This window comes from Colobus angolensis, unplaced genomic scaffold, assembly GCF_000951035.1.
Source record: "Colobus angolensis palliatus isolate OR3802 unplaced genomic scaffold, Cang.pa_1.0 Scaffold10, whole genome shotgun sequence".
NCBI classification, from domain to species: Eukaryota; Metazoa; Chordata; class Mammalia; order Primates; family Cercopithecidae; genus Colobus; species Colobus angolensis.
In genome coordinates this window covers 7,395,135-7,467,223 of record NW_012110919.1, presented here as the reverse complement: position 1 = coordinate 7,467,223, position 72,089 = coordinate 7,395,135, and the positions used below count along the sequence as shown (strand labels likewise).

Below are 72,089 nucleotides of genomic sequence, written 5' to 3'. Positions count from 1 at the left end.
TAATTTTCCAGATATTTTTCAAAGTTGCTTCTTCAGATCATAATTTAGAGGCTTAGAGATAGTAACAACTCTCTCACACTAGTAACTCGAGTTAAAGTTGTAAACTTTAGTCTTTATTTCTGGATTATCAATGGATTCCATATTAAATTAGCAAAGGAATGGCAAATGTTTTATATCATTTACAGCAGGCTTGTCTGACCCATAGCCCATGGGCTGCATGTGGCCCAGGATGGCTTTGAATGCAACCCAACACAAATTTGTAAACTTTCTTAAAACATGAGATTTTTTTACGATTTTTTTTTTTTTTTAAGATCACAGCTGTTGTTAGTGTATTTTATGTGTGGCTTAAGATAGTTCTTCTTCCATTGTAGCCCAGGGAAGCTAAAATATTGGACACCCCTGACTTAAACAGCAATTAATAATATCCAAGGACAATGAAGTCTATCTTACTCTAAAATCATCCATGTAACTTAAAACCTTAAAAGGGAGTACAGAACAGCATTGTAATTTTATTCCAAGGAAATTGTCTCTAAGTCGAGTTCTGCAAAGAAATTGTCAGTAAATCTCAGTGAAATTATGGATCAGTAACTTCACAGTTTTTGATAAAAAAATGGTATAGCAAATGAAAGTTGGAATCAGGTTAAAAGGTGACAAAAGCTCATAGTTGTTAGAAGTAAAATTGTGTGTCTCAATGTCATTGGCCTATTTTTGATTAATTTAATTGCAGTTGAGAAATAATTTTGGCATCATGATTCATGGATAGAAGGAAAACATCTTAAGTTTAGACTCACCCAGAATACTTCACCAGGTGTATTCAAACATAAAAACAAGCATAGTCTCTGGTTGTGGAATTCTTGTTTAGTTCAACTACATAAGAATTTGCTGACTCAGGGCCACTTGCACTCAACAAATTCATAAAGCTAATTGTGTTGAAGTCTCAAGAAGCTACGAATTAACCATCTCAGGCATCCCTTTGAATGGAGTCATGGTGAGAATAGGGTCTGAGAGATCCATTATAGCTTTTTCTTAACTCTTTGTTTTATTTTCCCTATGAAGGACTAGCCCGAGCCAAGTCAGTTCCCACAAAGACCTACTCAAATGAAGTTGTCACACTATGGTACCGGCCACCTGATGTGCTTCTTGGTTCCTCGGAGTACTCAACACAGATTGACATGTGGTAAATATATACAGATGTCACTGACATTTATAATTTTGAAAGAATGTAACTGTTAATGCAGGGTGTATTGATAAGTATTTGACTTTTAAGGAGGTATGATTTTAAAGAGCCATAATATAAACAGTGATTAATGAGTTCTGGCATGGGAATTAGATTACCTAGGTTTAAATACCAATTCTGCCATTTAGAACTATGTAATAACTTTATTCAAATTACTGGCCTTTGCCTCAGTTTCCTCATTTAAGGAAATGGGAATAGTAACAACTACTTTGAAGTGTTGTAGGTGATGTTAAGATTAAATGAACACTCAGAGGAGTGCTTTATGAGACACTCAATAGTATCTGATACATAGTAATTTAAAACAAAATTATTTTATCACTTAATATTCACCAAAATCTTTCTGCTTTAACTTGAACTAAAGGTAAAAATTAAAATATTGTAGTTACCTTTTCACACACCACTTCGATCCTGACACTCTTCTACTCAAACACCATTATTGCCACTTCATTACCTATAGAATAAGGTACAATTAATTCATCAATCTGATACTTAAGGATTTCCATAAGATGTCTCTAAACTACCTTTTCCAACTTATTTCAGACTGTTTCTCAACAGAAATGTTCCCTTTTAGCAACATGGCATACTCACTACATCTCAGGAATAACATGGACTTTCCTACCTTTGCTCTTGGTGTTCATACCAGTCCACCCATCTGGAATGCCCACTCTGGTGCCCTAACTTGGGTTCATTCCTAGTAACGTTCAGAACACAGCTTTTCATAAATCCTTTTCGGAATGTACTCTAGCCTCTGGTGGCAGTTCCTTCCTCTGAACTGTGGTTGCATTTATTTTCTATGTTCTTCATGTGGTAATAAGTCATATACCTATTTCTGTTGCTATCTTGAACAATTATATAAAATGTCTCATATAACTTTTTAAAATTAATTTTTAATATTGTGGTAAAATAGTTATAAAATTTATCATTTTAACCAATTTAAGTGTATAGTTGAGACATTAAGTACATTTATATTGTTGTGCAACCATCACCACTATCTCTCTACCTCCAGAATCCTTCCATCTTGCAAAACCAAAACTCTGTACCCATTTAACAATTTCTTCCTATTCCCCTCCCCCACCTCCGGTTCCTGGTAACCACTGTTCTATAATACTTTCTGTCTCCATGAATTTGACTGTTCTGAGTACCACTTAGGAGTAGAATCATGCAGTATGTGTCCTTTCGTGACTGGCTTATTTCATCTGGCATAATGTCTTTTAAGGTTCATTCACATGGTACCGTATGCCAGAATTTCCTTCCTTTTTAAGGCTAAAAATACTCCATTAAATATATATTCCACATTCTGTTACCCATTTATCCATTGATGGACATTTAGGTTGCTTCCACCTTTTGACTGTTGTAAATAATGCTGTTGTGTATGTGGGTATACAAATACCTTTTCAAGACCTTGCTTTCAATTCTCTCTCTCTCTCTCTCTCTTTTTCTTTTTAAGAGACGTTGTCTCACCATGTCGTCCAGGCTGGTCTTAGACTCCTGGGCTCAAGCAGTCCTCCTGTGTTGGCCTGATTTCAGTTCTTTTAGATGTATATCTAGAAGTAGAATTGCTGGATCATATAGTAATTCTGTTTTTAATTTTTTGAGGAACCACCATATTATTTTCCATAGCAACTATATCATTTTATTTCCTATATAACACTTAATATGTAAAATTAACTTTTATATATAGCTGCTAGATTACAAGCTCTTTAATGGAAGGATTATGTCTTAAACTATGTATGTACATACAGTTCCTAGATGACTATTCTAGGAACCACCATTCTATTCTCTGAACCACCATCCATTTCTTTTCCTTCTCTTACACACACCACCTTGTACCAACATGTTCTACCTCTTCTTCCTGCATCAAAATGTCTTGAATCATTTGTTTCTCTCCATTTCTCCTGCCTAGCTTAGGTCACTGTCGTCTCCTAGATTACCATAATATCTCTTCAGTTGTTTTTCCCCCCGCCTGTCTTTGTTGTTCAATCCATGGTCTACACTGTTGCTAATACAAGGATTCAGTGAGATAACTGATGCACTTAAAAAACATTTCTAACACATAGTAAATCTTCAGTCACTGTTGTTAGCGTTATTCTTCAAGGATTATGCAAAGGAGAGTTGGACATTTTAAATGGGAAAAATGGATATAGCAATATAGAAATTGAGACAAATAGGGTAAATGTGAACAAATTAGTTAGATCTAAAATATCTCTTCAGGAGGTTTTCCAACAGGCTAGTGCAGAATTCTGCAGAGAGGCAGTCTTAAGGAAAAGATTCTTGTGCTTCATAATATGTAAATGAATTGCTAAATTATTTTCATGATCTATTTTAAAGGGGTGTTGGTTGCATTTTCTTTGAAATGGCTTCTGGAAGACCTTTATTTCCAGGATCAACTGTGGAAGATGAACTGCACTTAATTTTCCGACTGCTAGGTAACAGAAGAAATCTTTTCCCAGTGATTTTGCACCCACAATTGACTAGCTTGATAAGATTGTATCTCTGAAATACATATTTTAAAATTTGATACTAACATAAATAGCTGTTACTTAGAAGAATTAGAATGAACGCTATGAAGATAGATCCTTCTAGGTAATTTCATCTGCTAAATTTTATCTTTGTAATAAAGATTCAATGGAAAAACAATATAATTAGTATGGAAAGTTGGATATCAGCATATTATTTAGGAAAATTGCTAACTTTGGTGGTATCAGCTGAACAGAAAAAGGGCCAGGCATCTGTTTTACAGTATTGCGAAGTCCAAACAAAAAGTCCATGTACATTTATTTCTATTATTTCAATTGCAGCTGAAATAGTTATCTGGTGAATGTAAATTGTTCTCTAAGACACTTTGTTATATATGTGCATATATAGTTTTTATATATAAACTTTATATATATTTATAAATATATATATATTTTTTTTAATTCAGGAACTCCATCTCAGGAAACTTGGCCAGGTATTTCTTCAAATGAGGAGTTCAAGAACTACAACTTTCCAAAATATAAACCACAGCCTCTAATTAACCATGCACCCAGGTATTTTTTTTTTCTTACGTGAAAGGGGAAACTCACATGATTCTTTTCAATCTTTTGAAGGATTAGCCACAGTAAGGATTCAGGAAAAAATACATAATACACATAATCCTTACATATTTTAGGATCTTATTTAATTTGGAACTGTATACGTATTAGAATTCTTGAGTTTATGTAGATAGTTCCTTTTCCCAGAAAGAAGACATTGATTAATGCCTTATTCCGTACCACAAAGATTATGATGAAATTCCTGTTTTGCTTTCTACAGAATTATTCTGTATTTACTTAACAAAAACCTAAGAAAGGTTATGTAAGTGAATCTTGATTCTATAACACAAGGTAACCTATCAGTATTTTGACGAGTGTTAATGATGTAATTCATATTTGAAGAATATAAACTCTGTCCGATTCCTTAGCAAAATGTAACATCTAAATGTCAGCCATTCATTTAAGTTTCTTCTTAGACCTACCCCAAGATCAATCCAAGGCTCCCAGTAAAATTTGAGTCAGAACATTTTTGCTTGTAGAATGTATACAGTTTTAGGAGATAACATAGAATACTGGCTGCATTTTCCATCTCCCCAGTCCTCCAACCCCCCCCAAAATTTGAAAGTCATTAAGATACCGAATAAGGACATCATTTGTTTTAACCCAAAGCCATTCACATTGTTCACAACATAGCATACTTGTTTTGCTTCCTTTTATTTTCAAGCTAGGGAAGGAAGAGCAAAATGGTTATGACACCAAAAATATTTTTAAAGTATTTATGTGAGTTGGTACTCTTATTGTTACTATAGCAACTAATACTATTCTAACTGGATTTTCTTAGGAAGAAGAATAATATGTGCTGGGCTTTTTTTTGCACGTCTCTCCCAAGTAGCATAAATTCTATTTTTGTCCTTTAATTATTGCTTGCTTTTCGTAATGTTCCATGTAGAAGGTTGAAGCTTTTCTTTGAAGCAGAGTCTCCATGACTGTAGTACCTAGTTTGTCTCTGCCCAGGGAACTCTGGATATGTGCTAGAATGGCAAACTACATAGAATGTCTAGACTGCAGCATCCACAGGACCCACTTGAGAGCACTTGGAAGAAAATGTTTCTTTACTCATTATTGTACTTTTACCAGTGAAAGGCAGTGTAAGATAGAACCTGTTATTTCTGATCAAGATAATCCCAGGCCGGGCTCGGTGGCTCACACCTGTGATCCCAGCACTTTGAGGGGGGCCGAGGCAGGCTGATCACCTGAGGTTGGGAGTTTGAGACCAGCCTGACCAACATGGAGGAACCGCGTCTCTACTAAAAATACAAAAAATTAGCCCGGAGTGGTGGTGCATGCCTGTAATCCCAGCTGCTCGGGAGGCTGAGGCAGGAGAATCGCTTGAACCCAAGAGGCAGAGGTTGCAGTGAGCCAAGATTGCACCTTTGCATTCCAGCCTAGGCAACAAGAGCGAAACTCCATCTCATAAAAAAAAAAAAGATAATCCTTTAACCCTACTACCACTAGTTATACTCATTTCATCTTTATTATGTCGTTAGTTTTATATCCCTTACTGATGAAGGTTTATGAAGTTATTGTAACATATTTAAATTGAACTCAATACCTTCTAGTACCTCATGCAGCGGACAACTCTAAAAATTTGTTCCAGAATAGCTCCTTTCTGTATTTGTCTTGAACAACAGTGATACATTTTGAGGTCACTTGTCTCTGTGTTTTCACCTATGTAATAGGAAAATGATGCTCTTATAAACTTGCCTTTAGTGAAAGACTCTGAAAAGTGATACAGTATTTAAGCTTTCTTAATACTGTAAGTTACATTGTTTTGAGACAGCATGGGGATTTTTTAAATTCTTTAATTTGTTCTTGGATATTGAAAATTCAAATTGAAGCCAAGTTATTTATGACTTATCCTTAAACAAATAGCAAGGCCAGTCTTTTAAGACTAAAACAGATTTGAGCCTATTTGAAGGCAACAAGAGTGACTATTTTAGGGCATTTAAATTTAGCAGATTAAAACACTTGGAAAATAGTTTTACCTGAAAAGTTTTATCAGCTAAGAGAGAATAAATTTTTACTTGTTCTTTGTTGTTTCTAGGTTAGACTCTGAAGGAATTGAGTTGATAACAAAATTTCTTCAGGTAAGTCAGATCTTATAGTAATTGTTAAATAGGTAGTTAAGCCTCAGCTTCCTCATCTGTAGAATGGGATCAGTAGTACTTCCTCAGTATTGTTAATGACAAATAAAATTATCTATGCTTAAGGCACATGTTTAAGTAAAAAATAAAAATAATACGGTTTCTCCTAATGTGTCTGGGTCTCTTGTCACTTACAACAGTCTGAGGTAGTTGGTTATTGGCATTGATCAGCCGTGTCAAGGCCACATTCTCTGCGATTGATGCTCTCTTATGTTCTCTTTTCCTTATACCTACAGCCTTTGTAGGATGTTCTGCCTCCAGATACCATTCACAGTTCCCTCCAAAGCAGGAACAAGAGGGGACGATAAGTCCCTTTATTACCAGCCACATTAGTCCTCTTGGAACTTGGAAGCAAAAGCTTTACAGAAACCCCTACAAGGTTTCCTTCCAAGTCTCATTGACCAGAACATTAATTGTAGGAAAGACTGGGAATTGGGGAGCAGGATTGTCATAATTAGCCTAAATTTAGAAGAGTTATGATTCATGATTCATCTGTCAGAGCTAATGGACACCTTGAAGAAACCTAGGTTGTATCATCAAAGAAAAAAGGGAAATGAGTATTGGATAGGTAATTAAGAATGGCTGCCATAAAAATATTAGGTATGTGTCCACCAGTCCTTTGGTGTTCATGAAGAGAAGTAACTACACAGGTCAAATATTTTAATTTTTCTTTGCTTCAGAAAGTACAAGGAATGTAAATTCTTACTTAAGATCTAGCCGTATCTCAGAAATGTGGAACTGAGATGATGATATGCAATCTCAGCGGTGACTCAAATTAGAGTATAATTGGAGTATTCCAAATTGTTGATTGAAAAATAGTCATCGTATTAAATAGTCAAGATTTTTAAAAAATAGCTCTAAATGCTAATTTGCCCATCTCCTACTTTTTATAGTAATTAGAGAAAAAGCTAATGAAGCAGTTCTTTGCTTTTTCACAGTATGAATCTAAGAAAAGGGTTTCAGCAGAAGAGGCAATGAAACATGTGTACTTTCGAAGTCTGGGACCAAGAATACATGCTTTACCAGAAAGTAAGAGAAATCCTAAAATGTTTTCCCCGCTTTATTTTTATTTCTCCAGGGTTAGAGACTGGGGTGATTGGGGAGATGGCTATTGATTTTTAAGCCTAAGATTTTAGTCTTTTCTGTAGTTAGATTAGAATTTCTTGAAGGGAGGTATGTGTCTTATTTCCCTCTGATTTAGTTATTTTGTAACTTGTAACATTGAGCACATTGTCAGGAAACCAATGTAGGAAACCAGGAGTACGTAGGCAAAGATCATTAATCTTATTGGACTTCAGTTGGAACATGTCATCTGATGATAGGCATTGTCCCTCGGCCCACTCCGGCTTCGATTTAGAGTTGTTAAAAGTGAATTTCAAACAAAAACTAATGAAGCATAACCGAAACATTAATTGTTTTCTTGTGAAAATACAGTTTTTCTTGAGATACAAAGATGATTATCCTTTATTGTGGTCACTCTGATTTTACTATCCCCATGACGGCAGTGAACGTATTGTCAGAGTCACTAAAATAGCAGATTTCCCGTGCCTGAGTAACATTGATTTTACTCGTAACATTCTATTTTTAGATTACCACAGTATTTTACTTTAAAATAGAGTAAGGTGAGTGGAGAATTGGAAGAATGTTTGGGAACTAAACTGCCAAAAGCTTTCATTAATTTCCCATTTTCATGTATTAGACAGTATTGATTCATCAAAGCTTGTGTAGCAGTCAGTGACAAAGCTAAATGGAATAAAAAAATCCTTAATACTTTTCACTTCAACTTTACTGGATGTATTTAAATGAAAGAATACCTCTTTGACAGAGATTGGAAATGAAAGAGATAAATTACAAGTGTTCTTTTAAAGATATTTGTATTTCACCGGGCGCAGTGGCTCATGCCTGTAATCCCAGCACCTGTAATCCGAGGCCGAGGCGGGCGGATCATGAGGTCAGGAGTTCGAGAGCAGGCTGACCAACATGGTGAAACCCTGTCTCTACTAAAAATACAAAAATTAGCCGGGCATGGTGGCATGTGCCTGTAATCCCAGCTACTCAGGAGACTGAGGCAAGAGAACTGCTTGAACCTGGGAGACGGAGGTTGCAGTGAGCCGAGATCATGCCACTGCACTCTAGCCTAGGCGACAGAGTGAGACTCCGTCTCAAAAAGAAAAAGATATTTGTATTTCATTATTAATACCAAGTTTCACTTTGAGGTAGGCAGTTATGGTTATACAAACCTTTTCCTTGTTTTTCACTAAAATTCCGAAGATAGCTTGAGGGCCTGATACCTTCATGTCATTGTAAGGAGACAGAGAGAAAGGACAGAGAGAATTAACACCTAGTATAATAATATATTTTGACTGGGTCTCCCAACCCTAGAAAGTCCTGGAACAGACAGTGTATATTCTCCTCAGAGAAACACTGCTCACAGCATGCTCTAACACAGAGTTGGGAGAAGAAAGGTTCTAAAGGTAGATTACTTCATTCATTTAGTTTTCTCCTCAGCACATTGGGACAAAAAGGAAAAATTTCAGCAGGGCTGTCACCTTGTAAAATGGTTTCATATGGAATCAGTATATGCTTTATAAACATGTGTTGATAGTTGGGTTGTGTTTGTTTTAATGTTAGACCTTCACCTAATAATTTTTGTCTATGCATTTTAGGTGTATCAATATTCAGTTTGAAAGAGATTCAGTTGCAAAAGGACCCGGGTTTTCGAAATTCTTCTTATCCAGAGACAGGTGTGTTTGTCATAAACCATTTCACGTGTCGATCATGAATTTTTGCGTGGAACCAAGCTTATGGTTTATAAATTGATCAGTAAAATTATTGATGTAAAAACCAATGTACAGTGCATTCCACAACTGTTTATGTTTAGCATTGCACGTACTCACTTTTCTGTATGATGTGGGCAGCTCAGTAAATCTTCAGAGAAAAATCTGACTCAGTCAAGTCAGGGATCCTGAAAGCTGCAGATGGCACAAAGACCTTTTACAAGTGACCTGGCTTGATCACTGCACACGCCATCCCTGGTACCTGAGGCAGAAGACACATCTTGTGCTTCCCTAGTCATCAGGTTCATCACTTCGAAGCATAGAAGCTGTAGACTGACCCCGTCAACAGAAGGGTCATTTAAGACAGTGCTGATCACTCTTACCATGGAATATTAGCTTTTGCTGGTGGGAACGTTAGCTTCCTAGTCACCAAATAACTGTGTGTGGGATAAAACTGAACCTTGAACTGCCTCATAAAATGACTTTATATTTTAGGACATGGGAAGAACAGAAGACAGAGCATGCTCTTTTAAGTCTGATAACATGGTTTCAAGCTCAGCCCCCAGCCTTTCTTACCAATCAAGGACTCAGATCTGAAGGCAATTCTTTCTTTTGGTGGACTTGGAATCTCCGTTTGTCTACACTGTCCTCTTCACAGTGGAGTCTTTTTATTTCAGACCTACAGATTGTTTTTATATTTGTTGTCACAGTGTGACAATTTTTTGTACAGTCGGTTTTAAGGTCTTCTCTGCCATTAGAGCCAGTAGGTTACAGCTATTGATGTAACTGTAGCTGCAATTTTTGTGCAGGACTGAGAAACACAGTGCATTATTTATTGCGGAATCATTGCTGCTAAATAACTACTGTCTGTTTATTTAACACAACAATTGAATGCCTGAAGAAGTTGCAGTGGCTTTATTATATGTGAATGCATCTGTTTCTCCTCACGAATTATTTTACTGCTGCATTTTTTGTTTGTTTTTAAAATGAAACTGCAGTGTTTCCTGGAATGTAAATTTAGCTTTGCTTAATAGTAAAATAAGTGAGCCATCTTGAACACTTTAATTTTATACTATATAATTTCTTAATAATGAACATTGGCAAATAGAGTAGCTAAGAGATTGACAAGCACATTATGTTTAGATAAGCATGTGATGCAGAAGTTGATTCAAGCAAGTGAATCCCTGACACTCTGAGGATCTCACATTAGACACCAACAAATTAAAGCTCCAAAATTATTTATTTTTTACCTGTTCCTCACATTAGAAACGTCTACTGCATATTACTGGATATTTGTATACTAATATGCTTACGTATTTTACATTGTGTTTTAAATTTAGTTAAAAGTTAACTGTAGAAGTCCATTCAAACACGAAGTCTTGTTTGTTTTAAATACATTTATTTTATTAGAAAGGATGATACTTCATTGGGGAACAGTTTCATTTGGGGGCTATGTGTTTCAATAACATTCACTTGGAATCAGCTGAAAGCTGTAATATGTCTTTGAAATGAGCCATGATAAATTACAAACAAGAGAAATGAGAACTTAAAGGATTGCTTGAAATTATTGTCGGTATTATCTGTTTACCAGAGATACTAAATATTAGTTTTAATTATGCATCTCTTTGAACATCATAAACACACTTTGGTGTTGGTAACAGTATTTTAAGCATTTGTGTTCACTTTTAAGGACTATTTGTTTAGTGCATCTTACTATAAATTTTAATTGGTATATTTTGAAATGGTCGTGTAAATTTTTGCCTTATATATCATGAAAATAGTCATAACTTAATTTCTTTTCCTGAGATTCACTGTAAAACATTCAGGGGTCCTACCATTTCTGTTCAGGAAATCTTGTAGTTTATTGTTGTTATTTAACAGTATTAAGTGGATTTTTGTATATTTCATTTTAACTTTATTTGTGAATAGTGATTGTGGCATGTTTGGGGTGTTATTTTAATATTTCATGATACTGAAATTTTAATTTTTAAAATTTTCTGGAAGAAACAGATTCATGTGTAATGGTGAATATTGGACCACTACTGCTTTTCACATTTGTAAATTGGTTTTATGTTAAACCTTGTAGCCTAACAAACTGCTGTTCTTTCTAACTGACAGACATGTATTAATATTGTACTTTGAAGGTTATAAATATGTGGAAATTCCTTCATTTTGTTTTGAAATTTATAATAACAAAATCTCCATGTTGTTAGAATGTGGTTTTATTGAGTCGCAGTTCTTTCTTGGGGATGAAGGCTGTGCCAAGTGGGGTCCTTTCCTTTTATGGGTCATTCTTAAGATAGTGAAGTCTCACTCTGCTAGAGGTGTTACTGCTTTCTGTTTGTGCCAATCATTTGCTTAGTAATTTCTGCTGTTTTTTTTTTTATATTACTCTCAATTATAAAGTTTCAAATTTGTCATTTCATAGAATGTATATTTGATTTGTTGCAAATTTGACATATAGTTTTTCATAGGCTTAATTCTTGCGTATAAAAGGTGAAAATATATATCCATTTGTTACATAAAATGTTTCTTCCTAGGAATTCCTAGGGGTATTTCTTCATTTTATTAAGGAATTTGGCAAGCAAACAAGTGTTTGTTTTTTTGTTTTATTTTTGATACTCGAGCACCATTCAGATCCTGAAAACATTGCAGTGAAGGGAATTGAAACTCCGAAACTGGGAACTTTGAATACCTATGATTCCTCTTAAACTGATAAGGTTCTTAAAGGTAAGAGAAGATGCCTTTTATGTTTTCTTTCCAAGTGGTACTGTGAACACACATTGGATGTGTCACTTTAGGTGTATACAGTGGCTGCATTCTGTCTGAGGCTTTATCAACTTTCATTTGAAAGGCTGTTAACATATAATAATCTATCTTTTGGACTCGGGACAATTTATGTGGGTTGTTTTTATCTTTTAAAAATTGTGTTGATATATATAGATATATATCTCATAAAATTTGGCATTGTAATTATTTGTATGTGTACATCTCAGTGGCATAATTATAGCCAGAAAGTTGTATAACAGTTACCACTATCTACTTCTTACATTTTTCATCACTCCAAACAGAAACTGTGAACCATTTTACCCTGCCCCAGCCCCTGGTAACTGCTAATCTACTTTCTGTCTCTCTGAATTTGCCCATTCTGGGTATTTCAAATAAGTGGAGTCATACCATATTTGTCCTTTTGTGTCTGGCTTATTTCATTCAGCATAATGTTCACAGTTCATCCATGTTTAGCATGTATCAGAACTTCTTTTCTTATCATGACTGAATAATGTTCTATTGTGATTATACATATTTTGTTTATAAATTTATCTGTTGATGGACACTGGGATATCCCATCTTTTGGCTTTTGTGAATAATGCTGTGTGAACATTGGGGTATAAGCACCTGTTTGAGTCATTGTTTTTAATTATTTGGGGAGTATATACACCTAGGAGTGGAATTGCTGGGTCATATGATAATTCTGTGTTTGACTGTTTGAGGAACTGCCAAAATGTTTTCCACAGTGGCTGTACTATTTGATATTTGCAGTAGTAATACATGAGGGTTCCAGTTTCTCCTCATCCTTGCCAATTCTTTTTTCCCTCTTTTTTTATTACATTCATTCTAATAGGTTGAAGTGGTATTTCCTTGTAGTTTTTATTTGCATTTACCTAATGATTAGTGATGTGGAACATCTTTTCATACTTTTTTGGCCATTTGTTTATTTGCTTCGGATAAACCTTTATCCAAAGGTTTATTCAAGTACTTTGCCCATTTTAAAAATAGGGTTGCTTGTCTTTTTGTCACTGAGTTGTAAGAGTTCTTTGTTTTGACTATTACATCTTTATGAGGTATTTGATTTGTAGTTATTTTCTCTTGTTCTTTGGGTTCTCTTTCACTTTCTTTGGTGTCCTTTCGTTGCACAAAAGTTATTATTTTTTATTTTATGTTTATTTATTTATTTTTTGAGACGGAGCCTTGCTCTGTTGCCCACTTGCTCTGTTGCCCACGCTGGTGTGCAGTGGTGCAGTCTCGGCTCACTGCAACCTCTGCCTTCTGGGTTCAAGCGATTCTCCTGTCTCAGTCTCCCAAGTAGCTGGGATTATAGGCATGTGCTCCGTGCCTGGCTAATTTTTGCATTTTTAGTAGAGACGGGATTTCACCATGTTGGCCAGGCTGGTTTCGAACTCCTGACCTTGTGATTTGCCCACTTGAGCCTCCCAAAGTGCTGGGATTACAGGTGTGAGCCACCATGCCCAGCCAAAAGTTTTTAATTTAATGACATCCATTTTATCTCTTTTTTTGTTGCCTGTGCTTTTTGTGTCATATTTAAGAAAGTATTGTCATGTTTCAGAGGTCATAAATCTTTGCTCTTATAATTTCCTTTAAGAGTTTATATTTTTAGCTGTCACATTTAGAGCCTTGATCCATTTAAATTTTTATATGTGATATAAAGTAAGGGTCTGACTTTATTCTTTTGCATGTGAATATCAACTTTTTTTTTTCCAGCACCATTTGTTGAAAAGACTGTCCTTTCCCCATTGAATGGTCTTGGTGCCCTTCTCAGAAATCAGTTGACCGTAGATGTGAGGTTTGTTTCTGGGCTGTCAGTTCTGTTCCATTCGTCTATATGTCTGTCCATAAGGGTTTGTAGCACAACATTTTGATTACTGTCTTTAGAACGTTTTAAATCAGAAAATGTGAGTCTTCCAACTTTGTTCTCTTTCAAGATTGTTGTAGCAATTCAGAGTCTCTTGAAATTCCATATGAATTTTAAGATGGAATTTTCTATTTCTGCAACAACAACAAAACACCATTGGGATTATGATAGGGATTGCATTAAATTAGAATCTATAGATCACTTTGGGTAGTATTATAATTGTAATAATATTAAATCTTCCAATCTACGAACACAAGATGTCTTTCCATTTAGTTAGTTCATCTTTAATTTCAGCAACATTTTGTAGTTTTCAGTATACAAGTCTTTTGCCTTAAATTTATTCGTAATCTTCTTATTCTTACAGATGTTATTGTAGATGGAGTTGTTTTCTTAATTTCTTTTTGGATATTTTTCATTGGTAGTATATAGAAATACGAGTAATTTTAGTGTGTTGCTTTTGTATGCAGCTTTGCTAAATTTGATTATTAGCGTTAACAGGCTTTCTGTGGAGTCTTTAGGGTTTTCTACACATAAGATCTTGTTACCTGCAAGGAATGATAGTTTTACTTCCTCCTTTATAATTTGGATGCTGTTTATTTCTTTCTCTTGCCTAATCGCTCTGTCTAGGACTTCCAGTACTATGTTGAAGTGACGAAGGAGTATGTCCTTGTCTTCTTTTGATCTTAGGGCCAAAGCTTTCAGTCTTTCACCACTGGGTATGCTATTAACTGTGTCTTTCTATGTATGGTCTTTAATATGTTAAGGAAGTTCCTTTCTATTCCTAGTTGATTGAGTATTTTTATCTTGAGAATATTGGGTTTTCTTCAAATGCTCTTTCTCCATCAATTAAGATGATTTGTTTTCTATATTCTATTGATGTATATTACATTGATTTTTTTATGTTAAACCACTCTTGTATTCCTTGGATAAATCCCACTTGATTATGGTATGTAATTCTAATACGCTGCTGAATTCAGTTTGCTAATATTTTTTGAGTATTTTTGCCTGTATTCGTAAGGTATTTGGCCTGTAGTTATTCTTTTCTTATAGTGTTTTTGTCTGGATTTGGTATCAGGGTAATGCTGGCTTAATAGAAAGAGTTAGGAAGTGTTCTCTCCTCTTCAGTTTTTTAAAATAGTTTGAGGATTGGTGTTAACTCTTCCTTAAATGTTTGATAGAATTCAGCAGTGAGGTCATCTGGTCCTGGCTTTTCTTTTTTCAGAGGTTTTGATTAATGATACAGTCTCCTTGTTACATATAATTCTATTCAGATTTTTTATTTCTTGTCAGTTTTGGTAGTTTGTGTGTTTCTAGGAATTTGTCCATTTAATCTGTTATATCCAGTTTGCTGGCATAAACTTTTTCATAGTAGTCTCTTACCCTTTTTATTTCTGTTACTGATCTCTAATTTCATTCCATTATGGTTAGAGAAGATAGTATGTATGATTTCAGGTTTTAAAAATTTATTAAGACTTGTTTTGTGGCCTAACATATGGTCTATTCTGGAGAATGCTTCATGTATATTTGAGAAAGTATGTCTCATTCTATGAAAAATGTTGTTGGGTAGAGTGTTTGGTATGTGTCTGTTGGGTCTAATTGGTTTATAGTGTGCGGTTCCTCTCTCTTTACTGATCTGACTCTTTTGTACATTATTGAAGTGGGAGTATTGACATGTCCAACTGTTAATGCGGGATTGTCATATTTCTCCTTTCAGTTCTGTGAGTGCATGCTTCATATATCTGGGGGCCCTGTTACTGGGTGTATATGTGTTTATAATTGTTACCTGTCCTTGATGGATTGAACCTTTTAGCAACGTCCTTTGTCTCCTGTAACTTTTTTTTGATACTTTGGTCTATTTTATCTGACAAAAATATGGCCGCCCCATATCACTTTTGGTTACTGTTTGTATGGAATATTTTTCCCATTCTTTTATTTTCAGCCTCTTCAAAGTAAAAATACAGTGTCTGTGTTTTTAAAGTGAGTCTCTTATAGATAGCGTATTGACAAATCATTTTTTAAAATCCATCCTGCCCATCTCTGCCCATTAATTGGAGACTTTACAACATTTACATTTAAAATAATTACTGATAAGGAAGGACTTCTGCCATTTAGCTGTTTTCTGTATGTCTTATGTGCTTTTTCTTCTTCAGTTCCTCCATACTGCCTTGTGTTTAGTTTTTTGTTTTTGTTTTTCCCTTTTGGTAATGTACCATTTTTATTTTCTTCTTCTTTCTTTGCCTATATATTTTTAATTATTTTCAATTCATATCATTTAAAAATATTTATCCCCAAATGTAATCCCTTCGAGTTTATTATTTATGTCAGTGATTTTATTTTTAAAATATTCTAATGAGATTCTTACATTGATTCTTTTTGAATGACAAGTTCATCCATGTCAGAATTTTAAGTGTTAACACAAGCCCTCAAGCAATGCTGCCGAAGAATTTGCATACTTTTCTGTGCTCCAGACTTGAAATTTCCAAAGTTTTTAATGCATTACTTTAGACCCAAGAGAAAGGTACAACATTTTCCCCTCTTGTTCAGTGCAAATGTGAAACTATTTAGTGTTTTTTTGTTTTTGTTTTTGTTTGAGATGGAGTTGTACTCTTGTCACCCAGGCTGGAGTACAGTGGTGCAGTCTCGGCTCATTGCAACCTCCGCCTCCCAGGTTCAAGCAATTCTCCTGCCTTAGCTTCCTGAGTAGCTGGGGTTATAGGCACATGCCACCATACCTAGCTGTTTTTGTATTTTTACTAGAGATGGGGTTTCACTATGTTGGCCAGGCTGGTCTTGAACTCCTGACCTCAGGTGGTCTACCCGCCTCGGCCTCCCAAAGTGCTAGGATTACAGATGGAGGCCCCACGCCTGGCCTGAAACTATTTTCTGATCTTAAATTCAGAGTCTGGGCTTAGATAGGCAGGAGTTTCCCTGAGCTGTCACCATTCCCAACTGAAGTTATTACAGTCAGTTTCCATCACTGACCCAGAAAACCACTGAAGTCACCAGTTTTCTGTTAGACTGAAACAGAAAGAAGGTGACCAAGCTACTGATTATGTTAGACTCAAACAGAAAGAAGGTGACCAAGCCACTGATTATAAAGCTACTTTGATTAGAAGAGAATATAAAATTTCAATCTGTGATGATGGGGAGGATTTTTCATTGGTGGGGTTCCCCTAAGTGAGAAAATTCCACTAATTTGAAAACCCATTTTTGAAAGATTACTATTTCAAAGACTGTAAACTAAACCTCTGTTGAGTAGAGTGGGTATGGGGGCTAGGTATGTAGGTGTGCATCTGTGAGAGGGGGACAGGGAGAGAATTACTGAGGCTGGAATAGGAATCCTGATGGCTGCTCTTGCCGCTCTCTTCCACCTTAACCCTGCTGCAGTAGTGATGCAGAGATACCTGGGCTGGACCATAAAGATGACCATGAAGATTTAGCTGGTGACCCTCTGGATGATATGCAGCACCTTTCAGAGGGTAAGGGAAACAGCATCTGCCAACAGTCTTGTATGTTTACAAAAGGATGGGTCCACTGGGCTCTGATTGAGGTATGGAATTTTAGTGGATACAGATTTGGGACTTATGCAAGACTCCCTTGGGACTCTTTCGAGTCTTTCCTAGAACAGTGCTGGTTGAAACAGTGCCACTCTCCAGCTGTTTCTCCAGCTATATTGACAATAGTTCCACATTCTAGCAGTCAAAATAGTCTTAAGGATCATCTTCATCTTGTTGTTTTCTTCCTCATATATGTATGCAGCTGAGGTTGTCAAGTGACGTGGTGCTGTTACAGGCTGTGTAGCTCATCTCTGGATGATGATCATGCACTATTATTCCAGAAACACTGAAAAAGGTTTTTTTTGAGGGCCCCATCCTGCCATCTTGCTCTTCCACAGAATCGTAGTTAATGACTGTGTCATTACTCCTCAGGGATCTAGAAGCCTTCCTCCTTCCTCCCTTTTCAGTTTCAACTCTATTGGTATCTACATTACTATCTCAAATGATCATGAACTATAGGCTTTGTTCTCTGTGAGGGTAAATCCAGCCATACTTACTTTTGAGTCCCTCACACCTCACCTCATTGTGAAACATCCTCTTTCCTCTGCTTGTTCATCTATGCCTCTTCTGTTAGTTACTCTTACTCATTCTCAATGTAATTTTTTCTTCCAGAAATCTTTCTCTGCCCCACCTACCCTACCACAGACTGAGTTATGTGCTCTGCTGCTTAACTGCCTTCCTTCCCAATGGCATCCTTATACTTCACTCTGCAACACTTAATCACACGTCATTTCCTCTCACTAATCCACAAGCTCCATGAAGGAAAGGACTGCGTTTTGCTCACTTCTTTATCCCAGTACCTGATACATTTTAGGGGATCAGTAGTATTTGTTGATCGAATTAAGGCACACATGCATGATAAAATTCTGAGTAATTCTAAAAAATATTTTGTCAGTTACGAAATATTAACTTGGATTTGTCTCCTCTCTGAGTCAACCAAAGACAAATGTAGCTGTCAAAAATTGTTGATAGAAACTTTCCTAGCTGGCTAAAATGTGAGTCTTTACTGACCTATAATCAAGCTGTTATACACACACACACACACACACACACACGTAGGTACACAGGCACCACTGGGGAGTGGGTCTAGGAATAAAGTCAATACTAGAGAAATCTAGGTAGGGCCAGCTTCTCGATGACAGAAAATCTGCTTGCTCAACTCTCAGGAAACACTGATATAGCAAACATGTCTGAAAGGTTTATATGCACCAGGTACTGTTCTATGTGAAGATGTAAATTGCTAATTTACATTCGTTGGAAGTCCTATAGATCATGTGTGATGGCCTCTCAATGAAAATGTTCAGTTTGAAATCTGGCCAATTCTGTGGCCTTGAGCCAGTTCCTTAATCACTCTAGCCTTCAATTTCCTTATCTGTAAAATGGTATATAATAGTACTTCCCTCATAGGTTTATTAGGAAAACTGAACGAATATGTGTAACCTGCTTAGAACAGTGCCTGGCATGACAACAACCTTACAAATGGTTGCTATCATTAACTGAAATTATGCCATCCAGCAATGACATAAAAACATGTTTTAGAGACCTGACTCACCTGAGAGAGGGTAACTAAACATAGTGTATTCTTCAGTGCCAGTCCTTTAGGCAGGGTCATATAATCCCGGGTAACATGAACTGGCGGGGCAGATCCCTGTGGGTATTTAAGCATAAAAGGGCATTTTACAAAACTGATTTGGTTGAATTCTTTTTTGTTTTTTTAAGAGATGTAGTTTTGCTCTTGTCACCCAGGCTGGAGTGCAGTGGTGCAATCTCGGCTCACTGCAGCCTCCACCTCCCAGATTCAAGCGATTATCCTGCCTCAGCCTCTCGAGTAGCTGGGATTACAGGCGCCTGCCACCACGCCCAACTAATTTTTGCATTTTTAGTAGAGATGGGATTTCACCATGTTGGCCAGGCTGGTCTTGAACTCCTGACCTCAGGTGATCCACTCGCCTTGGCCTCCCAAAGTGCTGGGATTACAGGCATGAGCCACCACACCCAGCCAGTTGAATTCTTACGTATAAACAGAACCAAGCAAATCTATTACCTTTTTGAGAACAGGGATCAGGTTTCCATCTCCCATTTCTAAAATGGCACCTGGAACATAGTTGATTTTTAAATGTTTCTTCAGTAAGCGAATGATTTCCTACCACCACCTGTTATACCATACGCAGTTATGAGTTATCTGTGGCCTTTTGGCATACTAGTGATAATGAACGTTAATGAACGTGTTGTTCAGGGACTGCATTAATCCGGTGATTCTCCCTGCATCCCCTCCCCTCCCCTCACACCAGTCTCCCTATATCAAACCCAGAGTGGAGACTGCTTTGAAGCACCCATGAAAACCAGAGCCAGGTCAGCCTGGAATTGAGACCAAGAGAAATAATAACCTTTATCACCAAGCCTAGCAGTTCACATCTCCTGAATCAACAAAAGGCTAAAAGAATAAATGGTAGATTGGATTTTTCCCTACCTTCTCACTTCTTCCTCCTCAATACAGAGTAGTTGATAGAACTTATTTAAATCAGGGGTCTGGCTTTTCAATCCCATTCCATTCTCCCACAAGTTAACCTCAATAATTACATTTATTTCTTTAAACGTGTATTTAAAGCACTTTTTTTTTTTTGACGTGCTGTCTTTAAGGGTAGGTGACAAGACTCATTTTCCAACTTGTATCCATATGGGAAAGTGGTTTGGGTCACCGCAAGCAAATGGAAGTAAGCCAATCCGGTTACCTCTAAACACCTTTTATCACAAAGTTTTTATTGAACAAAAATAATACGACAGTAAAAATGATACATATATGAAAGTGAATGAAGATCTGCAGTCATAGAAAAGATGTGTACAAAGAGACCAACATTCAGGTTATATAGTTCTATAAAACTTTTCCCATAGCAGTTTAACACTGATTAAGCAGACATAAAAAGGAAAAAAGAAAGTCATTAATGTTCTTTGAAACCTATTTTCTGAGTAAAATACTTCTGCTAAAACACACACACACACAATGAGGCAGAGCTATACGAGTTACTCTTCAGTTCCTTCAGTTCTCTATTTGTGTTACAGGAGTATTTTCATCCATCAAAAAACTGGTATTTTTGCATTTGTAATAAATGGATCTAGAGCATACATTTATCCCAATTTCCGAAGGAAAAGAATCAAATCTATAGTCATTTAAATATTTCCAATCAGCATTTACATAAACAAGTATACTAAAAATAGTATTTTAGGTTGAGATTTTTGCGTATTAACTTCCTTTAGTTTGTAAGAATCATGCATTTTGGATGTGTTCTCTTACCTGACAACACAGTTTTAAATGCTCTGTCTTTATCTGTTTTGTTTAGTTTTGAACCAGTAATTACTTACAGCTAGGCATGGGGGAAACAGAATTGGACTGAGCACCAATCATTGTTCTACCTTCAGTGAGCTGTGCAGCCTTAGGCAACTCCCAGCTTCTTCTGTGCACCTGTCTTGAGCTGGAAACAGGTGGTGGGAAGCATTCTCAAAGGCCCCTTCTCAGTAAATATCAGTTCCCTGGACCAGCTCCTTTTATTCTGGTACAGAATTATTATTAGCCTATGGGGTGGGGGTGGGGGGACAGTAGTGTCTATTGGTGGATTTTGGAACCAGTGTAATTACAGTCAAGGAGGCATAATACAGTGTTTGGATTTTTATCCTTTGATAAGGGCCCACATCCCCACATACAGAGATGCTCAATTCCAATTGAGAAACCTCAGAATTTCCAAGTATCAAAGCAATATTCTAGATTTTTTCTCTGAAAATTCAATAAGTATGTTTTCTCAAACCTCGTTTTTTAATCCTTTCTCATAATCCTGCGACTTAATGCCCAGTTTGGATCATTTAGTCACATTTCAAGTTAGTTTTTATCACTTACAGTTAAGAATTATAATTAATCTTGAATTTAAAGCTTGGTGCTTTTCCGTTTTCTTGGTATTAGAACTTTCCTTCATGTACAGGTGTGGTACCTTTGGACTGGTGCCTGCTGATTTTCTGATGGAACAGAAAATAGGTCTGTATTATCACTACTACAAATTACATTACACAAAAGAACTTACTGGAGTGTTCTAAGTTGTTATCAGTTCAGTTCCACGATGATGAGGTTCCTGTAGAATTTTTCATCTGTCAGATTTCCTTCATTCTCCCCATAACTTTAGTAATATATAAAGCAGTGTATCCTCTCTCAATTTCCACAAGCAAGGCCTTTAGTACCTCCAGTTCTCTGTATTACAGCAAGTTTTTGATCCATCAAAAATTGTGAATACCTACCTATACTGATGAAGATACCTAGTGTTAAAAATTGTTTCTTTGTTGTTTGGGTTCATCACCAGTCTGTGAGCTGCTTCCAAAGCATTAGATTTTTAAATGTTAATTATAGTTCCAGGGGAATCCCAATTTATACTGACACAGTAAATATATCAGATAGTCGGGATTCTCTATGGCAAACTGAGAAAACTAGGGCTAATTTTTTGAAATAAGAATATGCTAACCTAAGAGATACTCTCAGGCCTGGAATAGCATGAACTTGATGTAGCTTTTCCATCTCAGATTTTTGTCTGGGAGGCATCTGAAAGATACTGTAAACAGCTAAGGAGGCTAGCCTTTCAAAGTCCGTTCTTTTGAAAATGCACTTTAGAACATTTTCTTTTATCAATGTTTATTGTCTAAATATGGCTTAGTTTATTATAAAAACATTACTTGGACATTTACTGAATTTCAGTTCAAAAGAGGTTCTAAGGCAATTCTTAATACAATTAAAAGTAAAAAAGAAAATGTGATATGAATATGCTTTCATATTGCCCACTGGGAAAAATAATGAAATTCTACTAGAGAGCTGTTTGATACTAATTTTCATCTTTCAAACATTTCCTCTTAATACTAAAAAATATATAAATCATTTACATTAAATGCAAAGGAAGGCACAGCTGGTTATAGTCTGTATAAGCACACAGTTTAGCATACGCAGAACTAAAGAGAAAAAAAGCTTCACATCCTTATTAGTTATACTGAAAACCATTAAGAAAAGTTCTTCACTGTCAACAGTGTTCAACACTTAAGAGCTAAAAGGATATAAAAACAAAAACATTAAAATTCACTTAATGCAAAAGATTTTCATATATACTTGAATATATCAAAAACAGTTTTTAAAATGCTAACATAAATCTAGACTATCCATGTTATGAAAAGTGCAAACCAAATTAACAGAGTTTCACAATGTCCTTCTCATGACACAGGTAAACTAGCCCATGGGGACAAATTTGTTTCATCAGTTAATGAGTCCTTAATTGTCGCCAGACGTCATCAGGATTTCTGAGAGCTCGAAGAAAGCAGTACTGGAGAAGCAGCTCTGTCCAGACTGGGGATTGGCACTGGCATGTGGCCATTAAGCAGTGTGGGGAACTGTAGGGGACAAAAGATTTTTACAATAATTACTGCAAATCCATTGCAAAGAACTTAGGTTCTTTATATTCCCATACAGTCCATAGCAGTCCGCTTCTCATCACCCCTGTGATAGAGATTATTTGCCAGTGTTTTTTACAGAATAATTGGAAGATGACAATGAGATCAGGATTACATAGAGCAAACAAAGGATAAGGCCCACAAAATGTCCCTAATTATTCTCTATGCACAGGCTACTAGGAAAAAACATATAATTTATATGTTGCTAAAGCATCATAACTATTTTTTGAAAGTTCTAAGCTACTCAGGATGCTGATAATGCTACAAATATTAAAAGAATGTTTAATATTAAATATGAAAATGTTTTGAAAACCACAGACTATATGTGACTCAGTAATTTCTAATACTATATTTTGAAATTGGCATCAGTTTTTCAGGGTACTACAAAGATGATTCTTGCAGCATTTATTCTTCTAAAATAAGAAATGTATTTAATCTTAAAAGATTTCAAATAGATTATTTTGGAGCTAAGAAGGTATTCTTTCTAATTAAAATATCACACTTAGATCACTCATAAGTGACAAAGAGTAAAATTAATTTCTGTATTGTTGTTAACTAAGATGATAAATAGTAGGATGGTAGTATATGCTCTGATAATGAGTTTCAGGTCTGAAACAAATACTACTTGCAACTAGATTTTCATTGTTTAGGATGTGTCAAAAAGATCTCCTGGGCTGTCTTTTCCAGCTTATTTCCTATTTAGTCCAGGTAAGTTAAATATTAAACTTCAGCGCCAAATATCAAATTACGGAGCCTGGCACATGTTAGCAGGACAACAAACACTTATATTTAAGTAAATATATTTTTGCAGTTTTTAAAGTATCTCAGTAACTTGTGTCAAGGCTTGTCATTTCATTGGGTATCTAGGAGCTGTAACATAAGTTTTGTCCCCATTTTACAGATGAGAAAACAGATTTCAAATAAGTTCTGTTGGCTAAAGGTTACACAGCTAATAAGCAACACAGTCAAGTTTTTTTTTTTTTTTTTTTGAGGCGGAGTCTCGCTCTGTCGCCCGGACTGGAGTGCAGTGGCCGGATCTCAGCTCACTGCAAGCTCCGCCTCCCGGGTTTACGGCCATTCTCCTGCCTCAGCCTCCGGAGTAGCTGGGACTACAGGCGCCCGCCACCTCGCCCGGCTAGTTTTTTTGTATTTTTAGTAGAGACGGGGTTTCACCGTGTTAGCCAGGATGGTCTCGATCTCCTGACCTCGTGATCCGCCCGTCTCGGCCTCCCAAAGTGCTGGGATTACAGGCTTGAGCCACCGCGCCCGGCCTAACACAGTCAAGTTTTAAACAAATCTTTCAGTACTAACATTGCATAACTTTTTATTTCGGTAGGAGTTACGGGGTATCTTTAATTACTGTTTTAATTTCTTTAATGGTTATTGGCATATTCAAGGTTTTTCTTTTCTGGAACTTTGGAATTTTAATTTTTTCTAGAATTTTATCCACTTCAACTGTATTATCAAATCTATGCACATACAGTTTATACTCTTGTTTAAAAAGGTCTGTGCTACTAACCACTCTGAGTTAGAGTGAACAGTGGAAGATGAGCAGATTTTAAATTTTCATGCTTTTATTTATTTTACTTTATTTAGAAATAGGGTCTGGCTCTGTCACCCAGGCTGGAGCGTAGTGACACAATATTGGCTCACTGCAACCTCCACCTCCCAGCCATCCTCCCACTTTAGCCTCCCGAGTAGCTGGGACTACAGGTGGACGCCACCATGCCCAACTATTTTTGTATTTTTGGTAAAGATGAGGTTTCACCGTGTTGACCAAGCTGGTCTCGAACTCCTGAGCTCAAGCAACTGGCCTGCCTTGGCCTCCCAAAGTGCTAGGATTGCAGATGTGAGCCAGGGTGCCTGGCCTGCAGTTTCATTCTTTTCGTTTATTTGCATCTTCTCTCTCTTTAGTCTACCTTATTGGTGTTTTCAAGAGAATCAGTTTTGGTATTGTTCATCTGTTTTGCAAAATAAATTGCTGATTTCTGCCCTTATTATTTTTGTATACTCAATGGACATAGTTTCTCTTGATTAGCTTGGCTTTTCTGACATATTTTTTAGTCATCTTTATTAGGCTCTTCTCCCATGACACTCCCCTGTTTTAAACTGCAACATTTCCCAAACTTTTGTCCCCAGCACCATGCTTGGACTTGACAACAATTTCCATTTTAGACATCTCCAACCAATGCCTCTTTCCCACAAAACCTGCTCTTCTTCCATTGCTCACTCCAAGTCAGTGAGAATGGTGGCTGAGACCACAAACTTAAACTTGAGTCAGGGCTCCACCACTTACTAGTGTGTTATCTTGAATAAACTAGCCAATATCCCTGTGCCTTAGTTTCTTATCTTTCTTAAAACAGAATTACTGGCAGTATTAAATGAGAAGGCCCCAAAAGTGCTAAGAACAATGTCTTGCACACAATAAGTCATCAACCATCAACAAATGTTAACTCTTGTTATTTATTTATTTATTTTTTTCAGACAGGCTCACTGTCACCCCGGTTTGAGTGCAGTGGCGTGCTCATGGCTCACTGCAGCCTCAATCTCCAGGGCTCAAACAGTGCTACCACCTCAGCCTCCCTAGTAGCTGGGACCACAGGCACACATGCCAGCACACATGTCCCACGTTTCGTATTTTTTTTTTTGTAGAGACAGGGTCTTGCTGTGTTGCCCCTGATGGTCTTGAACTCGGGCTCAAGTGATCCACCCATGTCACCCTCCCAAAGTGCTGGGATTACAGGCGTGAACCACCATGCCCGGCCTTAACTATTGTTATTTAATAGCATTTCCAGTATGTTAATCACTTAGTAATCTTTGCCTCTTCTTAATTTTCACTACCTACTTACTCAGACCCATCTCAAAGTCTGCCTCGCTTGAGCTCACCTCTAAAATATCTTCTAATTATATCCTGTGTCCAATGTTCTAATCTCAAAGAGTGATTCTCCCTTCAATATCTGTAGTATCATTTCCTCTGGCCAGGTATGGTCGTTCACACCTGTAATCCTAGTCCTTCGGGAAGCTACGGCAGGAGGATTGCTTGAGCCCCAGAGTTCAAAACTAGCCTGAGCAATATAGCGAGACCTCGTTTCTACAAAAAAATTTTAAAAATTAGCCGGGCTTGGTGGTATATGCCGGTAGTCCCAGCTACTTGAGAGGCTGAGGTGAGAGGATTGTTTGAGCCCAGGAGGCAGAGGTTGCAGTAGGCCGAGATTGTGCCACTGCACTCCACCTTGGGCAACACAGCGAGCTCGTCTCAAAAAATAAAAATAATAATTTCCTCTTATCTTCCTGTTCCTTCCACTTTCTCTTCAGTTCTTCCTCCACACTAATATCACTGATTGTTCTCTAAAACAGAGATCTCATCCTCCTACCTCCAGCTTAAACAGCCTAAACATTTAACAGATAAAGGGAGAAACTCCTAAGCCTATAATCAAGGCCCCCAGCTGCGTTTCCTACCTTATCTCCTCTCACCTGGTCCCTTCCTAAACAGACTTCCATGTCCCAGTCATTCGGCTCTATTCATCTAAATGTACCCGATCGAAATCCTGTCCCTTCCTCCCAGCTCAGGCGCCACTGCTTGCTTGGAACCTGTCCAGTCTCCAGCTGGAAAGAGCGTGTCTGCCCCTTACTTTCTGCAGCACTTTGTTTACTCATCCATTATTCACATATTCTATGTCCCTACAATCCTTGTCGCAGAGCATTGCAAATATTTGCTGGGTTAGATTTGTTGAACTAAAAATTACAGCACACATTCTTAACTGAAAACTTCATTAGCTCTACCTTGTTTCAAGACATACCTATTCCTACTAGGCATATTCCACACTGGAACAAAATCTATTTCAAAAGTCATGGAACAGACATCCTTAGACAAGAAAATACTAAACTGTCCAAGAAAAACTGAGTTCACTTTATAAATCAAAGTTCTTTGTTTACATTTAGCACAATGTCTTTGGTGCCTCTCTCCTTACCTAAACATTTTCAATTACAAAGCATATCTCTTCCAGAAAGGCGTCTTCTCTCTCCTTCCTTGGAATTCTTTGATATCTGCTATAACCTGCTATAGTAATCATATTAGGGGCCTTCTGTACAAAAATGCTTCAGCTCTTCAACTATTACCCTGAGGATTCTGATCAACCCTTTCCAATCATGATAATAGGAAACTGGCCAGCGTCACTTAAAATGTATAAGCCAAGTGTATTTTTTGTCTTCCTTCATTACATCTATAAGCATACATGAAAGAGGTTTGTTGTTATTTTGAAAGAAAATTATTTTCATCAGTTTAAAAGGGATGTTGGCCAGTGTGGTGGTACACCTGTAGTCCCAGCTACTCCAGAGGCTGAAGTGGAGTTGAACCCAGGAGTTCAAGACCAGCCTGGACAACATATTGAGACCCCATCTCTAAACTTAAAAAAAAAAAAAAAAGTTCTTAAAAAAATAAGTCTTGAATTCTCAGTATGTATCAATTATATTGTCTAGTTTTAAAAATCAGAAAGTATTATTCCTCTACCATATTTTGTTGTTTACCATTCTCGAAATTGCTATTTTCTACTTTTGCCACACTCAATTGCTCTTCTCACAGGAAGAGTAATAATATTTTAAAAGGCAAAAAGTTGTTTTTCCTTAGTCTCATGGGTCCAGCCACAAACAGAAAGCCCCAAGTCATACAACCTGTCAGCCATCCGGAATACCAGCTTGTCTTTCTTTTTTTTTAGGGTTGTCTTCTGAATGGCTTCAGAAAAGAGAACAGGTCCACCTGGTGAAATTAAAACTCTAAGCAGGTAGCCTTTAAATGCAGTAATTTCTGATGCAGAATTCTAAATATAAACTAGGAACCTCTGGTCTGCAGTGCTTCTCAAATTGGTTCCTGGACTGCGTAGTATCACTAGGAACATGAAAAAAGTTTTTGGGCCAGGCATGATGGCTTATGCCTGTAATCCCAGCAATTTGGGAGACCAAGGCAGGCGGATCAACTTGAGGTCAGGAGTTTGGGACCAGCCTGGCCAACATGGCAAAACCCCATCTCTACCAAAAATACAAAACTTAACAGGGTGTGGTGGTGCATGCCTGTAGTCCTAGCTACTTGGGATGCTGAAGCTGGAGAATCACTTGAACCCAGGAGGTGGAAATTGCAGTGAGCAGAGATCACACCACTGCACTCCAGCCTGGGCAACAGAGTGAGACTGTCTCAAAAAAATGTTTTTATCAGGCCCTATCCCACACCTACTGAATCAGAAACTCTGGGAGTGGGGCCCTGCAATCTTTACTTTAACTCACCCTCTAGGAGAGTGAGTGCTAACTATGAGAACCATTCGTCTACAGTAGTTACTGAGAACTGAAGAAACGAGGGTGTGCACGTATCCCAACTCCCAGAGATTCTGATAACGTGTCGAATCACTGTAGACATGAACCATCATTTACTGTTGGGAGTGTTGGGCTGGAAAAGGTATCTAAGACAAGGGATCCCAAAGAACCCCCAGCCAATAGTGCTCCATTGCTTTCCTAGGGGGTTGCCAAGGCCTGTACCAATCAGGTGGCAGAATTCCCAGTAAGGAGAGAAATGAGAGGCCACTTATTATTCACAAATACCTACTGAACTCTACAGAAGCTCTGTGTTAGATTCTAGGATTATAGTATAACAATCCCTACTGCCATGGATTTTACTGTAACCAAACCATTTCTTTTTATTCTATTAATTTTAGAATTCTGCTGCTCTAATCTTAAGACTTTCAGGAAATGAGGTGTTTTTATCTCCCCACCAAAAGATTAGTATTCCTGATTTTAAACTTTCCTAATACAACATTTGCTCATTGCTTTTTGCTTACTATTTCTAGCTTCTCTTTTCCTACCCGAGCTGAAACTGCTAAAGATCAACATGACTATAGCTCAATTTCTTGTGACGGGAATAAGGGCTGGGAAAGAGACAGAAACCCAATTACTCCAAGCATATGGTCACTTCACGACACCCTACCCCAACCCCACTAGGAAACCAAAGCAGCAAGATGGCAATCAAAACCTCTTTGGCTCCACCCTTATGAAGGGACCCTAAATCCCAGCATGTACAGCTCCTGGCACAGAGGAGGTACTCAGCACACACTAACCTTGACAAGCAAAATGACCAGCTCAGATGATCGTGAAGGCTTGCACTTACCTTTCTCAGACTTCTCTTTGTGAATTCATTTAGACAGTCAATAATTACTGAGCCTCACTTGTACACCAAGCCATGTGCCAGATGCTGGGGACACCACAGTGAACAGGATTCCATTCTGGTCTCGAGGGCCCATAGTTTAGTGGGAAAGATTGCCTGATATCAACAGGCAATCATAATACAAAGTGCCACGTGCTAGATGCAATGGTACCCAAAGAGCTGCAACTAACTCGGGGTAAGCCACACTGTGGGGCACAGGATACAGACAGGGATGATGAGAAAAGCTAGAATTAGGGAAAGAGGGAGTTTGCACTGGGTCCACCTTTTCTTCAATCCTGTCCCTAGGATCCTTTCCACCTACACTCAACATATTCAAACAGTAACACCTTAGTCAGTGAGTAATGATCTGTGGGTCTCAAGGAGGAAATACTGATTTCTCCATGATAGCAAGTGACGGTCCTGCAAGATTCTAGTGTGTGAATGAATAATGAAGGTGCTGCCTAGTATGGAGAGTTCTGTAAGATAAAGCAGCTAAGTCTTCATTATTTTTTAACCAAATGCCCTGGATTCTCCTTTTTCATTACAGAACAAGGAGCTTGATGATGATTCATAAAATGATGCAAGTAATTTTTCTATCCCAGGATGGGGAAATTGTTCACTATTTTTATTTTCACTGTATGTCAAATGAGCTGCTACATTAACTAGGAGGATGAATATTTTAAAACCTTGTGTGGACTTTTATAAATAATTTTTTTTTTTTTTGAGACGGAGTCTCGCTCTGTCACCCGGGCTGGAGTGCAGTGGCCGGATCTCAGCTCACTGCAAGCTCCGCCTCCCGAGTTTACGCCATTCTCCTGCCTCAGCCTCCGGAGTAGCTGGGACTACAGGCGCCCGCCGCCTCGCCCGGCTAGTTTTTTGTATTTTTTAGTAGAGACGGGGTTTCACCGTGTTAGCCAGGATGGTCTCGATCTCCTGACCTCGTGATCCGCCCGTCTCGGCCTCCCAAAGTGCTGGGATTACAGGCTTGAGCCACCGCGCCTGGCCATAAATAATTTTTATTTTCATTTTATTTTAAATAGAGATGGGGTCTGTGTTGCCCAGGCTGGTCTCAAACAATCCTCCCACCCTCAGCCTCCCAAAGTGCTGGGATTACAGGTGTGAGCAATCACGCTGGCCTAAAGAATGATTTTTAAAGTTTTGCCTTTTCCTTAATAAATTTCCTGTTTTCATAGACAAATGAAAATATGCAAAACACTTCAAGAACTTAATTGTTCCACGTATGGGTGTCTGGCATGAGTATGCCATTTCTGCCTCAATGAAAGTGTCTGCCTCTGAAGGACGTGCAACCCCATTAACATGAACCCCCTTTGGACATTTAACATTTTAACCCAACACTGGGCAAAACTCACCGTTACCTCTGCAGGATTTAGAGAAAAAACCATCCCTCAGAAGTGTAATGTTTAAAAGTTCATTTCCAAACGCTCACCTGGAACAGCGTGCTTGGCCCTTGCAGCCTGGCAGGACTCAGTGGAGCAACCGGACTAAGGCTGCTCCAGAAATGTATGCTGGAGAGCAGCGGACTCGGAGTCAGAAGCAATCCATTTGGTGTCTGGGAAATAAAGCAAACAGACTTCTTCATATAGGTTCACCTGACTCAGGCCGTGATCAACAGAGCAGCAGAGAGAGGTTAGGTAGGCTAGGCATGGACCAGGAAATGACCTTACCATCTCAGGAAAACTGGCAACGTTATTTCTGTGGGGCTGTTAACAGTTTAATTTTAATTTTCTTTTCTTTTTGAGACAGTCTCGCTCTGTTGCCCAGGCTGGAGTGCAATGGTGCGATCTTGGTTCACTATAACCTCCACTTCCTGGTTTGAGCAACTCTCCTGCCTCAGCCTCCCGAGCAGCTGGGATTACAGGCATCCACCACCACACCGACTAACTTTTGTATTTTTAGTAGAGAAGAGGTTTCATTATGTTGGCCAGGCTGGTCTCGAACTCCAAATAATCTGCCCACCTCGGCCTCCAAAAGTGCTGGGATTACAGGCATAAACCACCAGGCCAGCTGGCTAATTTTCTTCAATGCTAATTTTATTAACACTTTCATAAAGGAAAAAGGTATTGACACATTACCTTCCCTAAACATGGTGGAAAATTCAAGTTTGTATCAACTTTCATCCGAATGGTTTGTTCAACTTGTTCCCCTTCCCAGATTAAACAAGAAGAATTAGTATACAAACAAAATGGGATCCAATAAAGGGGCTTTAGTTCTTCTTATCTATATTTTCCTGTTTTTCTACAGTGGACATCTATTACTTGGGTTACAAACACACGTCTTTAAATGGTCTCCATGTCAATAGCTGTTAAGGATTTGGGACTTGCTGTTAAAATACCCTGTAGTAGCCTCTTTAGAAGCTCTGCGCCGGGTTTTCCAGATTCCATCTGGATGTGGGGTCGATGAGAATTCATTGCCCTGGCAATGGTTTGGGTGGGGGCAGGGAGGGCCCTTTCTTGTCAGATTGGGTGTAAAGCCAAAACCCTGGGTTTCCCAGGAGAGTTCCAAGGACTGCATTTGCTTGCACACATGCAGCAGGAGTTCTCGCCTGCAGGCCAGCTGGAGGGCAGAAGAAACGCCCGCCCAGCTGCTTTCTGCATGGCTTTTATTCTCAGTGGAGACAACTCCCCGGCCCAGCGTGGTTTTGTACCTTTGGAGACTAGAAGGAGTCCTTCAGTGGTTTTGTGATGTCAATAAGGTGCTTTGTGTAAGAAGAACCACAGCAAAGGCGCCAGCCTTTCAGATTGCACCATGCTGGATGCTAAAGTGTTATTTTTTCCTAGAATTGGCCTCCATGGCGTCATTAATTACCAACAGCATTTGGCTTAAACCTAAATTGAAAGGTCTGCTCTGTTCAGCAGAATGGAGACAAACATCCAAAGTTCCTCAAACTGTGAAGCTGCTGAAATGTAAACACATTTATACCAAATTATTTGAGTCGTTGGTTCCATGGCATTTCCTACATACTCAATGACCTATGAGGTTACTAGAATAAATACATGTTTTGAATAAGCTTCCCGTTTGTTCTAGTCCAAGGCAATTTCACAAGCATGCCAGGCCATCTGGCCTAACAGTTAAAACTTAACGGCTCAGCATGAGCTCTGCCAGGGTTCCAATCTCAGAACCACTACTTCCCAACCAGGTAACCTCAGGCAAGCCACCTAACCTCTCTCTGTCTCAGTTTCTTCATCTGTAAAATGGGGAGAATAAAAATGTCCACATTACAGGGTTGTTGGAAGATTAAATAAGCTGATCTACTGCAAGCTCTTGTAAGATATGTGCCTGGTATCCAGAAATGCTCAACAAGCGCCAGAGGCGGTTAGCTGGCTAGGTACGCTAGGTACTTCATACATGTTTTTGAACGAATAAATTGGTAATTAATTGAAAGCATACATGACATACTTACTAAATGTCTTTCATCTATGTGAGGGAGAAATTCTCAACTGTCTACAGAGAAGGACTTAATCCTCTGAAACAGACAAACTGAACTGAGTCAGCCTGGACTTGGAGGCTACTCTCAGTTGTGTTAGGCTCAAGGCCACAAGCTCAGGTGTTCTGAAAACTAATATTTGCATGTTACTCTGGAGCAAGGTTGCAACCACAATCTGTCACATTAACATGTAATAACCAGTGTGTTCAAGGCCTAGTTTATCCATCAATGAAGGCTCTCCAAGCTCTAAAGAGACAATCTTCTAAACCACAAAACACAGCTATCCTTCTCTCCTCCATGGCCATCATATACCCATCCTTTTTAATCCTCTGAGCAATGTACAAGGTCTAGAATTTCTATTTCTCTAGTCTAAAATGTATACCCATGTCTGGATTTGAGATGTTTGGACATTTGTTTCTAAGGAATACAGGATGTACTCAGACTACAGTAGCCTTCTGTTTCTCATCTTTAATATGTCTGAAATGTCTTCTATAATATATGCAAATAAACACTGTAAAATGACTTCATTCCCTCCTCTTCCTTCTATCCCTGAAGTTCTCCCTGAAAATCCTGTGACCTTAAAGAACCATGTGGTTTCTTTGTTAAGGAAAGTTCCTACAACGCCTGCCCTGGGTTATCTCCGGGACAGTGTGAGACTTCACAGCCTCTCTCCACACACTCCAGGAGTCAGGCAGAGTGGGCTGAGCCTGAGGGCCAAGGGCTAAGGAAGCCACAGCAAAAAGCACTGTCTTCTTTCCTTCCCCAAAGACAGTCTTGTTTTAAGGAGCATGGCAGATAAGGAGCTCCTAATCCCGTGGCAGCCGGGAAAGAGAGTGAGACCCTCATCCCAAGATCCCCTTTTCATTTTCCCCACTCAGTTCATCTTCCACTTCCACTTCCACTTCATAACGTCTCCTAAAAAGGCTGCACATCTGAGCTCGCCAGGGTGAGCTGGCATCCAGGCATGCCCACCTGTGTACCCTTGGCCCGGCCCTCTACCTCCTCTTGCCTTCCTCTGCCCATCAAAATGCCACCTCCTCAAAGGACGCTTTCCTGATCTCCCCTCAACCAGATGGGATTTCTTATTTCTGAATCTTCGTAACACTTTGTGACCATTTTTTTCTTAACATTTAACATGTTCTGCCTCATATTACGGTGACTGGCACATTTTTCTTGTACCTCTTTCCATAGCCTTTAAGGTATCTGCTCATCTTTATTCCTCCTGTACTACTCAGCTCCTAAATACTGATGAACTGAAGCCATCCACAGCTCTAGCTGGGTCCCCCCTGGCTTATCGCTTGTTGGGCATCTCCACTTGGGTGCACCACTATACTCAAACTTCATGAAGCTCAGCACCTTCCCACATCAGTGTTTCTTAAGACTCTTCCCCTTCTGTCAACAGGACCACCATGTATACACTGCCTCAACAAATACTGACCGAGAGTGCAAACTGTGTTTCAGGTGCCACAGATGAGGATCAAACAAGACATAATCCCTTGCACATACAGCCCCATCTACCACCCGCATCCCAGTCCCCACCGTGCAAAATACCTTTCAGTAACTGCAAGCTCTGGACATAGCTTCTGGAGGCATCTCCAACTGGGTCTCCTGTTTATCCCTCATTTCCATTCCTGCTGCATCCAAGCCCCTATCACCTTACAGATGGCATTCCACAACAGCCACCCAGACCAGTCCACCTGCCTCTGGTCTCCCCATCTATTCTGTACCCCATCACCAAATCAACCACCCCCAAACATGAGTTCACTCAACATTCAGTCACAGTTTCAGAAAGGATGTGATGTCCTCCTTAGCCCCAACAGAAGGTTCCCCATAACCTGGCTTCATACACTTGCTAACTTCTGAGGACTAAGCTCTGATTTTTTATCTTGCCCAAATTCCTACACAGGGGTGTAGGGAGTCATGCCCTACAAACCGTAAATTCTCATCAGGTGGGTTTCATTTGACCCTATATATGGTGACTTACTTTTCAATCTGACTCTGGCATAATATTATGAGACAAGGAAAAAATATTTAACCCCAAAATACATTTCCTTGCCATACCTTGAAATTGCCTGGCAATTTCATGACGTCTCATGCCTCCCTAAAATATATAAAACCAAGCTGTACCCCGACCACCTGGAGCACATATTCTCAGGACCTCCTGAGGGCTGTGTCACGGGCCGTGGTCACTCATATTTGGCTCAGAATAAATCTCTTCAAATATTTTACAGAGTTTGACTCATTTCGACACTTCCCTCCCTGAACCCTCTTACTTGGTTTGATGTGTACTGAGCTTTCCTTATATGCATGGAGGACCAGGCATTCCAACCCACCAGTCCTTCAACGCTCCCTCGGAACTTCCCTGACCACCCAGTCCAGCCCACAGTTCCCTGGGCTACAGGCCCTCTCTACAAGTGACCTCATCCATTCCCATGGTTTCACCACCCCTTGCATGTTGATGACTCCCTAACCTCCTCTCCAGCTCCAAAACACTCTCCCTCTCCAGATGCAGCTGGACTTTTCCACCCGAATGTCCTCCAGGGTCCTCAAACTCAACATGGCCCCAACTGGACGTTTAGCCTTTTCCCAGGGAGCTTATTCTTCCTCCCATGTTCCTCACACTCAATTCTGGCTCTCCCCACTCCTTCCACCCAGTCAGTCACCAAGTCCTGTTGACAGCGACCCCTCCCACCATACAGCCTTAAATACTCATGGTCTTTTGCCTGGAATATTACAATAGCATCCTACTTGGATCCAGCCTTCCCCCTCCCAATCTTGCCAACAGGGTGATTCCTAAAACAATTCAGACTGTCACTGATAACCCTTCAATGCTTCCTACTACTATACCTCCCCTAATCACAAAGCTATTTCAAGTATCTATGCCTTGCCTCAAGCTGTTCCTCTGCCGACCATGCCTTCCTCTCCCTGTCTACCAGAAAAAGTATCCTGCCACAGGGCTGATCCTTCAACACCCTGAACCAGTGGTCTCATCCCCTCCAGGAAGCCCTCTGGACATTCTTCCTCCATCTCAGGCAAAGTTAATACCTTCCTCCTCAGGATTCCTTTTGCAACATGGTATTCCTTTTGTATAGCATCTGAGATACTAGATGAAGTGACTTAAGGTAAGTTATGAGCTCCTAACTATCAGAGACTATTTTATCCATGTTTGTAGCCCCAGCTCCCAACACAGCAGCTTACACATGATGGGTACTCAGTTCATGTGTGTTGAACTGAACTAAACGATCTTGCCCCTCAGCTCCTAAGGCACTTCTCTGCACTGCATGTTTGACTCTTGCCAAGGGCTACTGTGTGTGTGTGCACGTGTATGCCTTGTTGTCATGGCTAGGTCCTAAGGTCATAAAAACAAGCAACTGTAGTTTTGCTTCCTTTCCAGGCTCTGTTATTGCTCAATAATTATTTGTTGATTCTAATGCGATTTTTTTTTCACTTATACCTCTAGCAGCTGTTTATTTATTTATTTTATTTATTTTTGAGACAGAATCTCACTCTGTCGCCCAGGATGGGGTGCAGTGGCACAATCTTGGCTCACTGTAACCTCTGCCTCCCGGGTTCAAGCGATTCTCCTGCCTCAACCTCCCGAGTAGCTGAGATTACAGGCGTGCACCACCATACCCAGCTAATTTTCTTATTTTTAATAAAGATGGAGTTTTGCCATGTTGGCCAGGCTGGTCTTGAACTCCTGACCTCAAGCTATCCACCCACCTTGGCCTCCCAAAGTATTGGGATTACAGGTGTGAGCCACTGCGCCCAGCCTCTAGCAGTTAGTTTCCAATCCAAACAAGTCGAAATTCCTTGGCCAGTCCTCCATAATTTCACACCACCCTAAATTATAACCCTATGTTATATATTGCCCCATATGCTGGACAGCAACCTTAAACTCATGAGAACAGGAACGGTGTCTATCCTGCTAACCTCTGTATCTCCAGGTACCTAAGCAAATGCTTAGTTTTCAATGATTATCTCCCAAATGAATGAATACACGATAAACATTTGTTCCTGGACCGATTAAAGAAGAGGCACAAGTATTTGCTGATCACTTGATGTGGTGATCTGAGATACCGGTAAGTCACTTGGGCTTTAAGAAAGTAAAGGACAGAGAAACAAGATATCTATTCAGCAGGTTGTGCCCACAAATATCTGTAATCCTAAGCTCCCACAGATGCCAACAGAATCCATGACAATGCTACCTTGAGGTTAAAAAAAAGTTCTCAAATAAAAGGTGACTGAATCTCTGGAAACCCCTAAAATTGTCTGAATTCAAGTGAAAACATGGTTTTAAGGTCTTTAAAAGGGGAGTTAATCCCCCTGACCCTATGGAAAAGCAGACAAAATGGAGACTCCCATGGGGGCCTAAGGTAGCTATAGAAAGGGGCAGGAGAGGAAGCAGGCCAGAACCAGGGACATTAGGAGGCAGAGTAATGAAGACTGGGGTGGCTGTGGCAGTTTCTTAAAATAAGACAATAATGAAGTTTGCCACATTGATTAACTCTTTTTTTTTTTTTTTTTTTTTTGTGAGATGCAAGTTTCGCTCTTGTTGCCCAGGCTGAAGTACAGTGGTGTGATCTCGGCTCACCACAACCTCTGCCTCCTGGGTTCAAGTGATTCTCCTGCCTCCTCAAGCTCCCAAGTAGCTGGGATTACAGGCATCTGCCACCACACCTGGCTTTTTAGTAGAGACGGGGTTTTGCCACATTGGCCAGGCTGGTCTCGAACTCCTGAACTCAGGTGATCCACTCGTCTTGGCCTCCCAAAGTGCTGGTATTACAGGCATGAGCCAGTGCACCCAGCCCAATTGATTCTTCCTTTCATGAAAGACTTCTCTATGGCATGTGATGCTGTTTGATAGCATTTTACCCAGAGTAGAACTTCTTTCAAAACTGGAGTCAATCCTCTCAAACCCTGCCGCTGCTTTATCAACTAAGTAACGTAATGTAATGTAAAGTTATGTAATATTCTTAGTCCTTTGTTGTCATTTCAACAATATTCACAGCATCTTCACCAGGAGTAGATTCTATCTCAAGAAACCACTTTCTCTGCTCACCTGTAAGAAGCAACTCCTCACCCAATCAAGTTTGATCAACAAATTGCAGCAATTTGGTCACATCTCCAGGCTCTACTTCTAATGCTAGTTCTCTTGCTATTTCCACCACATCTGCAGTTCCCTCTTCCACTGAAGTCTTGAACCCTTCAAAGTGATCCATGAGGGCCGGAATCAATTTCTTCCAAACTCCTGTTAATTTTGATATTTTGACCTCCTCCCATGAATCATGAGTATCCTTAACAGCATCTAGGGTGGTGACTCCCTTCCAGAAGGTTTTCGATTGACTTTGCCCAGATCCATCAGAGGAATCACCATCTGTGGCAGCTGTAGCTTTATGAAATGTATTTATTAAGTAGTAAGACTTGAAAGTCAAAATTACTCCTTGACTCCTGGGTTGTAGAATGGATGTTGTATTTGCAGGCATGAAAAACATTAACCTTCTTGTATATCTCCATGAGAGCTCTTGGGTGACCAGATGCATTGCTAATGAGCAGTAATATTTTGAAAGGAATCTTTTTTCTGAGTAGCAGGTGTCAACAGTGGGTTTAAACTATTCCATAAACTGTATAAACGGATGTACTGTCGTCCAGGCTTTGCTGTTCCATTTATAGAGCACAGGCAGAGTGTATTTAGTAGCACTGGCTTCAACTTAAAGTCACAAGCTGTACTAACAAGACTCAGCCTGTCCTTTGAAGCTCTGAAGCCAGGCATGGACTTCTCCAGCTATGAAAGTCCTAGATGGCATCTTCTTCCAATAGAAGGCCGTTTCACCTACAGCAAAGCTGTTTGATGTAGCCACCTTCATCAATGAGTGTAGCTAGATCCTCTGGATAGCTTCCTGCAGCTTCTCCATCAGCACTCGCTGCTTCACCTTGCACTTTTATGTTATGGAGATGACTTCTTTCCTTAAACCTCATGAACCAACCTCTGCTAGCTTCACACTTTTCTTCTGCAGCTCCCTCGCCTCTCTCAGCATTCAAAGAATTGAAGAGAGTTAGGGCCTTGCTCCGGGTTAGCCTGAAAGGAATGTTGTGGCTGGTTTGATCTTCTATCCAGACCACTAATATTTTCTCCATATCAACAATCAGGATGTTCCACTTTCTTATCATTCATGTTTTCACTGACGTAGCAATTTCATTTCCTTTAAGAACTCTTCCTTTACATTTACATATTTAACTGGCATAAGAGCCCTAGCTTTCGGCCTGTCTCAGTTTTGGACATGCCTTCGCCATCATCATTCTAGTTCTGGATTTAAAATGAGAGACGAACAGCTCTTGCTTTCTCTTGAACACTTTATAGGCCACTATAGGGTTATCAATTGGCCTAATTTCAAAATTGTTGTGTTTCAGGGAATAGGGAGACCCAAGGAGAGGGAGACACACGAGAGCAGTTGGGACACGCACAACACTGATTAAGTTTGCTGTCTTATCCGGGTGTGGTTCATAGTGCCCCAGAACAATTACAACAGCAGTATCATAGCTCACTGATCTCAGAGCACTAGAACAGACGTAATAGTAAGGAAAAAGTTGGAAATGTTGTGAGAATTACCAAAATGTGACATTGAAACATGGAGTGAGCATGTGCTGTTGGAAGAATAGCCTGGCGCTGATAAGACTTGCTCGGCGCCGGGTTGCCACAAACCTTCGATTTGTAAAAACCACCGATTATCTGTGAAATGCAGTAGAGCAAAGTACAGTAAAATGAGGTATGCCTGTAGGAGGTGTAGTAAGGTCCCCGAGGGAATGGTAACCACGTGACACAGGCCACGCCAAGGCTCCCTTACTTCTCCCCTTCTTCCCGCCATGTTTCTAGCTGGAAATAACCAACCTTGGGAATTGTACGTTCAGGGCATCCAGTTATTACAGCACACACAGCTTTCATCTCTTCCAAAGCCCACCGCTAAGCAAAGCTTACATACAGCCCACAGATTACCAAATATTGATTTGCACACAGCATCACACCGCACACCACATCCCCAACACACAGAGAGAAAAGGAGAGTTTCTGGGACAAAGTGCTCAGGTAGGAGGAAAACCACTGAAGCCTTGCCACTGCCTGTGGAACACCCTGAACCCCACAGTTGTCCTTCACTCCTGAGGCCGAAAGGAATTCTGCAGAACACCTGGCTGTTGACAGCCACGCTGTTTCTGGCTGTCACTTGGAAGGTGAACTACTAGGGCTGGTGCTGGTGGGTGGGTTTCTGGAGCACCCCCTGAAGCAGCTCCCAGGAGAGGGAATCAGAGAATCCAAATCTGATGCTGACACATACCCTAAACCTAAACCACTCCCAGCTTCAAGACATCCTATCTGATCTCAGGGAGACCACTTGGGTGAAACCCGCTGCAAGAACTCAGCTCTGAATGAGTACCACACCCCTGACTCCCGCCCCGGCCCCTCTGGTGTCTCCCTCATTGCCCCTTCTCTCTCTCCCTGTTGGCTACCCATGGCCATGCCAGGAGCAGAGCCCACACTCTGGGACATGAGGGAAGCTCAAGGTGGGGTCTGAGTCCCGAGGCTCTGCCATCTCCCAGTGTAGCTGGTGACCCGAGTTCTGCGCAGTTTAGAGGACTGCCTGGTGCCCCTCCCACTCCTTTGACCTGAGCCAGGTCCCTTTACTTCCACTCTCCTGTCCTGGGTCCAGACCCTGTCCCTTGCCTCCCTCCCCTTGGGATTATCTCTGGGCTTCCTGGCACTAAACCATCAGGGCCCCACCCTCACAGCTTGGCTGAGGACCAGGCACCCTCACTGCCTCAGGCACAGGTCCTCTAGTAAAGATCCTGGCTTTCCTATGCCTTCCCACATGATTTCAGGCCACGCTGGTGGCTTCTGGCTCCTGGCCGTGCCCTTTGCATCCATTCATTGGGCATCCACCCTTGATCCTTCTCTCACGCCCTCAGCCCCACCAACGGGAGCCATCCCTCCATCCACATTATCCACGGGGCTGGCTGAGCTGACTTCCTCTGAGACAGTGCTGGCATCTGCCTCACTCTGTTCTGAGAAGGTGATCCAGGCTCCCAGGGAACACAGACACGTAAATCAGAGCTGGCCCAGGCCTGGCTTCAGACCCTTCTCACCCTGACAGTTGTAAACACACAGGAGGTCGGGGGAGGAGATGCTCAGATCATCGACCCCTGGCCCTGCCTCTCATGTTACTCCCCTGAGCTACGTCAAGAGCTGCTGTTTCTGAGCCATTTGCTCAGCAGCCCTTGGTCATTCGACAGCCTTGCTCAACTGGAAGATGCCTGATTTAAGAGCACGCATGCTCATTCTGATCTATTTCCTGATCCCCTGGCCCTCCCCTCTGTGGTGGCGCGTGTCACCACCAGCTCACAGCTTGAGCTGTCATGAAATCCCTGGGCAGAATTCAGTCCAGCGAAAGCATGAAGAGGAAAGCGGCCCAGAGCTGCTTTCAGGTGCTCCATGGACGGCAGTATCACTGCCTTCTTGCAGCGGGAATGCATTTCATCTGAGAGCATGAATTCTGGAGGCAGACATTGGATCCAAAGCCACCTCTACCACCTATAAGCTGCGCGACTCTGGACGAACTAGTTTACCTCTGTGCCTTGTTTATCTCAGCTGGGAAATAGGATGCTAATAATAGCACAGGTTGAGCATCCCAAATCCAAAAATCCCCAAATCCCAAATCCTCCAGAATGTGCAACTTTCTGAGTCCTGACATGACACTCCAAGGAAATGCTCATTGCAGCATTTTGGATTTCAGATTTTCAGATGTGGGATATTCAACTGGCAAGTATCATGCAAATACTCCAAATCTGAAAAGATCTGAACTCTGAAACACTTCTGGTCACAAGCTATTTTGGAAACAGGATGCTCAACCTGTATCCACATGACAGGGCTGCTATGAAAAACAAGGCAATGCATGTAAAGTGTCTGGAGCAGTGCCTGGCACACATGGGGAGCCCGTCATATGCTGCCGTGGCTGCTGCTGATGACAACAGGGACAACTACGATGAGATGACAGAGGCAGGGGACGGGTGTAGCTCCACGGTTAACAATGCTACCAGGTGTCACTAGCTCACAAAGCCTGGACATGATCCCATTTTCCACATGTGGTACCTGGCCCAGAGAGCAACCGCCCACAGTCCCACTCCTAGGAAGCAGGGTAGCCAGGAACTGAATCCAGGTCTGTGAGCCTAAAACAAATACTCTTTTAACCTCTGCCACTAAAATTGCATCCAATTTTCAAGGGGAAGGAGAAATACGGTTTCCCAGCGCCTACTACGCCTTTGTGCTGCAATTGTCAGCTGGACAAGAAAGAGCATCTGAATATTTGATTTAAAGGAAAAGGGGGCTTTCTCCTTGGGACTAATAACAAGGAAGGTTTTTTGGCTCTGCAAGCTTGCTTTCCTCTCCCCAGTGCTATGGCCCGGGGCTTTCTCAGAGCAGTGCTGCTTTCAGCGAAGCAGCTGTCTGGTGTGGCCCCTTTGTTTCTTATTACCTATGCTATGACCACAGCTCCACACGGACAGATGCGATGGCGGCGGTATCAGTTGACATCTATTTTCTTGTTAACAGAACACAAGTGGTTCCTTATTAAATGCCCCCAGAGAAGATTCTGCCATAAAAATTTCATAAAGCCCAAGCTCCTCCTGAAATGTAAACTGGCCCGCTCAACTTTCCCTAGGAAATCGCTGGTGAGATCTGCTTTGTCGGCCAGTGTGCATGTTCCACCTACGGTCACTTTAGGCCCCGAAAAGCAAGAAACCAATCAAGCATCCCACTAGAGTCGACAAACCAAACGCTGTCTTGTGTGCATCCCTTGGTCTGAGGATGGAAAAGCAGGTTCCCTTCATACTGACACAGTGACCTTGGTACAAGTCATAGGATTATGGGACAGAAGGAAGTCTCTTTAGTTGCTCTTCCTTTTTTGCTAAGCCACTGAGGCTGGTTATGGCCGGGATGACAGGAATGACTCTTACCTGTGCGGTGAAGAAGGCTGGGGTGAGGGATCCCGAGGGGAGGGCTGGGCTGTTGAGCGCGATGGAGCCAATGTCGGTGCCGGAGAGCACCAGCGGGGGCGCTGAGATTTCCAAGCCTTTGGGTTTTTTGGCCTTTGGGGGAAGAGATGGAGACTTGGTCTTGGAGCCCGATGACAGGTTCAAGGGCTCCAGGGAATCGGAGTCATGGCAGGCGGCCTCCAGGAAGAGGCTTCTGTGTTCAGAAGGGAGGGGTGAGTTGGGGGACAGGGACGGGGACCGAGATGAGAAGGGTGAGGCGGATGAAATACTGGCAGTGTTTGGCAACATTAAAGAGGAGATCTTGGCCGAGACGGATGAGGCCAGGAAGGCGGACGCCGCCGCAGCCTCTGACGTGGAAGGCAGGGACACCACCGGCCTGGTGACGTGTTTGTCGGTTTTATTGGTCACAAACCTGATCACAGTCCTGACTTCTTCCACGGGGGGGCTGTCTTCGGGCGGCTCCTCCAGCTTCTCTGTCTTGATGGCCTTGAAGGCATCTGGTGGGTTCTGCAGGGAATTAATGGTGAAGGACGAGTACAGGCCTGAGTGGATGTATTCGTTGCGGCTCGTGCTTTTGAGGGCGGCCAGGCCGTGTTTGTGGGGCTCACGGCCCTCGGGAGACGCCTTGCAGTCGCTGTCCTGCAGCAGAAGGCTCTCCCGGCTGATCTCCACCGCGTGAGGATCCATCTTCAGGATCTCCGGGAAAGAGACAAACTTGTACACAAACTTCTGCCCGATCACCTTCTTGATGATGTTCTGCAAATACAAAAGTAGACACTGAAAATCTGAGCGCACCCAAGAAACCATGTAAGAGCTCATGATAATGGTAAATGTCACTGGCAGAAGCACCAAAATGTTCCTGATTTACATTCTTGGCTAAGGAGAAGTGGAAGGAGGAATCAAGTTGGAAGTAGGAGAATCAGAGGTGCGTTCCAGTTCTGCCATTACTAGGGTTGTGATCTTTGGCAAATTAAGTGCCCCTTTGAGTTTCTTTGTCTGTAAAGTAAGGAAGATGATGATGATGATGATAATTATTACTTCTTAGACAGGGTCTCACTCTGTCGCCCAGGCTGGAGTACAGTGGCGCGAACGTGGCTCACTGCAGCCTCGACCTCCTGGACTCAAGCGATCCTCTTGCCTCCACCTCCTGAGTGGCCGAGACTACAGGTGCATGCCACCACACCCCGCTAATTTTTATATTTTTATTTTTTGTAGAGACAGCATCTCACTTTGTTGCCCAGGCTGGTCTCAAACTCCTGGACTCAAGCCATCCCCCAACCTTGGCCGAGTGAGGATTATTCTATGTAATAACATAGTAACAGTTGCCATTTATGAAGCCCTTATTATGTGGATGGGATTTTTCATACCTTATCTCTTACAATCTGAACAGCAATCCTAAAAGGAAGGTGCTGTGATTCCTATTTTAAAAATCAGGAAAATAAGCTTAGAGTGCTTCCGTAACTCACACAGCCACCTGGTAGGAAGTGAAGTGGTAGAGGCAGCATGTCCTTAACCATAACACAGTATTATCTCACCTACCTCTGGGAGTCAGAAGAATTCAATGAAATAATAATGAGAAAGCATTCTGTAAGCTGGAAAGCATTATAAAATGCAAGTTATCATCATCAAACACTACAAGGTTTTCTTAATTCACTTGGCCATTTTTTTGCTTTCTACTTTTTTGCCAAGAAAGCTACTGGAGGAGGCTGGGTGTGGTGGCTCATGCCTGAAATCCCAGCATTTTGGGAGGCCAAGGCGGGCGGATCACCTGAGGTCAGGAGTTCAAGACCAGCCTGACCAACATGGAGAAACACTGTCTCTACTAAAAATCCAAAAATTAGCCAGGCGTGGTGACGCATGCCTGTAATCCCAGCTACGTGGGAAGGCTGAAGCAGGAGAATTACTTGAACATGGGAGGCGGAGGTTGCAGTGAGCCGAGATTATGCCACTGTACTCCAACTTGGGCAACAAAAGCAAAACTCCATCTCAAAAAAAAAAAAGAAAGCCAGCCACTGGAGTAAAATCGAATTGTCTACTTTGGATATCTGTGACATTCATAGACAGTATTTTTAGTTGCTAGTGTCTACTTCTGGCTCTTCAGTTCATGGTTCCAGCCCTCAAACATTAGGATATAAATGAAAAGCAATAATCATTGCAAAAGTTTTTGCAGCCCTTTGGGAGAAGGGACTTTATATTAAAGGCTGTGCTGTTCTTGAGGTTTATTAAATGGATACCTTAATTCCCTGCCGAACCCACTGGGTTCTATATTTACCTACCAAATGCTTGCTGTGTGCCTTGCCCTATGGATGAATCTTGGGGTCTGAGGGGCTGAGAGAGACAAAGATGGTCTCTCTCAAGCACAAAAACCCAGCACCATCCTATGGGAAAAGGATTCTGTTTCCTTAGAAACTCTTCCACCTAAAACCTGGGTGTGAGTAAGGAAAGATCATTTCGAGGAGAAGAGCTTTAGAAGCAGCTCGGATTGAGTGACTGTCTTCTGTACCCGGGGTTGTACGTAAGCCACCTCATTAGATTCCCACATTAGCCCTGATGGAGGTGGAGGGTGTTACCCTTCTGAAACAAACAAAATCCCAGAGATGGGGAGTCATTTGCCCAAGAACCACCAAGATCGACAGATTCTAAAGCCTAAGCTTTTTCACATTCCCACACAAATTTAGGAGGAGAGAATCAACTCCCAATAGACATGAAATTCAATGAATGTTGATGTCCCTTTTGAAATCACAGTGTGGTTCTAAATACACGTGTTTGCCTGCCATCCTTTACATCATGACATTCTGATTTGCCTTTTTCCCCCTTAAATGATGGAAGCAAAGGGCACATTTAAGGGCCCCATTCAGCACAGGAGATCCCATGCACAGAGTCGTGGAGAGACCTCACTGAGCACCGGCATGCAGGCCGACGCCGGGGGGGCACCTCAGAGTCAAGGCCAAACAACAGTTCCAGTGGCCGCGGCCACCCTGGCTGCATCCTGGAGCTCCCACCTGCAACTTAACCCGCAGAGTCCCACTGACGCCAGCGACCTCACACTCACACTGCTCCTCGAAGCTGAACAGCCCTTAAAAACCTTCAGAGAAATTTGGGGAACTCAGATGTTTTCCACCTGGGCTTTGTTAGCAGCGTCTCTGCCAAGTGCCCTGGGTCAGAACATGCCTGGGAAAATCAGCTCCCAGCAGGAAATAAATTAAATAAGGGTGTCATTGGACCCACCTGACCAGGGTCAGTTCCCATTGAAAAGAAAGTGTGCTGACCTCTGGTGTGTTAATGCTTCCTTTGCTAAAATTCTAAGGTATTTTTAGTTTTAGCTCATCATATTTTCCTCTCTGGGGAAAAAAACTTTCATTTTTTTTCCCTCAGCGAGTTTGAACACTCATCTAAACTGAGTGAAGTTTTTAGAGCCCAAATAATTACACAAAAGAAGAGACAAACTTCTATAAACATTTTATTTAGAGCCAAAATAAAAACACAGAAGAAAAATGATCTGAATCATTTATTCTAACAAGTCTTAAAAACTGTTTCTTTTTTTCAAAAAAAAAAAAAAAAAAACCGGCCGGGCGCGGTGGCTCAAGCCTGTAATCCCAGCACTTTGGGAGGCCGAGACGGGCGGATCACAAGGTCAGGAGATCAAGACCATCCTGGCTAACTTGGTGAAACCCTGTCTCTACTAAAAAATACAAAAAACTAGCCGGGCGAGGTGGCGGGCGCCTATAGTCCCAGCTACTCGGGAGGCTGAGGCAGGAGAATGGCGTGAACCCGGGAGGCGGAGCTTGCAGTGAGCTGAGATCCCACCACAGCACTCCAGCCTGGGCAGCAGAGCGAGACTCTGTCTCAAAAAAAAAAAAAAAAAAAAACCCACTTCTAATTTTCTTGTAGGTTTGGAACATCATGTCTAAGTTGGGATTACATTCATGAGCACCTCAAGAAATAACCAAGGGCTGTGATAAAAATGACAAAAAATGTCTCTCCTGCTCAAAAAATGGTTGGGAACGGAAAGGCAACCTCAGACAGATCATACAGCCTTGCTGTGTTAAAAGAACATGAACAACCACCCTCCTGTCTACCAGCCAGCAAAAGGATAAATGAAATGTGGGGTGTCCTTACAATGGAATATTATCGAGCTGTACTAAAGAATGAAGCTCTGCTCCAAGGCCTAGAATTCATTATTTGAGGAATAATGAATACCAGACTATGGAATGGTAAGGAACAAACATAACATAATGAGCCTCAGTTTCATTAAACAGAATCACAGTAATTTTTTTTTCCTCCTTCTTGAGACAGAGTCTTCCTCTGTCGCCCAGGCTGGAATGCAAGGGCGCGATCTCGGCTCACTACAACCTCTGCCTCCTGGGTTCAAGCGATTCTTCTACCCCAGCCTCCCGAGTAGCTGGGATTACAGGCACCCACCATCATGCCCAGTTCTTTTTTTTTTTGAGATCGAGTCTCGCTCTGTCGCTCAGGCTGGAGTGCAGTGGCGCGATCTCAGCTCACTGCAAGCTCTGCCTCCCTGATTCACACCATTCTCCTGCCTCAGCCTCCTGAGTAGCTGGGACTACAGGTGTCCACCACCATGCCTGGCTAATTTTTTTTTTTTTTTTTTAGTAAAGACAGGGTTTCCCTGTATTCATCAGGATGGTCTCGATCTCCTGACTTCATGATCTGCCTGCCTCGGCCTCCCAAAGTGCTGGGATTACAGGTGTGAGCCACTGCACCCTGCCTAATTTTTGTATTTTTGTAGAGACGGGGTTTCACAATGTTGGCCAGGCTGGTCTTGAACTCCTGACCTCAGTTGATCTGCCTGCCTGAGCCTCCCAAAGTGCTGGGATTACAGGCATGAGCCATAGAATAGAATACTGTATTCTATGATTCACTGCAAAGTGAAAGCAGCCAGATATTACATGATAAAGGTCACATATGATTCTATTTATATGAAATGTCCAGAATCATGAAATCTATACAAAAAAACAGAAAGCAGAGTATGGTTACCTAGGGCTGAGAGGGATGGAAGGAAGGTAATGAAAACGTTCTAAGTGGGTCATGGTGATGGGTGCAGAAGTCTCTACTCAGAGCCACTAAACTATACACGGTAAATGGGTGAATTGTGTGGTATGTGAATTACAGCTGTTTGTTAAAGAAAAGAACATATAGAATCTTAAGTATTTTACATGTTTAAGTGGAAGACAGTGGGAACTTTCTATAGCTAGAAGTGACTGTCACAATATGCTAACCCCCACTTAAAATATAAAAAGGGAGATGCTGGGACGGGCCCTTCGGTAGCTGCTGCCTCTGCGAGGGAAGCAGAGAGGACACCAAGAGTTTTCTGGGGAAAGGTTATGCAATGATGGGGATGGAGACAATTTACTAGCTGGCCAAAAGGAGGAAGTGACAGCCATTGGAAAGAACCGAGGCAGGTCATGCTTCTCTAGAGACCAATGGGAAAGACGGATTCGATCTGGCTACCTGGAAACCTACCAGGTTGAAGGCTGAGAGTGGAACTGGGAGGGAAGAGGGCAGGGTCGGGTACAGTAAGTGGGTCAGAGCAGTGCAGCCCAGTGACTCAGCACCAGGGACATCTGCTAGACGACGGGAGCTGGTAAGGAAAGCCCCCTACAGCGGTGCCCGCAACTGGAGGATTAGGAAGAACCTGGCCTCAGAGGACTTGTGTCCCTGCAGCTGCACTGACAGCCCCTTCTTATCTTCCAGGGCTGCCCCCAGGAGCAGCGCCATGTATGTTTGAAGATCTCTCTGTGGCTTCCAGAGGGAAGCTTCCTTCCAAGACAGTTTGCTGAGAAGACTCAGCGTCAGGAATAATACAAGCTAGTATTTGCTGAGCACGTATTATTTGTCAGGCTATCTTCTAAGAACCTGACAACCATCAACTCACTCACTCAATCCTCTCAGAGACCAGAATGATTATTATCCCCATTTTGGAGATGAGCAAGCTGAGGCTTGGGAAGTACAAATTATACACTGCTGGAAGCTTGTACCTGGAGAGAACAGATGGCACCCAGGCAATCTGACTCCTGAGCTCTTGGCTACCATGAAGGGTGACACCAGATTCAGGCCAATTTAGGCAGCCCGGGACACAAGCACACTTGGGGAAGGGCTCTTATTATGGTAAGTGATGAGGATATTTAGAAAAAGTCTGGTTTCCACCCCCTTCAATCCCAGACTCACAAGTATTTGTTGCTCACAGTTGCCTGGTAACCTGAGTGATGCTGGTCTGCGTCGGGTGGAGCTGAGTGAGTCTCCGGGGTGGTTATAGAGTGTTACACACATCTGCTTCCCTCTTACACGGGTGGGACCAGCCTCTTTGTACTTTCCCTTTAAGTATGTATTTGCAAAAGGGCTGCCTCTTCGCCCAGCAGGCATTCCGTGTGAGGTTACGGGCAGCAAGGATGGGACCAATTTTAGTGAGAGGAAAAAGCAACATCCCCTTAAAACAGACCCCAGTGGCAGTTCCAGGCAAAAGAGGAGGACCGGATACCAAAATTAATCCCATTGTCACCCCATCCAAGTTGCCATATTGAGAATGCAATAGCCGAAAGGGCAGGTCATCCATTTGGGACAGGATTCTAGGCAGACCTGGGCAAAAGAACCCGTCCCAACTTACCAGCCACCTCTGCGGACCAAGGCATCCCATGAGAGGGGCCCATGACAAGATACCTCAATTATGTCACTTTAACTGCACAGAAAATGCCAAGAGAGCAGGTCATATTTCCATTTCCATTTCAGTGCTGTCTGTTACCCTGACAGGTTACAGGCATACCTATAAGAACAGGTATGGCTGTCCAGAGTATGTTTAAATATGTACACACACACACACACACACACACACACACACACACACACTCCACTCTGCCCTTTGAATAGGAAGGAGTCTGTGTAAATAATCCCAAATAGTAGATAGATGAGAAATATTTTGATAAGTTTGGTAATTTAAAAAAAGCATATGCAGTGCTAGGTAATGAAAAGATGCATATGGGATTAGATTTACCTTCTTAATGACGATGTGATTAGGATTACATTTAAATAAGTTAACTAAATGTTTGTTGAATGAACTACCAACTATAAGGAGAACTGACCCAGGCATAAAGCCACAGGCATGAAAGACACAATTTTCCACGGCTAATTCCCAGGCTGGTTAAAGCTCCCTATGGGTGTATCCCTTACATATACCTGCCCGTGCTTCCTTGCTGGCATTTTTAAACCGAACACTCCCAGGCAGACACTAGAAGCCACATGCAAACTCCACACGCCACATACAACCTCACACCTCCCATGAGGGCTTAATGAGCCATAATTTCACCCATCCATTTACATGGCAAATATTTGCTGCATGTGTCTGTCCACCCACTCTGGTCTGGCACCCCAATTTTGATCTAAGGTTATGCATCTGGAGTTCACGTGCTTAGTCTTGTTATCTGATCTTCCATTTTCCTCCCCGTGAGGAGCCAGGCCCGTGGCGAGTTCCTCATCGTTGTGGTCTGGCCCCTGGATCCTCTGCCATTCCAGGGCACCCTGGAAACACAGTGCTCCTGCCTCGGACTCTGCAACTCTCCTACCTCGCTCCCAAAACTGAGAACCATCAGCAGCTCACTAAGCCAGCAGGATTGCTTGTGCTGAAGACTTTTCCTAACAAACGGGCCTTTCTTAACCCCTGCACTGGGTAAGGGGGACAGAGCAGGGGACGCTTCCAGTAAATACCCACTTGACCCTATCACAAGGGCTGCTGCAGGGATTAAAAGGAGGGGCTCCAGAGTCACTGCCTGAGTTCAATGACTCAGTTCTCATCTACAAAATGGGGACTGATCCATCTGCCTCATGGTACTGGATGAGACATCCATATACAGCTTCTATCAGAACACCCGATGCATCCATGCATGAGAAGCCCTATAACATACTAGCTATTAGTATTAGCATTTTTACACTCCTAAATTAAGCAAAAACAGAACAAAACATAAATATCACCCTGTGTCAGCCCTAATGACAATTTAATAGATAAAATTAACCCTCATAGAAGGCTGTGCATATTCTGCTAGCTTTGTCCAAAGTTGTGGGTAACTTGATCAGTCGCACTGCAGGCAGAATTACGTCTGGTTTACATATCTCAACCGAGCAGGGAAACATGATGTTTTTATTTAGTTGGGTTCAGACAAGAAATAGATACAAGGCTTATATTATATTGTGCCTAGCACAGCCAGCACTTGACATCCAATGTGACGAAAACCTTACACAATCCAATTAATTTGGGGGTTGGGGGGAGGTTATAGGAGGGGGACGCTGGGAGCCACAGATGTGAATAACTGCTGGATCCAAGTGCTCTGCTTAGATGCGGGCCGCAGCCTACAGGCAAGACGCCACACGTCAGGCCCTGAAAGGTGGTGCAGACACTAACCAGGCACCCAGCTCATCTCAATTGCTCCCCGCGGCTTTTCAGAGCAGAAATCATGCTGCCCAGATTGGGAGGGAGAAGTGCAGCCTTGCAGCGTCTGCTTGGGCTCAGGCCTCTGCTCGGGGTTCCTGGGAGAAGCCAACGAGAAGCTGCTGGCCCTGAGCGCCTGTCAGCAAGACCCAAGGAAGGAACCAGTTCAGGTGCTGAGCAGACACACGAGACGATGCATTTATTTGAGGCACACTCATCTTATTGTGGTAGACACCCTACGTGAAAGGAATCAGTGCAGACAAAGGACAAAGAAAGAAGCCAGCACTTACGAGGGCCAGCCGCATGCTCAGCACACACAGCTGCCTGGCAGGATGGGCACTGTTACCCCATTGCAGAGATGGAGAAGCCAAGGTCCCCCTGGACAGCGAGGTTAGATCCAACTGTCCACCACGTGGGGTAGGTTAAATATTGGGAGAGCCATACAATGGAATACCAGGTAGCTATTTCAGGGACACGACATTGCTAACACTTCCCCATACCTTTAAATATACATTAGGTAAAAAAAAAAAAAAAAAAAAAAGTATGAATAATTCCATTATTTTAATAATTTTCTATTGCATATATATTTGTTTTCTACTGTATATATGCGTATATGTCTAAATAAAAGGAGGTAGAAAAATTAATCTTGAAAGATGTATACTAAAATTTCAGTGATTTTTCATGTTTCTTTTTGCTTATGTGTATTTTCACATTAAAAAATGTATATTTGATATGTATTACTTGTTAAATTAAGACTTTTTAAGAGAAAGAAATAGGAATTAAAAAGCTGACTAGCCCAAGGTCACACAGCTTGTAACTGGTGGAGCCTAAGTTTGAACCCAATTGTATCTAGTGCCAAGACCTAAGCCACTTCTGTTCCACCACCACACCCTCTTCCAGAAAGCAGGTGCATTTGGAAGCAGAGGCTGCTGCTAAAGTAAATCCATCAGGGCCTAGGGGTCTCTGCCTTCCAGAGTAATAGTGGGGTTAACTGCAGAGTGCCTGGGAAAACCAGCTCTGTGCTGAGAAAGCCTGGGCCTTGCTTAAGAACAGTTATTTCTAGCTCTTCAGGCGGAAGAGACCGATCTTCCGTAAGGTCTGTTCATTACCTAGAAATAGAACTGCCTTTGCCAATCCACAGGGTAGAGAAGGTGCCTGCTTTGAAGGGCCACCCTAACATGAGGCATGAGGGCCCCGGCAGTCCCAGTGCAGCAGACTGGACATGAGCAGCCAACCTCTAAGTGGCATGCCATCCAAGGGATGAGGGTGACAGGAAAACAACAGGAAGCTCACGTCCACCATATACAGCCCGGTGATGGCACCCACTGCCAAGCTCCCCCGGCTGTCCCCAGGCCTGTGCCCAGCAGTAGCTCACACGAGGGCACAGTCCAGGAGCCTTAACACGTCAGATGTTATATGGAACCAATGCTGGGGTGAACAGATCTGGGTTTGAATTCCAGCCTCTCTGCTTACTATGACCTTGGGAAAGTTACTGAACATCTACACAGGGCTCAGTTTGCTCACCCCTAAAATGGGAATAAAAATACCCCATAGGCTAATGTTTTCTAAAGACTCAATGTAGTCAGTGCCTCACTCATACAAATCCTTAAAACGTGACCGCTCACCCAGTGAATCTTGCTTAGCGTGCAATAATCTAATCGTACACACTGCCCATTATATCACACTTTTCATTTTACTCTGCCTTCCAGAAAATTGCTTGGGTGGGCACCTCACTTTACAGTTTACAGAAGGCTCACACACAATCTCATGTTAGCCCCACAACGCTTTGATACCCACTTCAGAGACTGAGACCCGAGGCTCCCAGCTGAGTTCACACCACCCACAAGTAGCAGAAGAGTGTCTCCAGGCCACGGCTTCCTGGCCAACACATTTTCTTCAACTCCTGTTTTTGGGTTCCCATCCAGACCACAGTCTGACTCACTCTTTCCTGAAATGAAACCCGAAGTGTCCTTTCTCCAAAGTTAGAACAAGTAGTCACTGTATCTCTCCGACAAGCAGACATTCTTTCAGCAAACATTGTTTTTGTTTTTGAGAGATGGGGTCTTGCTGGCACTGCCCAGGCTGGAGTGCAGTGGCTATTCACAGGCACGACGCCTACACACTGCAGCCGGGAGCTCCTGGGCTCCAGCAGTCCTCTAGCCTCAGCCTCCCAAGTAGCTGGGACTATAGGTTCAAGACACCACACCCAGCTTTCAATGAACACTGAATACATACTCTCCTACAGGTGGCCCCGTGCCAGGCTCTGAGGAAGGAGAAGGAGGGAAGCTGGCTTCTGTCCTTGAAGTGCCCCACAGTGGCCTGGATGGGGTGTGACATCCCCTGCCTCTGCTCTGTCTCTGCCTCTGACAGAGGGGACAGTGAGCAGTCAGCTGGCCATAAGAGACTCTGCTACAAATGTCTGGGGGACGGGCTCACCTCACCCCCACCCCCACCAAAGAGCATCTTATGATCTTGAACTCACAGGTTCAAGTGATCCTCTCACCTCGGTCTCCCAAAGTACTGGGATGACAAGCGTGAGCCGCCACACCCAGCTATTAAAGACCATCTTATGAAAGGGCTCCTCTGATCCATCTACCGGAGCTGCTTCTCACTAGGGCACTCTTCCCCACAACCACTCACCGCTGCAGTGAGTTTAATGGCCCTGCCACATTCATGTCCGCCCAGGACCTTAGAATGTGATCCTGTTTGGAAACAGGGTCCTTACAGATATCATTGGTTAAAAATGTCAACATGGAATCATCCTGGATTTAGAGGAGGCACCGAAGTCAATGGCTTGTGTCCTCATGAAGACACAGAAAGTCACACACAGGGAAGAAGGCCATGGGACGCGAAGGCAGAGACTGGAGCGAGGCAGCTCCAAGCCAAGGAACGACGAGGGTGGCTGGAGCCCACGAGAAGCCGAAGAGGAAGGGGGATTCTTCCCTAGGGCCTTCAGAGGGAGCGGGGCCCTGCAGACACCTTGATGTCACACTTCTGGCTTCCAAATCCTTCAGAAAATACATTTCTATTGTTTTGAGCCACCAAGTTTGGGGTCATTTGTTACGGCAGCCCTGGGAAACCAATACACCCCTTTCTTAAAATCATCTCTGTTCAGTGAGGGAGGGGAGGCACATGCTGGCGCCGCCCGCCCCTGGGGTACAAGGGGCGCTTCCCGTTGTGATGGTACAGGCACCAGGTCAGGTGGAGCCTGGGCTGTCCCTTGTGCAAAGCTGAACTTTGGAGCATGTGCACACACACACACACACGTACACACCCACTCACACCCATTCCAAACTTCCAAGAATGACGTGCTGCCAACCAAGGCTGGAACTCTGTCTCTGAACAGGCCGACTCTGCCGGCTCCCGGGGAAGGTTTTCTTGTGGTTTGGGTTGAGGTGTCTTTGCCTTCTGGCACTGATAAGCTGCAGCGTGAACTATCTCACCAAATTCTGCCAGCCTAAAGTTGAGGCGCTCCTCATCCCTGCTGCCTGAGTACCCGTGGCAGCCTGAGGGTGCTAGTGAGAAATGTTGGCTTGCCGGCCTGGCAGGACACCCCAGCTCGGGAGGCTTCGACTGGACGTTCACAGCATTTTTCTCCCTGCCTTCTTGGCTGGGTGCTGCTGCTGGCTGGACCTGGAGTCCTGTCTCCCTCCTGGCTCTCCTTAAACACTCAAGGGTACTCTTATTTGAAGGCCTTTGAAGTGTTAATAACATAGAACATAAAACTGCTCAGGCCAGGTGGTGGCTCATGCCTGTAATCCCAGCACTTTGGGAGGCCAAGGCAGGTGGATCAACTGAGGTCAGGAGTTTGAGCCTGGAGAACATGGTGAAACTCCGCCTCTACTAAAAATACAAACATTAGCTGGCGTGGTGGCGCACCTATAGTCCCAGCTACTCAGGAGGCTGAGGCAGGAGAACTGCTTGAACCCAGGAGGTGAAGGCTGCAGTGAACCAAGATCTCACCACTGCACTCCAGCCTGGGTGACAGAGCAAGACTCCATCTAAAAATAATAATAATAATTAAATAAAAATAAATAAAACTGCTCCCCAATGCAAGTCTTTCCCTTTCCCCAGCTGAGTCAGGGAGCTGCTAACACTGACCTTGACTTTCCTGTGTTGAGTGGCCACCTCCAGCGCTGGCAGATGGCATGGCGGGGCAGTGTGTGTCATGAGCCACAGGTGGTCTGGGAGTGTCTTCTCATCCTGGCTTTGTCACCAACTGACTTGGAAACTCCCCTCCCCTCGAGGGTCCTCACTTGCTAAAGGAGGGGTAGGTAGGGCAAGATGCTTTCTTGGATCCTCTCTTGGGTGACTTTCCAAGGTGACAGACTCCCTTCTGTGCCATGGAGAAGGATGCTTGTTTCTTACTCACTCCTACTACACTTGATTGGCGCTGCCATGCCCTCGGCACTGCAGGATGCAGGAAATGGTAAGAAAACCCAGCATGCGGCCCCGTAAGGGAGATGCAATGACAGCAGGAGAAACCAGGTCCCTCTGGGAGGGGCCGTGGAACAGACACGGCCATCACCAAGTGAGGTACCAGCTGGAGGAGGCACAGAGAGGAGTCTGAAGGGTGGCCAGAAGTGAGCCAGGCAGGAAGGGCAAGGGGAAGGAGGGGGCCTAAGAAGATGCTGGGGTTGCGGGCAGCAGTGGGGGTGCAGGGAAGGCAGCTGGGATGGGGCGGGATGGTGAAGGGAGCTTGGAATCCTTCCTGGAGGCCATCGGCAGCTGGGGGGCGCCCACACAGAGGAGCACCACACTCCAGTACTTTCCGTAGGAAGCGTCTTCTGGAAGCGTGGGGTGTTCTGGGGCCACTCGAACTCACATTTTCCGCTGACTCAGATATCTTGCCAGCAGTTTTTCCACTGTCATTTCAATTAAAAATACCGGAGGCCTGTCTCTGGCTGCCCTTGGGATAATCATCAGCAGTACTGGGCACACAGGACTCACGTCTGGGCCCAAGGTTCTAGAGCTGTGTCACCCTCCAGCTTCGGAAGCCCAGGCATGGGCCTTGGGGATCAACACTCTTAGTGTGAAAGCTCTGCCACTGCCCTGCTGCTGCATCTTGAGTCTGTGACTTACACCTCTTAGAGACTCAGCATCCCCACCTCTAAAATGGGCTCAATATTGACCACCAGCACCGGCGCATCACGAATTGGAAAATAAGCTAATACATGTAAAAATATCTAGCACAGTGCTTGGCTTAAAACCAAATGCTCCACACACGTAAGCATCCCTTTTTTATGTTACAAATTAGGGGTGGGAACTGAGAGGAGCCATGGAGGAGCACAGGCAGGGGTGGGGAAGAGGCCGTGCAGAGGAGCAGCTGAGGCGTGGGGGGACGGCGGGTGGTGGGTGCTATGCTGTGAATGTTGGAGATTTTGTGAGTTTGTCTACACAACCACTAAATTTTCCTGCAGCTAAAATCCCAGAAGCAGGAACGCTCATGCTGGCAAAGGCAGACTCGGTGTGGGCTTGGGCAACAGCCTGACGTAAGTGGATCTGGCAAGGCCGCGGGAGCTTTGGCAGCCGAGCCCCTGGCGCAGAAGCATCCTCATCAACACAGTGTTGTCGGCGCTCCCGGGCCTCTGGCTCATCCCTGTTTCTTAGCAACTGCCCTATTTTGGGGGAACACTGAGTGCCACAGGGAAGTTGGCCTGGAAGCACGTGCAAGACAGGCAGCACCTTCAGTCAACAGGCAGCCCCCCGTTCCCAGCAGCCTGGCCCCCTGATACCAGCTGCCATCTCCCGGGGCAATGTGACCAGACTGGAAGACCTCTGTGAGGCAGTTCAGCCACTCCACAGGTCTCTAAGCAGCTTCCAGGACCCAAGCTCACGAGAGAGGCCCTGGTCATCCCCTGGGCCCCCAGGCAATAGCGCCGCTGCCATCTGTTATGCTTCCAACCATCTGAGTAGCTGCTATGGTAGGAAAGAAAGACACGCAACAAAACACACCAGGCCCTCAACACTCACACCCGGGGCCAGGCACAGAGGGGCCCCTCGATCCATAAAACACCCCAAAGGGAGCCCAGGTCTTCCCTAACATTCCACGACCAACAAAGGTGTTCTAGAAAGTTCTGGGATATGAATGCCTGCTGGATGTTTGTTCTTTTTCCACTCTGACAACATCATTTTATCTTTGTAAAATTTGTTTTGGGGAATTAAAGAATTCCACAAGGGCCAGGCTTCTTGGCAGAGGCAGCCGAGCTCAGATATGTATTATTAATACTAACATTTTCTTGTCGTGATTGCACACCCAATTTAAAATGAATTATCCAATTACGCTAAGAAGGTGATGCGTTCTAACTCCAGGAATAGGTTGCCAACGACTTTGTCTTGACTGTTCTCCCCGAAACCCCTTCCGATTAAGTAAAGATTGTTCAGTACATCGTGAGGCTAAGCCAAGAGGTTGCTGTGGAGACGGGAGGATTTTTCATCCTAATCACCATTTTCATTTCTTGATGAGAAGGGAGCCAGCAGTTTTCAGCCTCCCCCAGGGCTGAATGTTCACTGCCAGCAAGGACAGAAGGTCTGCTGGACGGGAGAGGATGAGGGGTTGTGCAAGCTCCCAGGTCTCCCTCTGCAACAGAGAGAGAGCCCGTGTCTTCAGCTTCTCGTGAGCAGAAGACAGTTGCTCACCTTACGGGAATACCAGAGCCTATCCTTTTTCCCTCTCCATCCTCATGCTGAAGGTGTGATAGGGCCAACTCGGCCAGCAGAGAGAAATGGTACCTGGCCAGAAAGATCAAAGTTGTATGGTCGGGTGTAAAATGATCCATGCCAAGAACAAACAGTAAGGAGACACAGATTTTTATTTCTAAAACGGAAATCTGATCATAGCACTCTCTTGCTTTTTGTAAGAGACAGAATTTTGCTCTTTCACTCTGTTGACGAGGCTGGAGTGCAGTGGTACAATAAGAGCTCACTGCAGCCTCTACTTCCTGGGCTCAAGTGACTCTCCTGCCTCAGCCTCTCCAGGAAGTAAGACTACAGGTGTGCACCACCATGCCCAGGTAATTTTTTGTCATTTTGGCTCATCTATTATTATTATTCGGTTTTTGTTTTTTATTTTATTTTATTTTGTAGAAACAAGGCCTCACTATATTGCTCAGACTGGTCTCAAAATTCCTGGGCTCAAGCGATCTTCTCATCTTAGCTTTCCAAAGTACTGGGATTACAGGTGTGAGCACTTCCCACCCCCTCCCCCATCTCTTGTTTTTAACTCTTTTTTTAATGTATTTTTATTTTTATTTTTTTGAGATGGAGTCTCGCTCTGTCGCCCAGGCTGCAGAGCAGTGGTGCGATCTCGGCTCACTGCAACCTCCGCTCCCGGGTTCAAGTGATTCTCCTGCCTCAGCCTCCTGAGTAGCTGGGATTATAGGCGCACCCCAACACGCCCAGCTCATTTTTGTATTTTTAGTAGAGACGGGGTTTTCACCATGTTGGCCAGAATGGTCTCGATCTCCAACCTCATGATCCACTCGCCTCAGCCTCCCAAAGTGCTAGGATTACAGGCATGAGCCACCGCGTCCAGCCAACTTTTAACTCTTTATTGGCTCTCACCACAGAGTTCCAACTCTTTAGCATGCTATACTCCACACTCCATTCCCCACTCACTTCTCCAACCACATCTTGCCCTCACTCAAAGATATGCTGTGCTTGAAAGGTCAAACTCATCCATATGTCCCTGCCTCTGCTCACACTGTTCCCTTGTTGGTTTATCCCTTCCTAACTTTTTTCAGCCAGGTAAACTCACTCTCATTCCTTAAGATCCAGGTCAAGTGTCCTGACCTCTGGAGGCCTTCCCTCTGCCTCTACTTCTCTCCCTGCTCTCCCGGAAGGCCCCAGCATTGGTTATGCCAGCACTTTACACAGGGTTCTCTACTAAAATTGGTTTCATGTCTGTCTCCCCGACCAGCTGCTGAGCCCCTCAGGAGGAGGGAGGTATGTTTTCAAAGGGATGGCTGGATGGCTGAGGAAAAGGCAGAGGTGAAAGAAGAGGCCGTGTCAACTGGAGGTGGATGTATAATTTAAAACCCCAGGCTAGGCACTGTAGATCATTCCTGTAATTACAGCGCCGTGGGAGGCCAAAGCAGGCAGATCACCTGAGGTCACGAGTTCGAGACTAGTCTGGTGAAACCCCGTCTCTACTAAAAATACAAAAACTAGCTGGGAATGGTGGGGTGCGCCTGTAATCCCAGCTACTCAGGAGACTGAGGCAGGAGAATCGCTTGAACCTGGGAGGCAGGGGTTGCAGTGAGCTGAGATCGTGCCACTGTACTCCAGTCTGGGCGACAGGAGTGAAACTGTGTCTCCAAAGAAAAAAAAAAAAAAAAAAGCAAAGCCTTATTCAAGAAGTGGTTAATGCTGTGAATCCCAGGAGGAACTCCTGCCCCTCAGGCTTGGCCCATAAGATGCCTGGCAGTTGTCAGGGCCAGTGACAGAAATGCTCTGGGCATTGGCCCCGCTCTTCTCTACTCTAAGAAGAAGGGTCCATCTGTCTGATGTTAAGGAGTGAAAGAGTTGTTAGCTTGTTAATAAATAAAATATCTGCAAAAGATCCTTACTGTTACACCAGGTAAACCTACGGAAAAAAAAAAAAAGCTTATCAAAAAATTCAAACCATCAGAACAACAGTAACACACCCAACTGCAACTCCCAGGGCTTAAAGCGAGACCAAGGAAAAAAGCTGTTTGGCAGAGGGGAAGTGTAAAATGCCCAGGCCTCAACTAAATGTCCTGTTTAGGCCTCTACGGGCTCTGGTTTCTGCCCCTCACAGGCTCAGCCACAGGCGCCTCCCATGACCTGTGTGTTTCTCAAATGAAACAGGGGCCTTTCATCCATGCCCGGGTTGCAAAACATGCTGCTCCCTGGAAGGGGCATCACTGCTTTCTTGGAATTCTAATTGGGTTTGCCCTGCAGCCTCTTCAAAAGCTTACCCGGGAGAAGCAGTTCCCTGGCGGAGCTCAGCTGCGGAACCCTGGCCCTCCAGACTTTCCCCGCACCTGCGCCACACGCACTCCACAGAACCGCAGATGCAGGAAGGAGCCTCTGAGCACAAAGATCAGAGCCTCCAATCCCAGCACTGCCGATCCGGGACTGGCTGGCGCCCCCCGGGTCGCCTTCTCTTCCCAGTTAAGTCAGCTATTAAAATCATGTGCACTTCTAGGCCAAGGAGCTGCTCAATTCCCACCAACTCTGAATCCCTCCAAGGCAGGAGCCGTCTTGGGTGGACCTGTCTCCAGCCCGGGGACTTGGCTCAGAGACGTGTCTTTGATTCTAGTGTCATACCTGTCACAGAGTCTAGTATTATACCTGCTGCAGAAGCTAGGTGCTGTGCCTGTCATGGGGAGCAGTTTCCTTTTAGGATTTGCTGAGTCGAACCATCACTTATAGAGAGAAACCAACACTCTCCTTTTAAGTGTAATTTTGAAAATCTAAACAAAAAGCCCAGCAGTGTCTGAAATACAGTCACGCATCGCTTAACAATGAGGCTACGTTCTGAGAAATGCATCGCTGGGCAATTTCGTTGCTGTGCGAGCATCACAGCATATACTTGTACAAACCTGGAGGGTCTAGCCTATCACACACCAAGGCTATGCTATATGCTCTTAGGCTACACACCTGTACAGCACGTTACTGTACTGAATACTGTATGCAGGCAACTGTAAGACAATAGTATGTATGTACCTCAACATATCTAAACGTAGAAAAGGTACAGTAAAAATATGGAATTATAGCCTTATAGGACCGCTGTTATATACGTGGTCCATCGTGGACCAGACATTATGTGGTACGTGACTGTATATGGAGGTGGCACAGGGTGAATTTTGTCCGTCCCCAAACTATGCTGACATCCTCATTCCCAGTACCAGTGACTAGGACCTTATTTAGAAAGGGTCTTTGCAGACGTAACCAAGTTAAGATGAGGTCATACTGCATTAAGGTGGGCCCTAATCCAATGACCGATATCCTCATAAGAAGAGGAAAATCGGCCAGGCACTGTGGCTAATGCCTGTAATCTCAGCACTTTGGGAGGTTGAGGCGGGCAGATCACAAGGTCAGGAGTTCAAAACCAGCCTGGCCAACATAGTGAAACCCCATCTCTACTAAAAATACAAAAATTAGCCAGGTGTGGTGGCACAAGCCTGTAGTCCCAGCTACTTGAGAGGCTGAGGCAGGAGAATCCCTTCAACCCAGGAGGCAGAGGTTGCAGTGAGCCGAGACCATGCCATTGCACTCCAGCCTGGGTGACACAGCGAGACTCTGTCTCAAAAGAAAAGAAAAAAAAAAAGATACTCTGGACGCACAGAATGGGGTGAATGTCACGTGATGATGGAGGCAGCAATTCTAGTGAGGCAGCTGCAAGCCAAAGCATGCCAGGGACTGCTGGCAAGCCCAGGGCTGGGGAGAGGCCAGGAAGGAGTCCACGGAGTCAGAGGGAGCACAGCTCTGCTGACACCCTGCTCTGGACATCTGGCCTCCAGAACTGCGAGACAACACATTTCTGTTGTTTTAGGCCACCTACAGTTTGTGGTCATCTGTTCTGGCAGCCTTAGGAAACTACCAGACAATAAACAAAAAGCAGTGACTGCTTTTTTAATCCCTCATTAATATCAACTTCCATGACATAAATGGTGTGCATGTGAGCAGTGAACGCATCAGTGTTTTATCCATTTGCTCACTCGTCTAGCGTTTACTAAGCAACTGATACGTGCCAGACCCTGTCCGAGGTGCCCGGGCGACAAAAGTGGTGCAGCCAGAAGGCCACAATGACAGCAGCTGTATACAGACAGCGAGGACATAATACAGTCAGTTTTATAAATACTGGAGTGATGAGTCATCACTGAGTGGGTGCCTGATACTGTGCTAAGCACCTTGTCCACATCATCTTATCATCTCTTTTCATCTTTACCAGTCCGACGAGGAAGGGTGCTGTTCCCATCGCCACTTTCCAATGGGTGAACTGAGACTCTGAGGCTAAGGGACTGCTGGACCATAACCTCGAGGGCTCTGGATACCAAGCCCCCACCAGTCACTAAGAGAGCCCAGAAGGTAGAGACTGGCTCCAACTGTAGGTTCTCAGAGCAGTGCCAGAGCTTTGACTCAGAGCGGTGAGGGAGAGTCATTTAAATAAGAAAGCATCTTCGCGGTCGAATTTTCATAACAGATTAAATATATGAAAATATGCAACTGAGGAAAGAAACTGTTGTCGCCTGTCTTCAGTCATTAAAAACCACGACAAAGTGCTCCTGATAGGCCCTAAGTGAAAAGGGCCATCATACTCAGATCCGGCGTTTCCCTATCTCCATGTGCCTGAGCAGCATCGTAGCAACAAAGGTTTTGATCTTTTTTCTTTTTTTTTGACACAGTCTCGCTCTGTCACCAGGCTGGAGTGCAGTGGCGTGATCGCGGCTCACTGCAACCTCCGCCTCCTTGGTTCAAGCGATTCTCCTGCCTCAGCCTCTGGAGTAACTGGGACCACAGGCGCCCACCACCGTGCCCAGCTAATTTTTGTATTTTTAGTAGAGACGGGGTTTCACCATGTTGGCCAGGCTGGTCTCGATCTCTTGACCTCATGATCCACCCACCTTGGCCTCCCAAAGTGCTGGGATTACAGGCATGAGCCACCATGCTCGGCCTCTTCTTCTTTCTTTAATAAATTGTGCTAAATTTTTTTAAAAGAGACTGGGGTCTTGCTGTGTTGCCCAGGCTGGACTTGAACTCCTGAGCTCAAGTGATCCTCCCAGGTTCTAATTTTCTTCTATGCACTGTCTGAAATTTTCAAATTAGTGATAGAGAAACTATCATCTGTATTATCATTCTGACTCATGCTTCACTGTGCCTACTCTGTTTGGGGCCCTGTTCTCAGCCCTGCACATGTGTGAACATAGTGAATCCCATCACAGCCCCATGGTGTGGATGCTACTATTATACCCACTTTACAGAAAAGGAAGCTGAGACTCAGAGAGATTAGGCAACAGGGCCACAGTCATGGAGCTGGATTCAAACCCAGACGATCTAGGCTGGAGCTCAGGCTGTAACCACCTGGCTATGATAGTCTGAGAGGGGAGGAAAAGAACACTCTTAGGAGCAGCAATGATTAAAGTGCCTCAGCCCCAACCTGAATGCATGGGCACAAGGACGACCCTCCTCTGGGGCCTTCCTGACCGCATGGGCACAGGGACGACCCTCCTCCGGGGCCTTCTGCAAGTTTGCACACATTTTCCACTTTCTTCTCTGCTAAAAACAATAACATATAACATAAAAATAATGATATTCTCATGCTTGTCTACTCAGGCAGGAAAAATTCCCTATTAGGACAAACCAATGGATGTGCAGTTGCAGCCAAGAGGGAAGAAATGACAGCCAGCAATGGACAGGAGAGATGACAGGGAAAAGGAGGCAGCTGCTGAGTTCAGCAGCCACCTGATGTCTGCACGGAAAGGCTCTGGATGAATGTTAGCGAGGAAGAGGAGGAGGACGCCGAGAAGGAAGAGAACACTAAAAGGCACACGGTCAGGCTGAGCTGTACGTGGCGCTGAGAAACACACGCGGTTCAGGGCAGCTCCAAGCTCAGGGTGGCATACACAGCAGTGGCCCAGGTGGCTTCGCATCCACAAAGACTCTGCTCCAATCTTTCTCTCAAGCGAGAGGCCAAGCCACTTAAGACCACCATTTCTGTGAGTCAAAAATGGTCACACGCTGGCAACACACAGAGTCAACTTACACCTATCATCACAGAGTGACACTGGCAAAACGGAAGTAAGCCGTCATCGGAAAATGACAAATAGAGTGTAGTTTTCATCACCTTTTTTTGACATGCCTTGTCTTCCTCCCTTTCTCCATCCCCTCTTTTTTTCCTCTCCCCTCCATTTCCCTCACCCATCTCTTTTCTCATCTTCCTTCCTCTCCCTCTTTTCTTTATAAACTGTATTAAGAGTCTAACTTTCCATCCTACCACTTGAGAGCATTTCATAAGGAAGAATCAAACAGCCATGTGTGCACATCTACATGTGTGCATGTGCATGTATGTGTGTGCATATGGCAATAGCCGTGTGTGCATGTGGACATGTGTGTGTGCAAGTGGGCATGTGCATATGCATGTGTACATGTGTGTGCATGTGGAGATATATGTGGGCATGTGTGTGCACATGTGTACATCTGTGTGGGCATGTATGGGCATGGGTGTGTACATGTGTACATCTATGTGTGCATGTGGGCATGGGTGTGTGCATGCAGACATCGGTGTGTGCATGTGGACATGTGTGTGCATGTGGGCATGGGTGTGTACATGCGGACATGTGTGTGCATGTGGACATGGATGTGTGCATGTGGACATCTGTGTGTGCATGTGGATATGGGTGTGCACATGTGGGCATGACTGTGCGCATGTGGATGTGTGTGTACATGTGGGCATGTGTGCATGTGGGCATATGTGTGTGCATGTGGACATCTGTGCATGTGGGCATGTGTATGTATGTGGGCATGGGTGTGTGCATGTGGGCATGGGTGTGCGCATGTGGACATCTGTATTTGCACATGGACATCTGTGTGTGCATGTGGGCATGTGTGTACATGTGGGCATGAGTGTGTGCATGTGGGCATGGCTGTGTGCATGTGGACAGGTGTGTATGTGTATACTCGTGTGTGTGTGCATGTGGACAGGTATATCTGTAGAAGGAAAGACATGGAGCAATTTCTTCTGGTGGCCAAAGACTACATGACACAACAGGATAGGAGGCTGCTCCTGCCCTTACTGCCAGCTCCAGCTCGATGCTTGGGGCTGCTCATAGGTCATGTGGCCAGTCCCCATGTTCTGTCCGGCAAGAGAGAAAGGGGCAGTGCAGGCAGGGAGGCCACACCAGCCACCTGGACTCCTGACCTTGGACTCTACCTGATGCACATCGTTTGCTGGGATTTTTCAATACTGAAGTTGTTTCTTTCCTTTTTTTTTTTTTTTTTTGTTCCTAAGAGACAGGATCTCTCTCTGTTGCCCAGGCTGGAGTGCAGTGGTGCAATCATAGCTCACTGCAGCCTCAAACTCCCAGGCTCAACTGATCCTCCCACCTCAGCCTCCCAAGTAGCTGAGACTACAGGCACGCGCTTCCACATTTGGCTAATTTTTAATTCTTTGTTGAGACAGGGTCTCGCCATGTTGCCCAGGCTGGTCTCGGACTCCTGGACTCAAGTGATCCTCCTGCCTCAGCCTCCCAAAGTGCTGGGATTAGGTGTGAGGCACCATGCCCAGCCTGAGGCTCTTGGTAATAAACAAAACGTCTTAGGTTGTAATATCCTTTGGACAGCCTGACTGCCTACCTGGAATTCAAGACATTCAAAGGGAAAGGAAATGAATGGCCCAGAAGGCAGGGTGTGTGTGTGCCTTTTGGCTGGGAACCTGGGCGGACCAGCTGGGTTCAAATCCAGGCTCTGCCACTCACTGGCTGTGTGCACCTGGGCAGGTTGCTCGTCTAAGCCTCTGTGTTCTCACGTGTGTAAGGAGGATGATGACGGCAGCACCTGTCTATGGGGCTGTTGTAAAGTTTAAAGGAGACAAGGGGAAGAAGTGCTCAGCACAGCACCTTAGACATCTAACAGAAAGTGCCAGAACATACTTGTTGACTGAAGGCTATGAAACTGCTCTCTCTAGAGATTTAAAAATCTGCCCAAGGGAGATTAGATGTAGTTTAAACAGGAATGGCTTTGCTAATTTTGTGAGCAGTCATTTCCAGCCAGGACATCCCTTCATGCTAAAGAGACACAACCCTTAAGCCCCCAGGCCCAGGCCAGGGAAGAGATGAGTCAAGTCCCAGACACAGAGGGAGGACTTCTTTTTTTGATACCTTGATTGAAAACAATGAAAATGCTTTTTGAGTCTCAAAGCCCAACTTTTAGGCACTCTGCCAGCAGGCAACGGGAGTGCTTTCCTTCAGCAGCCCCAGCTCCCACTGCAGAACTTAGAACCTGGGGAAACACGCAAAACAGTAAGCCGTCTGCGAGGCTTTCAGACAGTGCAATTTGCAAGAAGTGCTTTTATATTTTAGTAGGACTCTGCAGTAAGTCAGGACTAATTAATTGCTACATTAAAGGAGAGCACCTTTAGCATTTCAATGACATAATCACGTGCAATTACGATCATATAAAAGGAACACTTTATAATTAATGATGTCTCTACTTCCTGAAATGTATAATCCTTATGTCTTAAATTCCAAAGAGGCTGGCAGACAGCAGGCCCTAAATATAGATCAGGAACTAATATTTAAATCAGTTTTTAATTCACCTTTTAATATGAATAATAAAACCAGAACAAAAGCTTACCATTATCACGGCTCTAGCTCTTTATGTCTTAGAGACTAAATACTCAGCAACAACAGATTCAAACTGAAATGGTCAACAATTACAGGCCAGAAATGGTTCTCCTACATAGCAATAATTTTGCACTAGCAAGCACATTAAAATTGCTTTTCCAGAAATGCATTAAAACTCACCCAGGCCGGGCGCGGTGGCTCAAGCCTGTAATCCCAGCACTTTGGGAGGCCGAGACGGGTGGATCACGAGGTCAGGAGATCGAGACCATCCTGGCTAACACGGTGAAACCCCGTCTCTACTAAAAAATACAAAAAACTAGCTGGGCGAGGTGGCGGGCGCCTGTGGTCCCAGCTACTCGGGAGGCTGAGGCAGGAGAATGGCGTGAACCCGAAAGGCGGAGCTTGCAGTGAGCTGAGATCCGGCCACTGCACTCCAGCCCGGGCGACAGAGCGAGACTCCATCTCAAAAAAAATAAAAAATAAAAAAAATAAAAAATAAAAATAAATAAATAAAACTCAACTGCCCTGGTTTTGGCAACCACGTTATACTATCACTTAACAAAGCACTCTGCCTCATCTCTATGACTTAAAAATGAACGTGTTTTTTCTTCCAACTAGGGAAGTTTCCCATGAAGCTGCAAGCACCAGGTACCAAGCAGTGTTCTATGTATTAACACGTAATGGCTCGGCTGGTCATCACGACAATCCTGAGCCAGGATTCCTATTCCTATTATTATTCCTATGCTGATTCCTGTTTTTAAATGAGGATACTGAGGCACTGAACTGTTTAAAAACTAATTTGCCAAAGCTACCACCTCCCAGGAAAGGTCCCTTTAATTGAACCACAAAGCAGATAGGATAAACAGACTTTCTGGATTTTAACATGCATTCTGTCATTCGACCAATTCAACATGAGGAAAGCCCCAGAGCCTGCCTGCATCTCATTTCTATTGTTAGCAAAGTTCTTCAGCAAACTCAGACGAAAATGCAGAAGAAACAAAATGTGACCCTCAGGAACATCCAAAGGGCTTGCAGAGGGTGGGGAAAATCCCTACCGCACAGTTTTTCTCCAAAAAGAAGGCATACACTGCCCCTGTTTTATTTCCTAATTTGATTCATCGCACGCTATTATCTTCTTTCATCAGGGAACTACTCAGAGGGGATTCCACCCTCCCCAAGACGGCCTCATGCAAGGTCAAGGGTTTACCTTGTCATAATAGTATCGCAGGGCTCTGCTCAGCTTATCATAGTTCATATTTGTTTTGTTTTTTCGGAGTCCCCACAGCTTGGCCACTTCTTCTGCTTTGAGGAGCTTGAATTCACCATCGTTCGAGGTCCAGCAGATCAAATGCTCATGTTTCTGATCCAGCAGCAACTGCAACAGGAACTGCCACAGCGTGATTGCACTCTCCATACCTGCGGGGAGAGGAGGCCAGGTCAGAGCTGGAGGTCACGATGCCGACCAAACTTGGCGGGGAGAGCGGGGGCTTCAGAATGGGCAACGCAGCTGTCCCCTCCTTCCCCCGGTGAACCCAATAAAAAGTAAGCTTTCACTTCCATCTCAATGGGCCACTCTGAACCGGGAGCCTCCTGGCTGCATTTCTGTAAGCAGCCACAATTCAGAAATACCGGGAGGCCCTGTGGTCCTCCTCTATTCACCACCACATATGTCCCCGCGAGCGACAGCGATGCGTGAGGAATAATGTGGAACCATGATTAATGACGTGACCACTTGCAGAACGGGTCCCCATTCAAACCGTTCCCCACTTAACACAAGTGTCTATTCCCGCCCATCCTATCGATTTCTCTGTGGATCCGTGATACAGTTTGGATGTGTGTCCCCGCCCAAATCTCATGTTGAATTGTAATCCCCAACATTGGAGGTGGGGCCTGGTGGGAAGTGACTGGATCCTAAGAGTGGATTCCTCACGAATGGTTTAGCACCATCCCCCTTGGTACCACACTTGAGTTAGTGACTGAGTTCTCGTGAGATCTGGTCATTTAACAGTGTGTGGCACCTCAGCCCTGGCTCTCTTGCTCTTGCTCCGGCCATGTGACACGCCCGCTCCCCCTTTGCCTTCTGCCATGATTGCAGGTTTCCTGAGGCCTCCCCAGAAACCCAGCAGATGCCAACATCATGCTTCCTGCACAGCCTGCAGACCTGTGAGCCAATGAAACCGCTTTTCTTTGTAAATTATACAGTCTTGGGTATTTCCCTATAGCAACGTGAGAAAGAACTAACATAGTCGGTCTCTAACTAAAATGCTGGACCCCATGCTAAGTGCACTTTATACAGGTGCCTGGAACATCTCTCCTGTGGTTGTGGTATACGTCTACATGTAACTGCCTTTCCTACTATGTGATGAGCTTCACAAGGAAGGGACTTTGCTGGATTACTTTGTATTGCCAGCACTCTGATAACCCACACAATGGTCAAAGCTGCCCAGTCCGTGGATGCTTGTGAAACTGAACGATCACTGCCAATTGCAGAGACCTTCCCTTTCCCGGCACTCATCATGCTGCAGGTCAAAGCCACCATCGCAGGTGCACAGATGGGAAGAGCAATTTCTCCCACGAAGAGACAAAAACCTATACAATGTTATCCTTTTCCTTCAACTCTGGTGTGAACTTTTTAAATGCTATTCCTTCTGGCTAAAGTGCTGTTCCCTCGCTTTGGAGCCTGGTGAACTCTTTCTCATCCATTGTGACCCAGCTCAAATAGGGCCTTCTCAAGGAAATTTTTCCCCACTCCTGGGTAGTTTCTCAATTTCAGGCATTTGAGGACTTCCATGACAACAGGTATTGATTCTAAGTAGTAATAATAATAATAATCCATTTGTGTTATCAATGCTCATTGCATTTTTAAAAAGGTGGCTAGACTGGCCTCAAAAGCTCTGCCACAGATCAACTGTTGTGAGTGGCACAGAGAGCTGGGGATCATCCCCTTAGATGGGAGGGAGACACTGAAGTCCTGTTGAGCAGGGGGTGGGGGAGAGAACCTGGAGTGACAGCAATCCGGGGCTTAGCTCTGGGAGACCTGGAAGCCAGAATAATTGCCTTGGGGAGGGTTATTTGTACCAATATTGTCAACCCCACAACTCCTCTCAATTAAAGGAAAGTAGACTAGGAGCGCTCTCCAATTACCCACAGGGCATTTTATTTAGGGCTCTTTAAAGGGGATATTCTTTACAGAAATCAGTATCAACCACAATGGTCTGTAAGACAGTCACTATCATTTCATTGCCGGGTCAAAACCACCTTTGCATCTCCCGAGTCTTGCAAGCCTCCATTTTGCTGGGATGCATGGTAGCTGACCAGCCTCAACTCCTCCTATGAACCACCCTTCTGATGACTTGGATATGAGCCACAACTTTCTTCTCTTCACTGGCACTAAGAATGGCTAACAGTTGTCGCAAATTCTTGAGATTTTCTTGGCCAAACGCGTCAGTCAGCTTTAACGTGTCTTTGAAACTTTAAGTGCCTGCTCAGATGAATCTGCTCCTAAAGGCAGAAGGCTGCCAGTGGGTTTGGAGGCCTGCAGGGAAGGGGCTGTTGGGCCTCTGCTTGCATGCCAGGTGGGAAAGTGGTCGGCCACCGCCACCCTCCACTTTTAACTGACATCACGTTCCAAATGGGATAGGAGGGCAGCAGAAACATCTATCCGTGTATTTCACACTTAGCGTTTCCACCTGCCTGGCCTCCTCGGAGCTTCCTGCGTGCATGACAGAATCACTTTGCATTGCAATCCAACCCCATGTGTCAGAGACCATGTCCTGGGCATGACTTATGAGAACCCATACTGCAGACTTGTTAAACGTTCTCAGCTCCCCTCTCCTCAGGTGACTGTGTAGCCCTGCACTGGAGTGGCTATGGGAGGAGTGCTGACACTGAGGCTTTGCCATGTGATTGCATTTGGCCAGGAGATGGATGCGGGGAAGTGACAGCATCCCAATGCTGAGCTGGGGTTTTGGGAGGCATCGTAAGTTGGCACTTTTCCTCCTGTGCTACCAGGAAGCTGCTGCCCCAGAACGAGACACATGGAGGTGACCTGAACTCAACCCAAAGTCGGAAGCCAAGCCCCACCCACCCAGTGTCTGAAGCAGCATCAGTGACACTGACCTGTGAGAAAAATCAATGCCGCTGTAAGCCAGTGATCTTGCAGCAACCTGTGACGCAGCACCACTGCGGCAAAAGTTGACTATTACAATACACGATGTCTTGGCTTAAAAAAACAAAATTCCCCCTTTGCTGGGGTGCCGTTGTCTTTACGCTCTAGAGCTTGTGTTCAAAATCATGAGAAAGGCCAGCTGCGGTGGCTCACGCCCGTAATTCCAGCACTTTGGGAGGCTGAAGCAGGTGGATTACCTGAGGTCAGGAGTTCAAGACCAGCCTGACCAACATGATGAAATCCCATCTCTACTAAAAATACACAAAATCAGCCAGGCGTGGTGGCCCGCGCCTGTAATCCCAGCTACTTGGGAGGCTGGGGCAGAATAGCTTGAACCCAGGAGGTGGAGGTTGCAGTAAGCCAACATCGCGCCACTGCACTCCAGCCTGGGCAACAAGAGGGAAAACTCCATCTTTAAAAAAAAAAAAAAAATCATGAAAAAGTATGTTACTAGGTGTGGAGGGATTGGCTGATCACCTCTTTACTGAGAGGCCACACATGGGCTAAGTGGCAGCCATGGGTGCTATGGCCATAGCCTCAGGCAAAGGTAGAGAGAGAGAAAGAAAAAGGAGAGGAGAAAGAGTAGAAAGGGAACAGGCAGAGGAGCAGTGGTGGGGGTGGGGACCTATAGATTTCTGGAATAAAGGAACTCGCCTAGAGAAGGCAAGGAGCTGTTCACTAGGAATCACAGAAATGCCCCCACGGGTTCAACCAAGCTGCAGAGCTTGGGTGGCAGCTGCAGGCACCGGGGACCATCAGAGGATCACTCAGAGGAATTGCTATGCGCAATACCACTCCAGTGGAGGTGACTAAGGGCTCCAGCCTCTCCTGTCTGAGGTGTGCCCAGCCTCACCCCGTGCTGAAAGCCTTGTTCTCCTCTTCTTGTGCTCTCTTGAGCCACTCCTTGACCCTGGTGGATCCACCAGTTTCGATGACTGGGCAGTCACGTAGCCTTCCCGGTGGAAATCTCAGCCAGACATTACTCAGAGCTGAGTTGAAAAACTACTTTCCTGTGAGCTTATCATTGTATCTACAAAGATCAGTCACTCCTGTCTACCTCACGCCAGAAGTCACTCTGGGGTATCGTGGAGGTCGCAGGCAGCTCCGGAACCCACCATCCTCTCTGGCCAGAGCCATCTGCATGATGAAAATGGGTGGGTGTATGTGGCAGAGGTTTGGGTAGGGGGACAGGTGGGCAGTGGGCCACCAGCTGCCACAATGCTCTCCGTATTGTTTTCATTCCACTCGATGTAGTTTAACTATGAGATCAAGTTTCATAATTTACACAACTATTTTCACATACAATCACACTGTACATTCCACTGTGCCTCTGCCAGCTGGAAATTTTGCCAGCTGGGGTGTTGGAAAACACAAACTTTCTACCATTGTGCTGGGAGGTACGCCCTTCCAAAAACCGCTAATGCTACAGATTTTCACGAACTCATCTATGAGTATCTCTCTCACCAGAAAAGAAATTTAAACGATTTTTTTTCTAAAGTAATTCCTTGATACCTAGAATCCTTAATGAAGTCCAAGGTCTTAACAGGCAGGTACAATAAAGCCTATTTATCTGGATGCCACTTTAAGGA

At 43.6% G+C, this 72,089-nt stretch overlaps 2 protein-coding genes across 2 annotated transcripts in view; one reads left to right on the top strand and one right to left on the bottom strand.

Moving 5' to 3' along the window:
- The window catches only part of CDK17 (cyclin-dependent kinase 17), a 123,057-nt gene extending 111,613 nt beyond the window's left edge, over nt 1-11,444 (top strand). Inside the window, exons 11-17 of the mRNA XM_011934287.1 lie at nt 1,057-1,177; nt 3,566-3,663; nt 4,161-4,266; nt 6,356-6,398; nt 7,394-7,484; nt 9,122-9,199; nt 9,728-11,444. Of these exons, the coding sequence (XP_011789677.1) occupies nt 1,057-1,177; nt 3,566-3,663; nt 4,161-4,266; nt 6,356-6,398; nt 7,394-7,484; nt 9,122-9,199; nt 9,728-9,765 (575 nt within the window). The 3' untranslated portion in view covers nt 9,766-11,444. The remainder of the gene's footprint in view (nt 1-1,056; nt 1,178-3,565; nt 3,664-4,160; nt 4,267-6,355; nt 6,399-7,393; nt 7,485-9,121; nt 9,200-9,727) is intronic.
- An 8,731-nt stretch (nt 11,445-20,175) lies between these two features.
- On the bottom strand, nt 20,176-67,748 carry ELK3 (ELK3, ETS-domain protein (SRF accessory protein 2)). The gene is made up of 4 exons (XM_011934265.1): nt 67,540-67,748; nt 42,546-43,340; nt 30,547-30,669; nt 20,176-22,852 (listed from the first exon to the last, which is right to left on the bottom strand). Exons 1-4 carry the CDS (start codon nt 67,744-67,746, stop codon nt 22,754-22,756), a joined length of 1,224 nt encoding a protein of 407 aa, XP_011789655.1. The 5' UTR covers nt 67,747-67,748; the 3' UTR covers nt 20,176-22,753.
- Between the last annotated feature and the right edge of the window lie 4,341 nt (nt 67,749-72,089).

What these genes read in the sequence shown, in the direction of transcription:
- ELK3 (XM_011934265.1), bottom strand. Translation starts at nt 67,746, where the DNA reads ATGGAGAGTGCAATCACGCTGTGGCAGTTCCTGTTGCAGTTGCTGCTG. An exon ending in TGCGATACTATTATGACAAG is followed by an intron (nt 43,341 to 67,539) that starts GTAAACCCTTGA and finishes TTGTATTTGCAG; the next exon opens with AACATCATCAAGAAGGTGAT. An exon ending in GGCCAAGCACGCTGTTCCAG is followed by an intron (nt 22,853 to 30,546) that starts GTGAGCGTTTGG and finishes TGTCCCCTACAG; the next exon opens with TTCCCCACACTGCTTAATGG.